Below are 72,089 nucleotides of genomic sequence, written 5' to 3' on the forward strand. Positions count from 1 at the left end.
TGTTTTTGTAGGAATATATTGATTCCATTAAACACCTCAAGAAGTAAATGGGGGAGAGGGAAGAGAGATAATTTCATATGAAGAATATATGTCCCATATGTAAATATACAAACAGGAGTCACCTTATATATTACTTACATTTTCCAGTTTAAATTTAGCTGAAATACAACTCAGAAAGTACCAGCTTCTTGTTGCTTTGAAAATTTTAGTCAACGTGGAAAACACTATTTATCTGAGTGATGTGGTCTATCACAAACCAGTGAATATAATCTTAGTAACTATCCATTGTGACAGCCATTTAGTAGCAGCAGAAAGCTTAGAAATCATAAATTATGTTTCAAACCCAATCGTTTGCAGTAGCAAATTCTAGTCTTTCAGATTCACACCAGCCTAAAATAATATTTTCTTTAACCACAAAACAAGGAAATATTTTAGGACTGTTCTGACCCAAATTACTCACACTCATTTATTTATGCTTATTCTGAAATGCTGCTATTGTTAGGCTTAAATATTTATCATACTACAAACATGTATTCTTACATAATGACGAGCCAAAGTAAGAAGAAACACTGACAAAACGGAGATCAATAACTTTGACCATTAGTCTATTGTTGTGGTTTAACCTGGCAGGCAGCTAAACACCACACAGCCGTTTGTTCATGTCTTGCCCAACTCGGATGGGGAAGAGAATCAAAAAAAAAGTGAAACTCATGGGTTGAGATAAAGACAGTTTAATATGACAGAAAAGGAATGGAAAATGATGATAATAATAACAATGATGATGATAAAGGAATATACAAAACAACTGATGCACAATGCAATTGTTCACCACCTGCTGACTGATGCCCAGCCAGACCCTGAGCAGCAGCCACCACCTCCTGGACAACTCCCCGTTTGTTTGTTCTGCATGATGTCATATGGTTCAGAATATGGTTCTGGACATCCATAAATCCATGGGTTCGGATGGGATGCACCTGCAGGTGCTGAGGGAGCTGGCTGAGGTCATCGCTAGGCCACTCCCCATCACCTTGGTCAAATCGTGGGAAACGGGAGAGGTCCCTGAAGACCAGAGGAAAGCAAATGTCACTCCAGTCTTCAAAAAGGGCAAGAAGGAGGACCCGGCCTCACCTCCATCCCTGGGAAAGTGATGGAACAACTTATCCTTGGTGCAATCTCAAGGCATTTCAAGGATAAGAGGGTCGTTAGAGGCAGTCAACATGGCTTCATCAAGGGGAAGTCGTGCTTGACCAACCTCATAGCCTTTTATGAGGACGTAACCAGGTGGATGGATGTTGGCAGAGCGGTGGATGTGGTCTACCTTGACTTCAGTAAGGCATTTGACACAGTCTCCCACAGCATCCTTGCTGCTAAACTGGGGAAGTGTGGTTTGGATGACTGGGTAGTAAGCTGGACTGTAAACTGGCTGAAGGAAAGAAGCCAGAGAGTCATGGTCAATGGGGCAGAGTCCAGTTGGAGGCCTGTATCTAGTGGAGTGCCTCAAGGGTCGGTACTGGGACCAGTACTATTCAATATATTAATCAACGACTTGGGTGAGGAACTAGAGCGCACCGCTAGCAAGTTTGCTGATGACACTAAGCTGGGAGGAGTGGCTGACACGCCAGAAGGCTGTGCTGCCATCCAGCGAGACCTGGACAGGCTGGAGAGTTGGGCAGGGAAAAATTTAATGAAATATAACAAGGGCAAGTGCAGAGTCTTTCATCTAGGCAAGAACAAGCCCAGGTTTCAGTATGAGTTGGGGAACAACCTGTTGGAGAGCAGTGTAGGGGAAAGGGACCTGGGGATCCTGGTGGACAGCAGGATGACTATGAGCCAGCACTGTGCCCTTGTGGTCAAGAATGCCAATGGCATCCTGGGTGTATTAGAAAGGGGGTGGTTAGTAGGTCGAGAGAGGTTCTCCTCCCCCTCTACTCTGCCCTGGTGAGACCACGCCTGGAATATTGTGTCCAGTTCTGGGCCCCTCAGTTCAAGAAGGACAGGGAACTGCTGGAGAGGGTCCAGCGCAGGGCAACAAAGATGATGAAGGGAGTGGAGCATCTCCCTCATGAGGAAAGGCTGAGGGAGATGTGTCCCTTTAGCCTGGAGGAGACTGAGGGGTGACCTCATTAATGTTTATAAATATGTAAAGGGTGAGTGTCATAAGGATGGAGCCAGGCTCTTCTCGGTGACAACCAATGACAGGACAAGGGGTAATGGGTACAAACTGGAACACAGGAGGTTTCACTTAAATATAAGAAGCAACTTCTCAGTGAGGGTGACAGACACTGGAACAGGCTGCTCAGGGGGGCTGTGGAGTCTCCTACTCTGGAGACATTCAAAACCGCCTGGACGCCTTCCTGTGTAACCTCATCTAGGTGTTCCTGCTCCGGCAGGGGGACTGGACTGGATGATCTTTTGAGGTCCCTTCCAATTCCTAACATTCTGTGATTCTGTGAGAATACCCCTTTGGCCAGCTGTCCCAGCTGTGTCCCCTCCCAGGTTCTTATGCGCCCCCAGTCTCCTCGCTGGAAGGGCAGCATGAGAAGCTGGAAATTCTTGACTTAATGTAAGCACTGCTTGGAAACAACTAAAACATTACTGTGTTATCAACATTATTTCTCATCCAAAATTCAAAACACAGCATTATACCAGGTACAAGGAAGAAAATGAACTCTATCCCAGCTGAAGCCAGGACATCTCTTTAGCTCTTTTTCCCAGGGCAATTCATTTGCACTTACCTTAAGATTAAATGAATCATCCTCTGGTGACTTTATTGACTACAAACGCAACCTGAGATGGCAACCATAGCCTAGCACACCTAATGTGAAAATATAAAAGTCATAGAAGGGATTAATGCCCTGTACTCTGTAAAGTAGTATCAATAACTTCCCCTGGTCAAGATGACAGACAAGTGCCAAAAATGATCTAAAAAGCCCAGGAATTGTTTAAGTGACATAAGGTTATATTGTTACAGCATACAAGTGAAACATTTGAAATGCTTTATAAATAAACTATAAACTGTATACATGACCCTACTATAGCTCAGATACCAAACTTTAAATACTTCTCAACTTGTTTATGATGTCTCTAAATACAGACAGTCCCAATGCTTACTGTACCAAACTTTTTATTATTTTAAACACACTTCTGTACAAAAACATCAGAGCAGGCAAAGAAATTCAGTGACTTGGGCAAACAGCACATGACAACTCGCAGAATGCTTTAAGGTTTACATTTTTATTATACAAGTGACAAATAGCTTTCCTTTGGGCTACTCAAAGATAAGACTTCATCGCTTGACAAATAATCGCAGGTAAAGCATGTATTAACTTCAGTTACCAAAGCTCAACAGAATGACCTGTCATCCACCTAGATTTACCTAACTGGAAGTGACTATGAGCAAAGCAGGATTTCCCCTAATATACATTTGTAAGTGACGCCCCATCAAAAATGGAGTTTGTAAACAGTGGATTTACTACTGTGAAAGAGCAGTGTGATCGCTGCTTCCAGACAAAGAAATAACTAGCGTGATGTCTAATTCTGCTCCTGACAACAACACAGTGATCTGCTGCTACAACTGCAGATGTGTGACGTGAACGCTGGAGTTGCAGTGCTGTCCAGTACCACGACACATGTAACGTTGGCACCTCTGGGGTCTGATCAGGCTTGAGAAACCTCATAGTGGTAGTTCTGCTCAGAAATGAACTCTAAGGCAATTCCTACTGTAAAGAACTTTTGATATTAATACCATTTAAGGACTCAGTTCAACGACCGAATTTGTCACAGTGCAGCCAAGTTTCAGCAGACCAAATGCATTTCCAAAGTTTTACGGTAATGTTTTTAAAAGTGATATGCGTGAAAATTCCAGTGATGACACAAACCCTGATTTATGTACACAGGAATAAGCAAATACAAATCTGAATCTGTGCACAAGCACTGGAGTTTTCACACACACATGCAAGCAAAGTACACAAAATCAAACACATTTTCAGAACGTGACCTCTGCAAGAATATGTACAGCATCTGCAGGCCACCCAGAAGACACACTTAACAGAGCACAAGCACTTTCCTGCTTCTGGCAAAGTATTTCTATTCCATTTACTGGAGAAATTACTAGAAATGATAACTTGGCAAGGAAATCAATCCCTTGAAGTATCAATCACATCTCAAAAGCCAAGGAAGAGCAATCAGCTGATAAACGTTTCTGTGTTGACTCCGAATCATCTATTGAATAATACTATCAAGAAACCTGATGGAGTGACTAATAGCTCAGCTCTTAAAACCTGTTTATATCATCCCTAGTTTGATGAGGCTAATTTGACACTAGGGAAGTTTGCTGCTACAGTGGAGCATTCTGCTTTATACTGGTTTTATCAGCAAAAAACTTACTGAGTGGAGCTGTCTGAGAGAATGTTCATCATGATATATTTACACTGACAAATCTTTTCTATTTAAGTCAAGGCATTAGTATTTTCCCTTTCCTTTCTAAATCTAATAAAATTATACAGAATTTTCAAAATCTAGCAATGGTCTTAAAACATTTTTTCCATTTATTTATATTGAACCTGAAAAAGGATATTGATTTCCTCAACAGTTGAGAGGGACAGGTTATACTTAATAAAAAAGGTAAACTGACCTCTTTGCAATATGTTTTTGGATCTCAGGCAGCACCTAATCCTTAAAATTACGTGGATCTCCACTTCTTACAGGAAAGACAATGTATTTTATGAGACTGTTAAACATTCAGGTTTTCTTCTATTCATAGTAGTTTGATGAGATCCTAAAACTGACTAAAATACTGTGCAGATGTTCTTAAAACATATCCAATGAATTTTACTTTCTCTTACATTAACTTCCTCCTTCTTTAAAGTTCTTTTTCTATGGTATCTTTGACATTTCAGTTTGTTTGATTTCTATTTTGTCTTCACTACTACTTACTTCTCTGATAGAGAAGGTGTTTAAGGATTAAAATGCACAGATAAACTGTTGTAACTGAAGTATCTAAGTAAAAAAGTATTTTAGAAGTAAAAAGATAAAGACTAGCATAAAAACTTAGGCCGCACTATATAAAGTCAGTCAGGTTATGAACAGATTCATATATTTTAGCAATGTGAAGAAAATGGTTATGTAAATACACACAAGTATTAACATCAAACTGTATTAAATTATGTAAACATACACATCTTCTGTGATCAATACAAACATCTACTTGTCTCAGGATACTACTGCAGCATAGCTCGAATTTGTTTTGAAGTAGATTCATCATTCAGGTGTTTTGTAGTGAACCTAGAAATTAGAAGTTAAAACAATATTTTATAAAATGAACAAGGATTAGAAAAGCCTGAAAACTTCAGGGCCTGTTTTTGAAATCAGTGCAGTTCGATTACACAAAGGAGGAACTTAGACATTGCTCTAAACACTTATCACTGGAATTTAACTTCTAGTAGTTTGGTGCTCTTTATCTTCTAAATATCTCTTGCAATCAATTATTCCCTTTTAATAGATGGAGAATTGTGGCTAAATCCTGCCTAAATACTGTTCGTCATCTGCCTATAACACTGTCATAATTTTGGCCAAAAGGATCTCCTTCTTTCTAGCTAAAAGCCTCAAAAGAACAAAAAAAATCATGGAAAGACATAAGAAAATGGGTAGATACTTAAGAATCTAGATTGAATTTTGGCATAATCCATAAACTTAATTTTAAGCAGCTTTCTTAAATGTCCTGTGAGGAATGAAGAGCTTTAGTGTGTTTTTTCCACTTAAGCCCAAACATTCTCCACTGGTTATGTTCCTAGGGAGATCGATTATCACATAAGCTCAAAACACATTTGATACCTGTAGGATTTAACTCCACATCAATTTTAATTCAAAAGACACAATAAGCAAACATGGAGGTCGTTATGGCTGCAGCTCTCACTCGATTCAAGCATTCAACAGTTAAAAGAATTAATTACAGCTCTGAAAAACTTGGTACTAAGGCTCCCTTCTGAGCTTCAGAGAAGTGTCAGACCACTGTGTCTTGCTTCCTGAGACATCACCTTCAACACTTAGCTACAGGATTGGGATTTAGGTTGCTGTTCTCTTGAAGTTGTATCATTTAGCAAAATTTAAAAAGAAAAAAAAAAAAGAAGAGTCTTGATAAAAAAGAAAAAGAGAAGTATCAAAGATCTAAGAAACAAAAATTCTACTCTTCACTTCTAAAACATCTAGTTGCTGGGGTATTTTATATAATAAATCTTAGCTCAGACGTATTGTTTACCTTTGATGCATTGTTTAGCTTTTAGATGGCTAAGTTTTAGGTGATAAAATAAACCTTAAGTGTCCCTGAAGGACATTATGACTTCCAATATTCATAGTCATTGCTTATCAAAGTTAAATGGAATTGAAAGGAATGAATATTACTTAAGAAAAGCCCAGGAGATGAGAGCAAACCTGAAAGGACAACTTTCTTAATAAATCAAGCTTCTAAGGTGAAAAGTCTTAAACATAAATAGATTGGGAGAAAAGCAAAGAAGAATTTGTTAAGACTGTATAAAACAATTATTCCACACATACCTGAGAGCATTCAGAAGTCCTTCCACAGTGTCAGGTGGTTGCTCCTTTAAAACCTTTATGCATCCCTTCATCTGGGAACAGAAGCATGCCACTATTGAACAATAATATATGAATTGCACTAGCTGAAAACAAGGAAAAATTTCACCACAGACAGGCAGGTTTTTTCCTACTGGGAGTTAATGCTTCTTTATATGATACAATAAAAGCATTAAAACTTATTAAAAATTATCTTAAGTTAAAAACCTAATTTTTGAGAAAACAACATCTACTTTAACAAGCTTTTGTAGATAGCAAATTATATATCAAGTGTATATATTTTAACTTGCACATAATTTCTCCAATTTCAACTTAACAAAAAATCCAGAACAGCTGATATAAGCTGAAAAAAGAGATTATGGAAGAGGGTCCCATGTCATTGCTGTTAGCAACTATCAGAAGAGAAGGTTAAACTTTGACTTTCATTCTTGAACACAAGGAAGTAATTTTCAATATTCAGTTTTGAGTTGTAAACCTAACTGGTAATAACTTATGATTTGTTTCACCACAAGTGGTTATGAATTTAATCTGAGATAAGAAGTCCATGATGTTGATTTTAAACACCACACTGAACAGATGTCTTCGTGAAGACTGTAAAAAACAGGCTGGAACTCTGTACAAACTTGCAAAAGGAGAAAAGGAGAGAAAGCAGAGGTAGAACTCATTTCACCCACTATATAGACTGCCCATCTAGTCAGTAGAGAGAAATAAGAAATTCCTCTAACCTATTTAGAATATACTTTCACATGGAATGAATCATGCTCCAGAAGTACCTATTTCTTCCCACTGCTATGAAGACAACTAATAGCTATCCAGAAATCAGGCTAGATTAATTCCATCTTATTTGAAATGACTTACAAAGACATGGCAGAGCCAAGATTTGAACCTTCTAATTTTCCAAGCCACGTTACAGTGCTACATCTACATGCCAGTATTTTCTTTGCAGCTAAAGAGCAACTCTGCCTTATTACAGAAGTGGATGCCGAAACACCTAATGAAAGTCAGGGTCCATGTATTTGGCAATAAAAATTATTCAGAAAAAGTAGTTCAGCCTCCTGCACAATGACCAGCCTAAGAGTCACTGATCACTGCTCAGGTGGCTCATTTCTACCTGGAAGATAAAACTAAAATAGCTTTGCGGACAGCAGATCAGATGAAATTCTCAAGGTAGATGAAATTCTCAGGTATCTCTCAGTACAGTTTTACGTGCTCCATCAGATCAGAGCAGACAAACTCAAAGGGATAAAAATTCAAATAATTCTTTTCCGTATTTGTTACAGAATCCCTAAGACAGTCCAAAAAGAGAAGCTGTTAGGACATCTAAGCTAGGAGCCTGTAATCAACAGCTTGAAATACAGTCTCCAGTTGTGAAAGAGTAAGGAAAGGGTGATTTGTACCATTGTCCCTGAAATTCTCTTGAAATGGCTCCCAATAAGAGACTAGTTTGGAGAAAATAACTGTTTTTCACAGTAAAAAAAAAAATCGTAATCAGAAAAAAAATAGATAGATATACATATATATTTCTTTTTTATTAGAGAAGAAACACTAAACTAATTAGAGAATTAAGATTTGGGATCATTACACTCATTTTAAAAAACTGAGTCTTACATCTCCTGCCTCCCATCTACATCTAGTTAACTTTCCAGTAGGATTACAGGGCTTTAGGATAAATGTGAGAAACAAAGTACACACACTGTATATTTGGTTCTATCAAATTTTTACTTGTGTTGTCTCTGCAGGCAAGAGACTGAATGAGCAGTCAGGAAGTCTGCATTCAATTCCTGGGCTCTATCTGCTGCATGACCTTCAGCAAATCAATTCACCTCTTTGTGACATATCTTTTCCCTCCGTAAAACAGAGTCAAAGAGGAGACGTGGTAAAATACTGTTATCTGCAGATGAAAAATGCTAACAAAGACTCACTGTCATGGAGCGCAATAATATATGTATTTTTTTATTTTCTTTTGAAGTAGGCCCTCTTGTAAAGGGAAAGCCTTAGCATATTTTTCATAAATTACAGCTTATTTCTACTGAAAGATATGGCCCATGAGATTTAGGTTTGTAAAAGCATGTATCAAAAATAAGAGTACTTTGTTGTGTGTACTCGTAGTATCTCAGATGGAAGCAGAAGTCTGATTTCCCTGTGACTGGTCATGTAAAAGCTAAAACTGAAGGCTCATTATCAATACTACAACAATAACATTTCAGTTCTGCTACTTCAGGTGTCAGACAAAGCAGAGACAACGTAGAATATCTGCTATTTACAACAGAGCTACTGCCAAAGATAAGCATTTCAGCATAAATTAATTACATGATTAGTAAAAGCTTATGACCATAGAACTTATTATAGGACAGGTGTAATACAAAATTATTTTAGTGTAACCATGCAGTTGCCAGGAAAGCAAGAGTAAAAGACAAATGAGTATCTGTGCCTGGAAGAAAATACAAAGAAATATAGATTGTTCCTTATTTTAATTTTAAAGAAGCTGATATATTAAAGTATGCGGGTGAAGATAAATTCAAAATTTTGCCATTCAAAAGTAATTAAAATGATTTATACAAAGTAATAAGCTTGAGCTAAAAAAAAAAAAAAAGCTGCATACTAGTATTCTCAAACCTAGAGAGTATTAAAGAAAAGTCACTCTTACATCAATCTTCGATGTCTTTGAGAAAGCTCCCACAGGATGAACGTGATCGTACAGAATAATAACTCCCACCATTACTCGCATGCAGAACATAAGGGTCTCTTCACTGGTGAATCTACTCCTGTATTCTCTGGAAAACAGAACAAAATAAAGACTCTTGACCTTTTAGCGGACAATTTTGCAAACTAGACTATTGGTACATGAAATCTGACTATTGAATTTTAAGGTTGTAGGTGAATCTCAGTAAGATTTTAACGATCTTCGAATTATTAAGTCCTTGTCAATTCAGAAGGAAGGTTAGAAAGCAAATAAAGTAACCCCCTTCCAGCATCCCTTCACAGTTCAGATCCTCACTTCAGCAAAATGTCTGAAACACTGGCTTCACAGAAGACTTCCACGGCTCCTGAAAAGTTATGGAGACTGAACACGGTTCTGTTTAATCTTAGAAACACAACATACTAAGAACTCAAAGGAAAGCTACTCTTTTTGCTTAAATTCCTACTTTGAAACAGTTAACACTTAAGTGGGATCTAATTTCAGCAGCTTGTACGTTCAGGGCTTCACTGAGGCGGCTCATAGTCATTGCTGTCCCTCTCTTTTCTAAGTCCATCGGCAACTTTAACAAACCAGGTTCACTGAGCACCTAAAATGTGGAAACCTGTAAGCAGGACTGGACTGAACTAAAGTTTTTATTTGACTTTTCAATTCCAAAATAAGATTGTGGACAGCACAGTTAAGACAGCTCCTATCAGCTCTAATCCCTGAAACCATCATCAGGAAATGAAAAATGAACTACAGTAGAGAAAAACAGAAATCTTGAAAAGCATAAATTATCACAATTTTGCTAATAAATATTATTTTTAGTAGACAGTACACAGATTTATCTACTGTCATTCATTGGTTTTCAACATAAAATTTGATTTTTTCAATTAAACATATTATTAAAAATACTAAAATCTGTACTATACTACCTTTCAGTTTACAATAACTTCAACTTTTATTCTTATGTTTAAATAACACAGCACCATAACATGAACAGATTTAAAGGCTACAGTCATTTTGACATGAAAACATTTCATTATCCCACAATTAGAACTAAATATGAGACAATCTTCTGGTAGATGACTCACAACTGTTTCTCTACTTTTGCCAAAAAATGAGCTGACACATAAGGTCACTTCTGTGATGTCCTGGGATCGTGAGATGAATCCCACCACCTACATACACTTCTCCAGAATTTTCATAAACAAACACAATAACCTCAGGAATTCTACCCTTTCCATGGCACCATGAACAAAGACAGGAAGACTACCTTGACTCTATCTTGCATTGTGCTTTCCACTCAAAGAGACATCTAACCTAAAAAATACTTGCTAAATGCCCAGCTAAACAACAGTAACCCCACTGGCCATACCTGTGCCAGCAGATAAGGAAACAACTGTACTGTTTCCATACAGCTGAAGTTTCTTGTACCCAGAGTAAGATGGCTACATCCAAAAAAGATCCGCTCAACTGATCCTCAAAATAGTCCCTTGTGTATTGTTTGTGAAAGTGTTACTTGGAAAAGCCAAAATCTTGCCCCTAAGCTGTTAATAACTAAGCAGCACAGGCAACCGAGAGACAGCAGTCGGCCTATGGCCCTGGTTAGACAAGACACAGACACCGAAGCCTATGAGTGCATAAGATTACACCTGTATTTTAACCTTTTGTTGAAATCCAAGCTGGCCAGGTGAGCTCTCCCTAACAAAACTCAATGCTGATTCATGAAGTGTATCGTGAGCGGGTTAAAATAGGAGCCAAGGCTTTCTAATGCCAGGTCATGCTTTGTATACAAATGTGATAACATCTTAAGGCAAATACACAGGAATGAATTTGGAAAAAAAAATGTGTTTATCCCAGGTGGCTACTTAAAATACAATACAAATTCTATCATGCAAGAAAAACAAGATTGAAGGTAAAACTTACGGTGTTTCCAACATGACTTTACATACACTAGCCATAGTACTTAGACAGTCTGTTGTATTTTCAATTGGCAACGTTTTGTTCTAGAAGGGTTAAAAACAGCCATTGGTCAGTAAACAATCTTGTAAAATTAAAAACAAAAATAATTGTATTAGACCTTTTCTTCCCCATTACCTACTTCTGATACAAAATGTGTAGTTGCATTACTGAGTGTTTTCAGCATTGGTGTGGCTTCTGCATAAAACAGGGACATCCTATTAGCCATTTCATTATTCACTTCATTCTCAATGTCTAGCTGATGAAAACATAAGAAAAAATGGTCAGTAAAAGTCTTTGAAATCTTGCCAGCAGCAAGAAAATGATACAGAGTATGCTCATGTCAGCAAGCAGATTATTACATGAATAGTTCCACTCTAATCACTTCATCTGGACTGCTGATTAACTCTCTGTGGGAAAGAACACGACAGCTAGTGAATCAAAAGAAAAAACATCGCCACAAATGGTATAAATGCATATGATTAATACCTCAGTATGAAGAATGGATCAGATTTTATTTACTTACATGCATGTTGTTTATTCTGTTGCGACTTATTGTCCGCCTATAATAACTGAAGTCATTCTGAATTGCTGGGTTTCTCATCTTAAGAGAAGACAAATAGGAAATAATCAGTCTTGGTTCAAAATACATGAGAAAAAATCAGCACGTATCAAAAAATTTTATTAACCTTAAGTTCATCAAAACGAAGAGTAAAATGTAAGATTTCTGCAAACTCTTTCGCCAGAGCCTGTTCCCGTTCCAGGTGTTGGGTTGGAGTATAAGGTGGGCACGTCAAGGACTCCAATAAGCTCTGCAGGGCCTTCTCTGAATAAAAATGAGAAGCACAAATTCTGTTCAGTCCACATTATGACAAAGTTTTAAGTAAGTAAGTAAATACACTTTGTTTGAAGAGAAGGAACACTCCGAACATGCAGAGCCCCAACAGAAATGTTTTCTTCTTGCTATTCTAAGGTAAGAAAGGTAAGAAGGTAAGACAAAGACACCTGCCTCCTCAGGCTCTCAGCCATTTTCTCTCAATTTTGTATCACTGAGCTGTTTTCCCTTTTTATCACTCTTTGTCTGGGTTCCCTATCGAAAATCCTACAGAAAGCATTTTTCTTGCATTCAGATATTCAACTCTTTCATCTTCCCCAATTAGCCATCAGTTCAGTACAGAGATTTTTCTGGCATCTGTAACTAAGAGTGTACTCTTAGGCACTGATAGCAAAGTAATTCAGCTCCCGCGGCTACAATTACTAGCATAACTCAAAAAGTGAAAGACATAGTAAGGAGGATGTTGTAGAAGTACTCCCTTGCACTGGGAGCTCTCCCACTTCATACATGCGATTTTGCACACTGGTTCTTTTCCAGAGCTGTAATTCAAGGAGTAATTACATCATTTTTGGGTTTGTAGGGATGACAAAGTCAGTGCAAAACATGCCCAACTTTGGATTTTCACCCTGTGAGAGATTTTGTTGATAATCTTCTCCATCTGTAATCCCTGTTTTTTAAAAGTCTCAAGATATTATTGGTTTGCATTCCTTTTAAAATGCTGAAGGATTCAAAATACAAAAAATAAAATTAATTAGCACAATATGAGCCAATGAAGTGCAGAAGCATGGCAGGCACCAGTGAAAAACTTCCTACAGTTTTATCATACTGTTTCCTTGTGCTCTATTTAGATACTATACATTTATTTTAAGTGACAAACTAACAAACCATAAAAATTTTGAAATGAAATGAAGATTAAAAATATGCCTTGGTAAATGCAATTGCAGTTAAATGTCTGTTGATATTGAACAAAATGAATAATAAACCTTTAAAAGTCTGTGGAAAATTAAACTTTCTATTTATATACAAAGTAGGTTAATAAACAGGCATACTGAAACAGGGCTCACCTAATCTGAGTGAAAACTCATAAAAGCGCTTCAGCCTTACAACCAGAGGACATACTGAATTCCAGGCTTTTTCTTGCAACTGGATATCATTGGGATTTTGTATTGCCTGAAATGAAAATATTACTGTAAAGAACTGCAGCACATGAATAACAAGCAAAAGGTGGTCTGGAATTTTTCCACTATATTATTTTAGAAACTAAGTACTGCAAAACACAGAATAATTATGAGAAATTATGTTGCACAGGAACAGGAAATTAGTAAACTCAAAAAATGTTTTTCCACCTTCCCTCTCCCCCTGTAACACACCAATTTTAAATTATTCATTCCAATTCACCACTGACATACAGAAATACGTTTTAACATATTCTTTGGGGAGCAAAACTATTGTAGAAGCATCAGGTAAGACCTTTTCTATGAATAGTGGTTGCAGAAATAGCCTTTTTTTCAGCTTTTGATATCTTCAAAATATCCAGGTTCTTAAGTAACGAACAGCTCATACTAACAATACAGGAAAAAGTTTGGTCAGCTGAGAAAAAAATTAAGATACAGTACATAATTGTATTATGGGACCAGTTTTATAGAATAAAAAGCTTGTACAGTGGATGTAAGGTTATAATTTACTGTGGTTCATACACAGAACAACTATCTCCAACTTTCTTTATAGTGTATTTCTGACATCTGAGTACTATTTCTTCCATGTCCTCAACTTTTGACTTCTACCGCAAGAGACAGGAAATGGCGTTTCTTAAAGTGAAAAATAATTAACGATTGCTACTAGTAAACTTAAAACAAAGTCCAACAGCCATCATTTAATTTCACATTAGCACTTTATATTCAACGTTACGTATAATCTGTACCATATTGTCTAAATACAACTTTAACAAAGGTTTTCATATAATTTCATAGAATGTGCTTGGATACAGAACAGAAGCAAGGACCACACTGAGTTTTGCTTGATTTTGCTTCCAAAGAACTGTCATTAACTGTAACAAACATACATCTCTAATTTCTTGTCCAGCTCCTTTGTAAGCCTGAAGGTCTGCAAGCATACTTTCCGAGTCCTGCAAAACTGCACTGATTTGGTTCCATACCTCCCTTTCTCCATCTGTGGGCTGCGCATCTAAGAAACAGAAAAGCCAAATGCACAAAGTCAAAAGGCAGCTGCAATACAAACGGCAAGATTACTCAGTCCTACTTAACAACATTAAATCCCACTTGACTATGTGTAACTCAATTCTGATGTGGTTTTTTAAAATATACAATTATCTTGCACTGCTATTCTGCTAACGTCCAGGTTTCTGTTTCTATAGCAAGGAACGAAAAGAAGTACATTTTTTGTATGCTCTGGCTCATAATGCCTCTTCTCAAAAAGCAGCATTTTAAAGTGAAGCAGTATCATAAGGCAATGTTAGTAGAAAACAGGATAATGCATCAGCCCTCCAGTAAAAATGTCCCTCTCTTTCACGAGTTCCACAGCTCGATTACAAAGAATTGTTCACTTTTCTTGCAGCTTGGGGATAAAATCAGGCCTTTGAGTGGATGGAGCAGTGGGATATTACACCACTTTTGACTTTCCTCCAGGTTTCCTTAACCAGGGTAATTTATTTCTCCTTTTGTAAAACACAGATACTGTACCGTTAAAAATAAACATTTTTCTTATGTATGTCAGAGATTGCTCCTGCTACTAAAATAAATCCAGCTCCGTCAATGATCAGTTTTCAGGGTGGGAGTGACCTGTAGACCTTTATTGTTCAGAGAAATGACATTTGGAAGCAGATCAATTTTCCCATTCAAATCCTATCCGATGGGATTTTAGCTGCAGTGAGACACCAGGGAGGGATGTTATCCCCAGAACGCATTAGACGAGGTAGAGATCCTCTGCCTTCTTTTGCTTTGAAACATAGAAATGACTGACACTGATTAAATTAGATGACCTATATATAGAATTGTAGTCAGTATGTGTTGAAACAATCACATTGTCCCAGCAAATTTCTACAGAGAAACAACTCCTTTTTTTCCTTAGATTTGTATTAGCTTATAATTCTTATGGAAGGAAAAAAACCCAATCACTCTGAAGGTGAATCTTAGGATTTAAGGACCACTTGTTTGAATTAAAAGCAATGAGATACCTTCAGTTCAAAACTCAACAATCAGGAAGAGCTACTGTACACACCTCTATATTAATGGACAAGAAATGATGAAAATACTTTTTCTATTTAGTCTTCTCAGGGTTCTTAAGAAATAAGACACAGTTTTCCACCCATATATCAGTACAGGATTCATTTACTCACCCTCCACTAGAAACAAATGAGCCAGTTCACATTGGAAAGTATGGAAAGAGCAGGGATTCTCTCCATGATGTTTCAGGTTAGGATAATTTGTCTAAATGTGTCAAGTTATCCATAGACCTTGCACAAACTAGACACGAAAGTCTGAAGCAACTAATACTTAAAATCTTTCCTGTATTCCTATGTCACCATGAGTCCCATGAGACTGGGCACAAGAAAAAAAACTGATTTGACTTCCCTTTTATCCTATAAGTTTTCCTTTACCTTGTTTAACAGAACAAGAGAAAGTAAAAATAAGCTGGGCTTACTCAGCTGGGTTTTATATCCAAAATACTTAATGTAACCCAACAATTCCACTATCCTTCAAAAAGTGAGGGTAAGTGGCACCAAAGGGGAAAACTACCCCAAACAGGAAAATCCCAGCTGGGACACAGCTGTTGAACCGACCTGCTTGTCACCCGGAGCTCCCAGAGTTACTGACTGGTTATTTCCCCAAGCTGCAAGAAATCTCAGGTATACAGCATAAGGTGTTTGTCACCTTGTGATAAAGAAACAAAACAGTAAATGCTTCCAAGTTTAACAAAGAAAGCGGTAATCTTGCTGAACAGTTACATACCATGGAACAACAGAACAGGGGGAAGGGTAGGAGTCACCTATAAATCAGCATCTATATTTTAAGAGTTTAATAAAAATTAAAATAACATTTTCAGTGAAAATTAAGACAGAAAAGAGAATAAGTAATTTATTAGTACAGTTCATGAGTGTAACATTTGTGTGTTCATGTCACTTGAAGCATGGCTTGGTTAACAAGGTACTTCTGTGTTACGCTTTACGACTCCTCTGCTTTAAAAAATATTAGCCCCTAACAGAAACATAAATACTATAGACTGCTCAGGAATTTGGGACTTAAAAATGGCCTTAAATAACACCCTTTATTGTAAGTCTTTTTCAATTATTTTCCAATTCATCTTCTGGAAGTTGGGGGAAGGTTGTATATTTGAAACCCATTGAGCTTTCTGTAGTATCCCAGCACCTGGGGAAGCAGGAGGAGGAGGAAGGTGGGTGGGTGGAAGAGGGAAAGAAAGGGAAGGGAGATGAAAAGGGCTGCAAAGGCTACAGAGCAACAGGCTTAGCTTGCATTTGCAGTAGCAGTTTGTACTTATGCTGAAAGTGTTTAGCTTAAAAATAAAGGTAAGGAGGATGATTCAGGCTCTACTTTAAGAAAACATGCATCTTACTTATGAAATACATGCTATGCAAACAGATGTTCTGATAAGACCACGGCCATGTTTCAAAAGGGATTTTACATGAAGATCCTGCCAAAAACGGTCAGTTAAAATACCTATAATCGATCACTTTGAAAAAATTTAATCTTGCTGTCAACAATAATAATAATAGCAGCAACAATAACTAAAACAAATACAGACCTCTTCATTACAGATTTTGGTTTTCTATTCCAACAATACCAAAGCTTGTTTCTCTGTTCAGAGTGAAAAAATGACATTCCTGAAGCAAAGTGTGGAATCACTGCTTGGCAGTGCTCACCTATTACCCCAAACCACCAAAGAACCAGTACCCGCTTAAGCAATTTGAGCCCATTTATAAATAAAACTATACCCACTGGCTAACCAACACTGAACACAAGCCCTCTCAATAATATGTTACCATAATTCCCAGACTTACAGCATTTCAAGTCTGAATTTTTAGAATACTCATGATTAGCATTCGGAGCATGCTGTCTTTAATAAGATAAAACAGGAAACCCTTTCATTCACCTCTGTTTATCCAGACGTTTCTAGCATGAACCCTAAACCTGACAACTATAATAAATGAATCCTCTATCAAATTAATTCAAGAGTCAGACCAGGCTTGACTCTCCCATACAGAGACTCTACCAGCAAATTCTGTGGCTCCATCAGAAATAGCCAGGATATGATAGTTCATCCATTCCATTAACAATGTCTTCTTTCATCTTTACACATGGTCTATTCCATGTTTTGGATGGGGCTTCAGACTGAATTAAAAAAGAGGGAAAGCTGCATCCACTACAGTCCATTTGTGGATGCACTAAATATTTCAGGTGCATGGTGGGGTGCAAAGGCGGAATCGTCATTCTTTTCTTAGAAAAATATCTGTCGTTTGTTTCAAAAAAATCCAACCCTAACAGCACAAGGTATCTACCTCGTTCTTCATCAAATGTGCTTTAGAAGTAACATAGAAATGGCTACATAGGTAAGACATTAATACTCATAGGACAACATTAAATATAAAAAATAACAGATACTAGGCCTTTACTAACAAAAAATCAAGTATAACAGTATCTCAGTAATCAATTTTTATGAAGAGATAACAAGACAGTACTAAAAGAAGGGCTTGCAACCCACACACCCTTTCTGTAGATGAAATGCAAACCAAAGAGCACAGAACTTTATCCCACCCTCGGTCAAAATGGTGGCAGGTTAAGAGGATTCCCACTGAAGCTGGTTGGTGTTTGCATTTCAGTGAATGTGCAATCATATGTGTCAGAAAAACATCACAGCCTCCCAGCCTAGAGAAAGAACGGCGGGTAAAACGAGATGTCTTACAGGCTGTGCTCTCAGCTTTTCTTGTCCTGTCCACTGTTGAAGGTGGCCAATAATTTCACCAGTCACTGACAGCACGTTAGAGAGCAATACATATACTTTACTATATAATGCTAAAGTCCTATTTCAGGTTTGTCACCACAACAATGATTTTTCCCATTCTAATCTAGGACAAAATTAGATTAAGAGCTAGTTCTTAGAAAAGACAAAAGGCATTACAACTACAGTGAATATTGCATTTTGGAGGGTATCAGAACACACTGCAGTCCATACATTATAAGATAGTATCAGGTAGAAACACTGCCCTATCCAGTCTACACTGGGTTTTTGAATGGCATCCTTTCTGAACTAGCTAGAACAAAGTGAAGCTCCCTAAACTGTTAATACTTGCTACAGCACAGTGTGTGCCAGGGTTATCAGCATCAGGCTCCGGCTCCGTGGCCAACACGGAGAGGACAGGGTCCCTTGGGCACTCGGCAGTGCAGGAGACCATAGTTCAACCTCCCCCAGGCTGGGTACAGATGACATCTCCAGCCTTGCCACCCGTGGAGCCAGGGTGTTAATTAATAACCTCTTACACAAACGTGGGCAGTTGCTCTGCTGACAGACACCTTCTAATAATAGACACTTTTAATCATACATGAACAAGGAAAACTGAAAGTTTCAATTAATCTTTCTGGGAATGGGGGGGTGGGGAAATCCTAGAAAGTAAGTGTCCTTGATTCTTGGGGGGATGAAGAGGATTAAATTAGGATCAGGCAATGAGCCCACTCGGCTAACATTTAGGAAAAAAGGGAACATGTTTAGGTCAAGGTTAGAGGGCTTGGTCTTATAAAAGGTATTTGTATCTGAGGAGTGGATGGGACTTATAGACACCTCCTCCCAATATTCTATAAGCTTTAGTCTTTTACAGAATCACAGAGTGGTTGGGGTTGGAAAGGACCTCTGGAGATCATCCAGTCCAACCCACCTGCTAAAGCAGGTTCACCAGAGCAGATCACACAGGAATGTGTCCAGGTGGGTTTCAATGTCTCCAGAGGAGGAGACTCCACAACCTCTCTGGGCAGCCTGTTCCAGGGGGCTCTGGCACCCACAAGGTAAAGAAGTTTCTCCTCAAATTCAGATGGAACCTGCTGTGCTTCAGCCTGTGCCCATTTAGGTTCAAAACAAACCGTTGTTACCTCAAGCTTCGAATTATTTCCAAGAATTTGTGTGGATTTAGTTACTTTGCCTGAAAAAAGCCATCTATGAGCAGCAGTAATTTGACAATGTTCTGCAAAAACAGAGCACTCGTAAGCTGCTATGGAAAGACCCTCAAATACCCAGAATTCATTTACCTGTAACTAATTTAAACAAGGCCAGCATCTAAAGAACAAACCAGTTCTTGAACTGACAAAATCAATTTCAAGGTAATTTGCCTTTATGGCTCATGAAATCCTGAAATCCACAGACTCTGAAAACTTGCCATGCACTTACTCTTCCTAACGTTATTTTTGAGCTGAGAGCTTAAAAGGAATTAAGGTAAAATAAGTGGTATATAATCAAATCCAATCTGTAGCAGTTTGGTCAAGAATACCCACACCAAGACTCAAGTGTAAAACAGCAATGCAGTTCACATTCTGTTAAGAAAGAGATTATTTGTCTTTAAATAAACCTTTCAGTAGACCTTAAAAAAAGAGTCATTTGGCTGAACGCTTACAGTCTGCACTACACCTAAAGGTAAAAGTTTTTTGACCTGCACAGGAGAACACTTTTCTCCATATCATTCACTGAGGTTACCACAGTTCCCATTTGTCCCCATTTGCTTTCAAGGTTGGACTGAATGGATCTTCAAATGGCTTCTCCTTGCACAGATCCCAAATAACTGCATAAAGTCTTAAATGATTACAGGAGAGCATACAGAACTGCTTTTGCTATACAACATTAACTGGAACTAATGCTGGATTCAAGGTTTTTCAAGTATGATCATGGGGTTATGAAACCTGGTTCCCAGTTTGGAATGAAGAATAATGCCAGTAAAAGGTGCCGTAAGAAATGCAACTGCTGATATAGACAGCTGCAGGAAAGGGGGGGGAAAGAGATGATTTCAAACATTTTTTTTGGAGCCTAAACTCTTCTAGGGAAAAATTAAAATAGCTATTAAAAAAACACAACCAACAAAAAACAACCAGAAGGTAAAATTTTGAAATGTACTTCTCTTTCTTTCATGATTCGTTCCTATTTTAAAATATAACACAAGACAGAATTTTAAAAAGACCCACAACTTTTAATTAGGTGAGAAAATTTAGTATTTGTAAGTTTTCCTGTTTCTACCTGCCCATTTTTCAAGACCTCAAGAATTGCATAGAAGATGAGTGGGGAAGGACCTAAGCCTAAATATAAAAATAATCAGGTTGGTAAAAAATATTATTTAAGAGAAAAGTGAGTATGAACCTGATGAAAGCAACTTGTAATAAAGTATACTTTAAAACAAACAAACAAAAAAACCCAATGATGAGATTTTTCAAAAGATGCAATACAAGATGGTCTTCTTCAAATTTGTCATTGAATCAGAACTCTGCCCTCAACAATAAAAATTTACAAGAAAACAAATTCATTTTTGTTGCACAGAAGAAGTCATCCTTATAACACATTGCCTCTAGAAAGCATATTAACCACAGATAATAAGGGGAAATAATAAAATAAAAACCTACCAGGCTGACCTTGCTGTTTAGCTTCATGGCTGACCTAAGTTATCTAAACCTGTACAACTGCTTCCCATCCCCTTGTGCATTTCTGTTCCCATTCTGAACCAGCACTGTGGCTCTCCCACCCGCACCAGCATCCACAGCACCCCGACCGGCTGGAAGAGCACTCGGGGACAGAGGTAAGCTGGTACTTGGGTGGGTTTAACAGCTAGATCTTAGCAAGTTCGTTTTCCCACGCAGCCATCATTCACCATGGGAGCAATCGTGTTTGTGCGTTCAGATATGAGACCATGTGGCAAAGCATCACCCATGGGATGGCCCTTCTGTCACAGCACAGGTTAAATCGACCGCCAAATGAAGTTAACACCTTAATATTTTTTTTCCCACTTTCTTTGTATAAACTCTTATATTAGTTTTGACCCACATCAGCCCACAAAGCCTCTGATTTTTGAGGCATGAAGAGAGATTATATCTGTTCTACTCCTGCGCACAAGAAAAAAGGCTGTTTCTGGTTTTTTTAAGCAATATTTGTGTGGCATGCTGTACACTCGGAAGGAGTATGTCACACAGCCTCCTTTCAGGTACAATACATATAAAATGCAGCGTAGCAAAAATACCACAAGGGCAACAGTATCCCAAAACTCTGTAAAATTTTCAGAGTGATGCTGACAGATTTGAGATTTCAGCTAATGAAAAAGTGCACAAAAACCAGAAAGCAAGATGCTGATGCAAGTAATGAAATACAGTAAACACATCAACTCAACATATCCCTCATCCTCTGAACGACCCATGGTACTGACCAATTTTGTCCATGAACTCAAACTGAAAACTCAGGCCACAAAAAGTCACACATCCAGCAAGCACACAAGCAGCTCTTCTCTGTGTCCACTAAGAGTGTCCTTTTACACCGTACCCTGGCTAATTAAAGGAGACCAAAGCACATAACTACAGGCATCTTCAGTCACATCCCTTCAAAGCAAAAAGGATTTCGTTCCATAAAAACCTCCAGGACATTATTTCAACAAGTAAAACATTTTAACCTTTCGCTCAGGAGCATCAAACTCACTGAAATTTGGAGATGACAGATGTGTTCCTCTCTAGGTAGACGTGCCTGATTAGTGTGTCCATGCGCTTGCACTGACCACTGGTCACTGCCCATGGGAAAGGTGCTTTACCCCGCTCAATTCTTGGCAACAGACTTTTGGAAAAAAAACAACTTTAGCTGTCAAGGCAATGAAACAGACATATTCACCTTTCACCATCACCTCTGCTCCACCAAGGCTTCCCGTTCCCATAGCCAAGTCTGCAGCCTGGCTCGGGAGAACTTTCTTATCACCCAGGTCATGATGGGGCTGATTAAACCTGGAAGCTCAGAGCAGCTGAAAACCTTCCTAACAGCTTGGCAAAGCCACCGAGCGCTACCAAAGCCTTCAAAAGTTTGATAGAAAGAAAAAATACGTGGTGGTTTGGATAAAGGTTTCACATCCCAGGTTTATAACTAAACTCTCAAATGATATGGGCAACAGAGAAAAAAGACTACACAGCTTGCAGGACCTTCACCTAAACCCAAGCTGATTCTTCATAATGAGGTAAATAAGATCTGGATGAGAAGGTATGTGCAAAGTTATAGTCATACACTGTAGCTTTCATCCAAGAAAGCATGTTTGAACAATTTCATGAGATTAAATATGTGTTTAAATGACTTTTTTAACCAGTGCTTCAGAGCGCACAGACATGTACAGTCTCATATCACGTCAGTAACTTTTTTTTCAGAAATGTAAGTCAGGAGTAAACTATTCAAGAAAACTATTTCAAGGTGATAAAATATGTCTAATCACCTGAAATTCTCTCTTAAGTCATGCATCAAAATAAAGTTTTTTTAAAAGCACTCAAAACTTGTTTTTGTTTTGTTTTAGAATATAGGTATTAAGAGACAAAACATTGCACACTGTTAGCATTTTAAATAAAAAGCATTTCACGTAAGTGGCAGAGTATAAGATAAAACCCATATTTAAGGATTTGATGACCAGTTTTTCAAGACAATGTCTAGAAGTACATGCAGGGAAACTATAACCACAGAAGTGAAATAGCTTTGAATAAAATATAGGTGTGACAAGGAAATTAGAATGCAAAACACTGTTTTGCAAACTGATAACCATGCAATTAAGAGAGATGCAATCAAGCACATACACCAGGACCACTTCACTACTTTTTAGAAACTATAATAATCCCGGTTAAATCATCACTGAACTAAGTAAAAACAGTGTCACCTCCACTGTTTATATTTTCTCAGCTTTATATTTCTGTTTCAAATATATATTTCTATTCAAGGAAGCAACATAAGTAATTTTTTTCACCCTGATTTGTTAAAGAAAGCTGAGGTCGAGCTCATCTATACCTAAATTTAAGTACGGCTCATTAATGTTTTGAAACTAATTCAAGGTAAGGTTTTACTTGCATATCTATCATTCTGCCCTCTTCTCTGCTCAGAATGAATTTAAGTAATTTTGTATGGCTTTATGAATATCAAACAGTAATATCCAACTGAAGTGTAATTTGATTTGTTTGCAAATCCCTTTTGAATTGCTTTATGATGCGTAAGCGCATGCAGTTTATTAGGAAACAATAAGCAAAGAAGGCAAGCCAGGCAAGAAGCTTTGCTCACTTTCAAAGTCAAGGAAAAAATTTGGCCCCTGATCAAGCTCTGTGCAAGTGAGAACTTTTAAAAGATTTCCCATTTGGTTCCTGAAAAATAGAAAAGGAAGAGAAAAGGAGTCCTGAGTGAACAAATTATTTCAGAGACAAGGACTTGGACAGGCTGGTTGTGCTGGAAAATGCAAACTGCAAGCAATCACATTTTAAAAGTTTTTCCTCAGTTTTAAGTCAGGGACAAGATTCTCTCATTGTCTTGTAGTTGTTTGAACTTACTTTCAAAATCCAGGAAAAAATGTGGATAGTTTTCAATTTCCCTGGTAAGGACCTTAAGAAGATTACCCATCCCAGCAAACCTAGTAAATGCAACAAAATCATAAACAGTTATATACGAAAAGTTAGAATACTACAACTAAGGGCTTGATACAGTCTGTGTCATATATTAAACATTTTGGCAAGTTCTGGACCATGAGAAACTTTTTGATGGTTGGTTCTGCAATATTAATGCATGGAGACAGAGAGAGTAAAACCTTAGATAAACACAGACATAATTCCATTCAACAAACTGGAATTTAAACATCAGTATAACATCACAGAGTACAAACATATATTTATGAGTTTATTTCCTAAGTAAGAGAAACAAACTTGGAACTATATCTGTATTTGTAAATTCCCTAAATTGCTAGATACAAGATTACAGAATACCATTCCAGAGGGAAAAAAAAAAAAAAAGAGGTCTTAATCCTGGTTTGGATTCTTTACCATAAATCCATATTGTTCAATGAAAATAACTCAATTAAGTCTAATTTTTTCAATCAGTAAGGTTTTATAAAATACTACTATAAAATATATCAGAAAGACAAGCTAAAAAGCTTGCTTTTTTAACCTTTTAACTTTAATGCATGTATGCATTAAAAAAAAAAAAAGAGGCTCAAACTCTATCCTTTTATCTCTTTATCTTTTATCACCTTGGAAACCTTTGCATTTCAAGTTATGAAAAAGTCCCCAAAGGAAAAGTGACCAATTCTCAAAAAATTCTCTATGCAAGACAAGAAGGAAGGAGGTCTGAAAAAAATTTTTTACCAGTACAGTCTTTAGGAAGATACATTATTCTAAAATTATGTAAAAATATAGCTTTCTTGGGCAAACTTTACTTTTTCTCAGAAGAGAGAAAAATTAAACCATGAAAGGCACATACAAGGATAAAGAGGCCTGCCTGAAGGGATGCAGAAAAATGTAATTTTAGATTTAAAACTCAGATTGAAAACTGATTTTTGCCTCAAAGATAAATATTCTCAGTACTGCAAACCATGGCTCTTGGGGCTCACATCTGATGCTCATCTATTTTTCAGTTTAACTCTTTTCCCACTTAAGAAATCAGACCGCAAAAAATTATTCTAAGCATGTACATGGCTCATACTCCATATGAGGAGACAAAGTGTTTTTTCAAATTCTCCCCCAAGCATTACAGAATAAAAGTATCACGAACCCTCATTTCTGTATGCATATTTGGGATACATTTCCATAGCAGGAAAACCTAGAAAGGTAATGTAGGTCTTGGAAATTTTAAAGCAGACACAGTCATTCCATAAAATAACATAAATTTAACCCATAATCCGTTCAGTGCATGCAGCTTCATGTAAATGAGGTTTTTGTTAGACAAATGGCTTCGTTTTGCATTAACTACTTCAAAATTTTCTCTCCAGAACAAATCCAGTGAGCAGACTGTCAAGCCCTTTACAATTAGCAACATCTTGCATATACAACATTGAAACATGAAGAAACATTCTCCATTATCCACACAGTTACAGGAAAAACAAAATACACGGTTTTACTTTCAGAACAAGATCTGCTCTTTATGAACCAAGTCTGACTTTCTGTTTAGCCTACAAAGGGAAAAAACCTGCAAACAGAGCAAAATAGATTTTATACGGCATTAAAACTTGTATCTTCAATAACATTTTCATCACACATCTGATCACATCAGGTAAAAGGGACAAGATAACGGGCATACTTCTAATTTCCTTTTCATAACCTTCAAAGAAACTATTGCGATTATTATGAAATACCATCACAATCTAACAACTCAGTCTGGATTCTTCACTCTCAACTGGTTTCCAGCCGTCTCTTACCTCATTGCCTTCGATCTTCAGAGAGTCTCCAACCATTTCTTCTGCTGCCAAGGCGGGCGCTGCAGCCAGCGTGGGACTGGGCCCGCGGCTCCTCCCACCAGCCGGGGACCCTTCCTGCCAAAAACCTGCGGATCTGCGGCCTCACCCGCTCCCAGCAGCTCCAGGGCATGTGCCCGAGCTCCAATCCTTCCTACGGCTCTGGAGATTGAGTACTTTTTCCTGATTTTTGACTATATTTCTTAGTTTGCTTTTCATTTTGTTCCCCTCTCCTTCAGTCTCGCTGTAGCAACCGATGCAGCTATTCAGGTCGCAAGTATGAAACAAGAGCCCTGCCACAAACTTTATTCCCATTTTCATGGTCGGTCTGCATCATCTTCCAAGGATCTCGAAGGCACTGGTTTGACACAATTTCTGATGTACATCAACCCCCCAAAATAGTGATATTCAACATCAACATCTAGAAGATATGGTTCAGGCAGCTGCTAAACATACATCTTTATGATTTGAAATAATTTCTGGTTTCTTAAAAAAACCCGAATCTAAACGTTCCAAGAAACTTTTACGTTAAACTATAACCCATCATTCAACACTAAGTTTTTAACTCTGCATTAAAAGGTCAACCTTCACCTTAATGTAAGTGCTAATAAATACACTCCCTTGCCCCAAAATGGATTATTTTTTCTTTATGGCTTGCTGTTTTCCAGTACCTGGATTTACTAAATTGTCTTTTCCTGGAAACTCTAACAATGTATTCCTAACCTCAGCATCTACAAGTACCTTCCAGGAAAATTTTTAATGATACTTCAAAGTAACTAATGACACAAACTCTGAGCAGGTCAGTATACACACTGCAGTTGTAACAGATATGCAAATAAACAGCTGATGCACAGGAGCGAGACAGAAAGGTTTAACTGAAGACCATAATATTCCATTTCATTAAACTGGAAAGCATTTTGTTTTACTTACTGCTAAATCAGTTTAAATGTTGAAATGAGAGACAATGCACATATAAAAAACTTGCTGTTGCAGCATTCCTAAATGACAGCAGCTTCTCTTTAGTGTCCCAACCCCTTGAAATCACAACTTCACAGTCTGCTTTAAAAATGATGACACGTTGACATGACAATGATATTTTCATGTTTTCTACTGTTTTCCAAGACATTAAAGTTTACTCTAAGATATTACATAAGCATACAGAAAATACTTTCTAGCATAATATTGACAGTTTAAAGCTCATTAGTCCATTTTTGACGTTCAATATTTGATTAGCAGCACACAAACATTAAGAAACTGTAAAAACAATTATGAACAAGAAGGTACATTTAGCATTTTCCATTTTTATATACCATTATTCAGGCAATTATTTCAAAATGCTGAGCTCTGAACAAAGTAACACAGGCTGGTTTTCTAACACACCACTTTGTTCCTAAAATTTCATTAATATAATTTTGACATTTTACAGGCATTATATAGGATGGGAAAATAAACTCCTTCTTCTCCACTAAAATGATCAATTTATTTTTGAATTCTGATGGATAAAATACTACCCCCTCAAAACAAATCAAAACGCAACCTTTCAAATCTGACATGGATTTTATACACATATACCGGAAATATACTGAAATACATATTTATTATATACTAAAAGAGTTTTGAAAATTTAGTAAATGTTCACAAACCGGGTATTATCTACTAAATATCGCATGCCTAAGGATAAATCTCATGTCATTTAACTCTTTAAAATATTTGTTTACGCACAGTTTTAAGCAATTACATAATTTTGAAGTGTGGAGTTTTGCATTATTTTGTAAATGATAGCTATAGCACTATATAAATTGCTACAGAAGTACTAATTTATTTCTTCTTCCTTTATGGGACTAATTTAAACAATTCCAACCAAAGCCATCAGCATCACTGCAGCTACACTAAAGGTACGACACACAAAGTATTTAAATCTGGTTTTAGTGAAAAAAGCCACATTCTCCAACTCAACCCTTTGTTCCTCACCACTGCTTCTTTGCCAGATACTATTTTCCTAAATCTGCCTGCTTACATAAACATAGTCTAAAAGGCTTGAGTCAAAATGAGCTGGATCAGCAAATACCTACTGCTTAAACTCATTTAGATCTCCCTAACGAAGCAGGGCTGGGAGTGTTCTCATGAGCGGCTCCACCGGGAGTTTCAGGAGAAACAGAGACTCCCAAGTTCAGGAGTGGCAATGAATGATTAGGAAAGATAATCACTAATGGCACATCTGCATGGGCAGAGACAGGCATCCCGTCCGCAGTCTGAGGGAACTGTATTGCACGAAGCATATTAGCACCATTAAAGCTGTGGAACTGATCTTACTGCATGAATAATTAACCGTGGTTTCAAAAAAACACCAGCATCTGAACTCAAGATCTCTCAGATCAAAAGCACAACTCCAAATCGTTGTGATATTCATCGCTATAAAGTTTGTTGAGGTGCTTAGAACAGCAGAAGAGCAAGACTCGGAGAATGGCTTTATTCTATTAAGGAATAAAACAAAAATGAATAAAGATTAAAAAGAGCAGAAGTTTTTGAGCAACGACCATCTACTTTGTTTTCTGAAGGAAACCCTGTGTCACCCACTGGTTTTTGTTTGGGAGAAGAAAGAAGATATGAAACGTAATTTTTAATCGCATTAGCACTCTATTACTAATTTTTTTTTCTGCTTTATTCATTTTCTTTCTTCTATGCAATAAACAGGGAAGCATTTTGATTCACATTGACAGCAGTGCTATAAAACTGTTACATTTGGGGTTATCTAGACCCCAAAACAGGAACAGCAGGAGCTCTGTCATTCTACACTGATGTTTGTCTGAACTCTAGTTAAAGCTCTTCAAAAAGCTCCTTAAACTCAATCATGACAGTTCACATTTTATTATACCTGACCAGTCTCATTGCCCTTCTCAGAAACCTCTGCAAGGGGTACAAATTCCACTCAACTCTCAGTAGAGTCCTCCAAATGCATCCAAGTATGGTGCCTTATAAAGAAGGGATCGTGTCTTGCAGAAAACTGTGCTTTTCCCTCAAATACTATTTGTACAGTTTCGTTTCACTCATTGCTTCCCCTTCTGCATTTTGGTTTTTCATTCATCCTGCTTCTATAACAGCACCTTATATTTATCCCCATCTAACTCCACATAGGTTTTTTTTTTAAATCATCTCTCCAATTTTCTTACAGTTAAACATATTTTCATGGATATAGTAGTATCATTATCTACACTTATTTTACTGGTAAATGTTTAAATTTTATAAAATGTAGTTGCATTGATAAAGAGAAATATAACAGCTGATATTTAACAGATAGTTGTGCAAATAGATGTCATATTTGCAAAGTGGTATTATTCCTCTATGGACTTTATTTTAGAAATAAAACTGCATTGTTAAGAAAAAAAATGTGTATTGGCTTTATAAGATTTTCATAACGTAAGTAACATATTCACATAACAAGATGCACCAAGAAACAACCTACACACAAGTGAAGAAAAAACAGTGCCACACATTCTTCATGCAAGCGATGCAAAAACCACCCCAACAAAACTCAAACCCAAAAAACAAATGTAAAGAAGTGAAAAGCATAATAAGAGAAAAAAGTTGCTTGAGGTGAAAGTAACTCAAGATAAAAGAATCATTTCTGCTTTGAACAATTATTTTATTACAATTCCTAGATAAGCAACACTTCAAGCCAAGAGCTTGTGCTGTTAACTGATTCGCAGATTGCAGGACACAATTAAAACATACAAAAAAGGTGAGGCAAATCAAAGGGAGTTAATAAACAGTTTGTAATGACAAATACATTTTTCACTAATCATAAAATGTTAAAAGAGCTGGCCAGCAATATTAGTACCTGTAGCCCCAAGGATTAAAGAGCCTGGCTCATGGTTTCACTAAAATAAAAATGTTTAAAAAAGCTGATTACCTCAGATGAACTTGTAACTTACTCAAGGGGGAGATTTTTCTAGATGCCAACTCTCACACCTGAACATACTTTGAACAGAACTCCTATATATTTTTGAAGTGCATAATGGCAGAAGAGCCATCATGAAAGGATGAAAACCAGGCAACCAGAATAGCTGGATTCCAATTCATAGGCCATAATAATAATTTAAAAAAAAGAGTAGAATGGAAGTCAATTAAGTAATTAGAATAGAATTACATTTGAAATTAAGAAAACACTGCTGTACTTTGATCCTTCCACAGGAGTGTACAGTGACTACAATAACCTAGTTTGAATAGGGTTTGCATGCACAGATGCTGCTACACAAAACAGGGAGACAATTCCCCTGCACGCAATAAATGAAGCCTCTATCAATTGATGCTGTTTGGTAAGAAAAGCAAGATACTAATGTTTACCAAACTGATACACAGGAGGGAGATACCTCTAACAGAAACAGAACAGGTTTGGCTAGTTTAAGTGTTTCTTCCTTCAAAACAAAACCACTTTTTTTTTTTTTTTTTCCCAGGTAGAGTTTGACTTAGACAAGCAGCCACATCATTTTTCTCTTAGTTTTCTTGTCCTTGTCTTTTCTCACCAAAATTATAGTGAGAAAGGAAATACACCATTTCAGAACATGCTCCATTTTGGAAATCTAAGGATTTGGGCATTTGAACAGGCATCTGGTTTCGACATCTGTGAATATGTGTAAAAATATCTACTCTAGATCATATACATTCTTTGATACAGAATCACAAACAGGAATCTCAGGTGAAAAATCAGAAACAGAAAAAAATGTTGCTGGTCCCTTCTGTTAATGACTGTCAAGTATTCAGCCTTTTGACTACAGCACACGGAGTACTGTGTACTATAATCACAGAAAATCCAATGCAAGTGTCTGAAAAAACAAGATGAAAACCATCATATTCTAGTTCTTTGAGCAACTGTGGTAAAGATTTTCCCCAGAGTGATTTTATTTCCAAGTTATTCTTGTGCCAGTTGATAATGGGAATAAGTCTTTGCATGTTAACTTTGTTCTTTATTTATTTTACTTCTCTGTTTAATACATAAAAGCCAAACCAGCACATGTAATCTGAGTCGAGCAAGACATAAATCCCAGAGTGACTAGATTTCTTATGGCATATTTGCTAGTGATCTGCTCTAAATGTGTCAGTATGTAGGACATAATGTATTCTGCTGGTTAAATTTGTACTTCTGGTTTGGAAAGCAATGATCTGTAAGATATAGATCTGAAGCAGTCTTTATAACTATTCTTTACTGGAAAGGGGAAGAGAAGTCAAACAACATCTTACAATACTAATCAGACAATGCATTCTGATCAAACAAACATATAGATATTACTGGAATTAAAATAACTGTCTGACACAATATGTATCAATAGCTCAAGATTTGAGGAATTGAAGATGAAATGTGGTCTTCACAGAGCTTAGCTGCCATTAGCTTAAAATACTGCCATTTGTATCATCAGTAGGGTAAAACTAACCTGTCTCACGACGGTCTAAACCCAGCTCACGTTCCCTATTAGAGGGTGAACAATCCAACGCTTGGTGAATTCTGCTTCACAATGATAGGAAGAGCCGACATTGAAGGATCAAAAAGCGACGTCGCTATGAACGCTTGGCCGTTTGTATAATAGTGGTCTGCTTTAATATCTCATTACACAAAATAAGAAAACTTGCTGAACAATTTGCATTATGATGCTGTTGATGGAAACGGCAAGAGTTCCACTGGGCGGGGTGGGAATAAAAAAATGCACTGTAAATAGACTGGAGGATAAAATATACCTTTTTTAAAAACTTAAAATTTCAGAAAAATGGTAAAAGAAAAACTTCCTATGTGTCTCTGGGTGAGGATAAAGGAGGAATGAACAGGTATCATCCCAAGACAGCAATGTGAGAGACCACCTAATCCCAAGAAAGTGGTAAAGAAATAAGGTTTTGCTGAACTATAGAGGCATCTGCATAACAGAATAAGGCAAGAACCTATAGGAGGGTTCATTAACCAGGTATCTGTAGAAGCTCCTGGAGCTCATTGGTGATAAATGTTCCTTCTATAGCACAGAGGCGTTTACCAAAGGAATGGTTATTTTAGACTTGTTTGATACTTATGGGGAGAATTAATTGAATAAGGATGGAAGCACACGAGAAATTATAAAAAACAGCAGAGGTTACTAAACAAGGAGAAAACAACAAACTGAAGATCATGATTTCAAAAAAAATAGTTTCAGTAATTTCACATAACTGGAAGAATAGGTCTCTCCGAAAGATGATTTTTGGGAGAAGGGAGTGCAGGAAATTCGACAGTTAAGAAAATACAAAACAGGTTATTCCCATGGACAAAACAGAAACTTCAAAATCGATATGCCTGTATAAGCATATGGAAGAACCAAAGCAAAGAAATATATAAAGGAGGGAGTTTTGACAAATGACTGGAGATGAGAAAAGAGAAAATGCTATTTAGTATCATAAATTTGCTGTGACACTGAACGTCTGAAAAAGTAGTTGCCACGGGTTTACTGGCAAAAAAGATGATGATATTTTTAAACAGTATCTGCTATCTGCTGTATAGATCTGGTTTTGTGCAATACTTTTAATTAGTGACAGACAGAGAAGAAGAAAGTACCCTTTTAAAATATGTACCAAGCTAGAAGGGAATTAAAATATCCTGCAAAATAGGACCCTAATTCAAAATCACTTTGATAAATTGGTGATATTCTCCAGAAGAAATTCACTAAGTGCAAATGGGAAATACTCAAGGAAAACAACAAATCAATCCCACAAATGCAGATGGAATGGTAAGCAGAAAGTTTGAGGAAAAAAAAATATTTAATCTTTATACTGGACTATAAATTACAAAGGGTAGAAAGCTGCTAAACTCCATAATTGTTCAAAGATTGTTCTCACAGTCAAGTTAAGTGACAAAGTTACTGAATACTGAACAAGAAGATATATTCTCCAAAACACTAGTCTAATCTGTAATTACAAAGGAGTTACAGAAAATTATAAATTCCAATTAAACTCCCCCTTTTTTCTTAGTCAGTTTCGTGTCATTTTTTAATCCCTTCTGATATTATTTTATTAATTCGTGTTCTTTCACATTAAACACTCAATTCATTAAAATGTATTTGGGCAGATTGGGGCCATGGCATTTTTCTGCAAAACAGTCGATCTTCAAAATTGCCTTTAGTTAACCAGCAAACACATTAGGCCTCTTTACGATGTAAACATAAAGAGATTCTCAATTTTACATTGTGCCCAATACTTTAAGAAGTGCCTTCCGTCGTACATCTATTTTCAAATAATGTGTTTTACACACAGAGAATACCAAACAAGCTTTTGTGCCCCAACATGAGCTGCTAAAAACCAGTGCAACCTTTTTTTATATATTAAGAAGTCTGCTATTTGCCTAAGATGATCAATAAGGAAGGAGTACTGTGGATGACGCTGAGTTAAAACCATGTTTAATTTAAAAATTGGATTTTTTTGTAAGTGTAAATGAAAATTAAAACTCCACACTGACTCTGACAGGCTCCGCAGTAATTAATTCAAATCAGTACTGAAAGCTATTCCTAATTTAGCAATGAAATTTGCACAATAACTTTTTATTAAGACAATAAAATCCATGCACAGTGGTGACTTTATATCCCACTCCTGCCTTGCTATAAAATCTATTTTTAGCTAATTGACTAATCTGGACGGCGATTAATCACCAGCCCATCCACGGCACAGCTCACTCCCTTCCCCGTTACGAGATGCACAAGCCTATAGAGGCCCATTATACAAAGAAAACCGAGCACTGTTCAACCACGCGAGTGAAATCAAACACACGCACAGGGTGGACACGGGGCCGCTGCGGTGACAACCCCGGGGCCGCGGTGCCGGGCAGGACGCGCCGAGCCCGGCGGGGCGGGGGCGCCCCCTGCTGCCCCGCGGCCGCCCCCGCCAGCGGCCACGCCAGGGGCTTTGACACTAAGAGCAGGAGAGTTCATGCTCTGGATAACAAGTGGTTGACTTCTCTGAAACGCTCGTACCTTTACACCTCAGCAAACGGCCGGGGCTAGATCTCATCATTAGTTTTTATGTGCACCGAGTCACCCAGGCCTTTCGGTACTTAAAAGTGGCCTTTAAGAAAAGTGGCCTATAAGAAAAATGGGGACAGACTTTTTAGCAGGGCCTGTTAGGACAGGACACAGGCTAATGGTTTTAAAGTAAAAGATTCAGGCTTGACATGAGGAAGACATTTTTTACAAAAAACACTGGCCCCGGTTGTTCACAGAGGTGGTAGATGCCCCATCCCTGGAGACATCCCAGGCCAGGCTGGACGGGGCTCTGAGCAACCTGAGCTAGTTCACAGAATCATGGACTGTTAGGGATTGGAAGGGACCTCGAAAGATCATCTAGTCCAATCCCCCTGCCGGAGCAGGAACACCTAGATGAGGTTACACAGGAATGTGTCCAGGCGGGTTTTGAATGTTTCCAGAGAAGGAGACTCCACAACCCCCCTGGGCAGCCTGTTCCAGTGTCTGTCACCCTCACTGAGAAGACGTTTCTTCTCATATTTAAGTGGAAACTCCTGTGTTCCAGTTTGAACCCATTACCCCTTGTCCTATCATTGGCTGTCACCGATAAGAGCCTGGCTCTATCCTCGTGACACTCACCCTTTACACATTTATAAACATTAATAAGGTCACCCCTCAGTCTCCTCCAATCTAAAGAGACCCAGCTCCTCCGCCTTCCGTCATAAGGAGGATTCTCCACTCCCTTAATCATCTTCTCTGCGCTGGACTCTCTCAAGCAGTTCCCTAAAGATGACTTTCTCTTCTACTCTTACTTTTCAAAGCCAAACTAATCTAGGTAATATTTTAATAACCACATGTCAGAACGAGTAACAATATTAAAAATAAAACCAAAACATATTGCTTTCCCTTTCTTCCCACTGAAACTCAGAATTTAATTTAAAAAGAACTGTGTCTGCATTGAAAATTTTGAAAACCATCATTTCTACTGGAATGTTAAACAGGGTAACCAGGCTTAGCAGAGAGCCAAGTCCCAAGGCTGTGAGCGTTCTTAGCAAGGCATCCCAGTCTGGCATCTGACACAGGCTACGTGAGCCCTCAGCTCCAGTCCTGCATCCTCCATGTGAACAGAAATACCACTTTTCTTTGCCTTTATCCAATGAAGTTACAAAGCAAACTAAAAGCTGAGAAGGAAAAAAATCTGGTTTCCCTTTTGCAGTCACTGACTAAAACCCAGATACATGGGATGAGATATGTTTAGCTTTAAAATGCCAATAATCCACAATGAAAAATGGAGTGAGGTAGTTACATTCAATATTGTCTTATTGCCTGCTTAATACTCCTGTTTGAAAGGCAAATCAAGCCTTTTAAAACCAGAAACTATAGAAAAGGCACTATATTTAGATTCAGAGCAAAACTTAAGTTTTGATTTTACTTAAAAAGGATCTAAGAATCTTGTTAATGTCATTTTCAGTATAACGTAACTCCCCATGCACACCTGCGTACAGGTGACATAGGTCAAATGTAAAATAAATACACCCTTGTAAAGGTATAACACATTACTTTCTGTCAAAACTTCAAATTATAATCAACTATTTAAATAGTTCATTTAAAAATATTTTTTAAAAGGCATATAACTTATTAAAAACTTAAATTGTGTAAAGATCACACATTCACACAAACATACATAACATATGTACATACGTACATGTATACACAGCATGTTTAACAAAGAACTGAGAAACATTCGCTTTCTACAAGAAAAGAATAGATAAATCAAGAATAAAACTTAACAATAGATCAAGATTAAAATAACTGACCTAACGACACTGAGTTTGCTGACTCAAACCCATCTACTCCAGGTGTCTGCAGAAACAAGCAGTTACAGACCCACAGCACAGCGTATAGAGTCAGGGAATATTAAAACGTCTTAGCTCATGACATAGATGTTGTGAGTTCTCTGGAGGATGGGATGGGGCAGAAAAAAACCCTTCAATTATTCCCAATTTCATAATGAACAAATGGAAGATAGAAATTTTCTGAAAAGTGTTAATATTTGTCATTAATAAAACCATTTTGTAATACAGCACTGAAACATGGCTGGAAATTGAATTAATCTTTTCTTTCTCCTTCTTTGAGCCAATCATTATTTTAGTTACAGCTTATTCAACTGGCTTGCTAACAAAAACAACATAACTGAAAACTTCAGAAAAGCCTGAGAAATGCTCAGTGACTGAAGATTATCGGGGTTAACAGTAAGTAACAAAACTTTACTTAAGGAAAAAAAGTTCCAAGAACACAGTGTAAAGACTGAAAAGGAATGGAAAGACCTAGAACAGTGTATGTTTCAACAGTGCAAAACACCTTTTCCACAAACAAAGCCAATAAATTGCAGAGGATAGTGTTATTTTATTACAGAATGGGCTTTTTTTTAATATACCGATGTTAGAAAAAAATATACATATATACACAAGATAAACTATATATGCATACGTAAAACTGTCTCAGATACAAAGTTGGAAATTTTATATGTATATTTTATATCAGATATACCATGTTATTAACACTACCATCCAAACTACTTAGAGAAGTCTTTGTGAAAATAATATATTCAAGAATTAATAACTGTAAATGACAGTGATGGGACACTTGGCATCTCTCTCACCTTTCTGACATTTTAAAGCAGAATTATTTGAAGTCTACGAAAGTCCAACTAAAGCAGGACCCAGCCCAGTGCTCCCCTTCCCTTCTCCACAATGTCATCCAAGCAAATGCATTAACTACTCTCATTCTGCTTCTCTTCAATTTAGTTCTTGAAGAATTGGCTTGTTCCAGTTCAGTTTGCCCAGCCACCAACCTTCCAACCACAAGTGCCAAAACCAAGCATTGCCTAAACCACCAGAATTATCACCATATTACTAAGAACCGGTGCAAAAGGACCAAGACTGTTGTTTAATCTATCCAATCAAATTAAATATGCAAATAAGAAGATCCTTGTTTACCTGTAAGAATTTAAAATTCTGTTACAAATGATTTCTGCATTTTAATGCATTTTATCTATAAACCAAATTGGCTACCAAAAACATCGTAAAATGGGGTTAATAATAAAAGGTTGTTTGAAAACATGCTACAGTCAGCACGTTCTAGCCAGGAGGAAAACCCCGATATAAATCAAGATAGCTGCTGCTACCCGATTTGGTTTTGAAAAAAGGCTGCAGTTAAGGCTGTTATCCACTAAGTGGCATCATCAACTCAAACACCTAAATTTGACAAAAAATAATCATAGTCCAGTGCCTTTTAACTCCTACACATAAATTGATGGAAAACATTTTCTTCAGTTGATTCATTTTATTCAAGTTTTTCAGAAATTTAGGGATGATTACAAACAGTCAAATGTATTAGTAAATGAGCAGTACCAATTTATTTTTCACACCAAGACATCTGTAAATGTTTAGCAGAATGGTCAGGTTAGAAATAAAATTATCATGATAGACATATTAAACAAAGCAACCAAAACAATGGAGTTATACGAGCTCAAATCAGACACATGAAGGCATAAAAAAGTAGTGTTGTACACCAGCAATTCTAGTATTTCATGTTGTGAAGTATGAAAATACAAAAAGTCACACCAGATGGTTACTTAAAACACTTTAAAAAAAAAAAAACAGTAAATCCAGTAAAGTAGATAAACTGATGCTACCTGATGCTAGAAGGTATTGAAAAAACTACAATAATTGGGAAAGTAAGAAAAGCATTACGTCTCACTAATTATTTAAGGATCAGTTTTTAAAATGTTACTTAAGGATTAATGACTGCAAATATAGTTTTTGATAATTGTTGACAGGAAAAAAAGCATTTAGGAACAGTATAAATACAAGAAAAAACAACAGAACTCTCATTTTAAAATAGTTTTTGTCCTCCCTATTCCTATTGTTTGTCTCTGGTCTTTTATCACTGTCAAGTTGTACACACGTAAACAGCAACTGAAAATAAAGGGGAAAAAAAATCAGCATTGCCATGTATAAGAGTACAAGAAAATGAAATGAGCAGCTACTTATGTGCCTCTGTCTCTTAAAAGCATATATTTTAAACTTGTGAAATGTCCTATACATGCACTAAAATACTGAGCATAGTTCAATGCTGGAAGGACCAAGACATTCTTTTTTTAAGTTATTTTTTTTCCTCACTGGCCACAGAGGAATCGCATTAGGACATCGTCCTCCTTCCCTACATCCGCCTACGACAACCATTTGCTGCAAGTCAGCGACTCCAAAACCAAATTGTTTACAATTAACTCAAAAAGCCATTAAAAAAATTGTTTCTTTGTTCCAGTTGGAAGGGGAGACAGCCAGATGTGTGGCTTGTTGATCTTGCTCTTTTCTGACCTCTGAGTGTAGGAAGAACTGCAGCTGAGGAAGGAAGTCAGCAAGTTGTGTTAATGAAGGTGAACATGGCAAAAAAAAGATGTTTACAATCTTTTTGTCGTGGAAGAAAAATCTCTTTGAAAGAGTTTGTGTTAAAAAAATAGATATTACAGAGCCTTAGTTTCTGCTATTGGTGGGAAAAATAGAGCCTTCATTCCCGGATAAGTTAGCAGTCCGCAGGTTTTCTTGCTTTTGAAAAACTCTACCCTTAATTTCAAGAACTTCATTAAGTTTCACTGCTGTAAATTAGCAAATGCCTCATCATTAAAACCTGCTGGGAGACCATCCCCCGCTGAGGATGCAAAATTCAGGAAAAGCATTTTAATTTTAGGCTCTGAGTCACAGTCTAGCACTACAGACTAAAATCAGGCCTAAAACTGAATTCCAGACTCGAAGAGCGCGCCCACTTCTTTGGGAAACACATCTGGCCAACAGCACAAGGCAACAAACTACAGTTACCTTTCTTCACACCTCTCCCTGAACCAGGTTTCTGCACTGAATCTGTAAAGCACCTGGCAGTGAGTGAACTAGAAATCCATGCTGAAAGCTTCATTGCGTGGTGCTCCTCACAACAGTGCAGAACAGCCCTGTACAAGATACTCTCTGAGCATAAAAAAAGAACAATCTTTTAAAGATTGCACAGTAACAGATGTGAAACATTATCATTTTGTTTCTGAACTTGAAATTATTTTCTATTAAAAAAAAAAAAAAAAGTCTAGAATGCATTCTGAATTTCCACAACCACACTGCTCCTCATTTTATCACAGCACCTGAAGTTAGTGGAAGTTACCACACTTGAGGTGATGCCTAATGACATAGTTGCATGAGAAGTACAAAATCACTCCAGAGATCCAGTTTTAGATATTAATTCTAGCACCTAAGCATCAATCCAGACTCCTTACGCAGTCATGGGTGACAACCAATGATAGGACAAGGGGTAATGGGTTCAAACTGGAACACAAAAGGTTCCACTTAAATTTGAGAAGAAACTTCTTCTCAGTGAGGGTGACAGACACTGGAACAGGCTGCCCAGGGAGGTTGTGGAGTCTCTTACTCTGAAGACGTTCAAATCCCGCCTGGACACATTCCTATGTAACCTCATCTGGGTGTTCCTGCTCCGGCAGGGGGATTGGACTGGATGATCTTTCGAGGTCTCTTCCAATCCCTGACATTCTGTGATTCTGTGATACTGAAGCTTCCCAAATGTTCTACAGGCATCCAACTTAATTGTCTGAATTTGGTTAAATGTTTGACATCGCTCCCCCTGTAATGCCATCTTCATCTTAACAGCTCACACTAGTATTGGTAGAAAATTATGCCTAATTCTTGTCAACCAGTTACTATTTTAAAAACACACCATCTGAAGACCTGAGTAGTATCATCCTAGTTCATCTTTCAAGTTATGTTTATTATAATATTAAGAAAATTTCCTGTGTATTTTTAGAAAACAGGAAACTGAAAACTAGTTCACTCTTTCCTCACCCCGCGTTCTCCTACCCCCAAGGTAATTTAAAAAACAGCATTAATAGATCACCATGAACATGCATATGAATGCACAAAACCGTTTCCGCAAACAGTTATATTTAAACTGATAAGAAAATTCAAATTCTGGAGAATTAAAACAATATTACATGTCATCTTTTTCGGAACAGTTGTAAGGGATACTGGTCATTTTAAAAACAGCCTAAGAGATTCACTCTTTCTCTTTGCACTAATGAAAAACCTGATCATGTAAGACATTCAGCACAGCTCAAACAGCTCACAGTTACAGGCACAAAGAATTGCATCTACTGAATTAATATTTAGAAATTATTATTGGCTTGTCATCATATTAAGATTTTATTTTCAGAACATTTTATTTTTGAGAAAAAATAGTTAGATGCTTCTACGGCCCACATTGTCACACTCTTCTGAATAAGTCAATCTCTAAGGTCATTAAAGACATATTTAAGAGCTTCATTTTGAAAAAAATAATTTGTCTTATCATCTGTAAAAGGTCTCTAATAGCAAGCAGTTTGGACTTCAAAAATTTAGCAGGTAAAAAAAATTACTAAATATTATTTCTCCCAGTAGCAGTTACGATTAAGCTATTAGTTCCTACCAATGGAATGAATAAAAGCAGTGACCTACACTGCAGTAATGTTAACTTTCTATCGACTAAGTTGAAAAGAATCCGTAATTTGGCAAATCTCTGTTTCCTCATTTCACACTCCTCCTTCCTCATCACTTCCTGCTTCTTCTGACGTGAGAGTGCTCATCTCCATTCCTGTCATTTTTCCCTTTAATTCTTTCTCTTCACTCTGCTTGTCCTGTCTCTAAGAGATCCCTTCAGCTCATCTCAGTCCCCCCCACTAGGATAAGCCCATCCAGAACACTTGTTTTTGAGATCCTCTCCAGCTCTGAAAGACCTTTCTTCACTTAAAAAGTAGAATGGACCTTAAGTTTAATTGAAAATCTATTTTAATAAAATTTATAAGGTCTGTCATAAATTCCATACAAATGTAACAAAATAGAAGGCTGGAAGACATTTTAAGTGATAAAATAAAGTGTAAAAATAAAACAGACAAAGCAGCTTCACTGTTTAAGTATACAGTCCTTACAAATACCACACCATTAGTTTTCAAGGTAAGGAAGAATAGTTGCCTACACCGCAGAAATTGTCAAAGCTATGATTATAGCCTTTAATCTCATTAAGTCTTTCCTTAAAAGGTTTAAAGCAAATAAAACAATTTGTTGCTGCAAGTACTGGCACTGATTTCCTTGTGTCGACACCAGTACTTGTTTGAGTCCACAGTGAGCTGACGATGCAGAGGTCTGACCTGACAGAAAATTAATCCTCCAAGAAGCCTTTGCAATCTTGTAGATTTTCAGCAGCAAATTCCCTAAAGCAGCAGATCCCGGATGAGTGCAAGTGTTGATACAAGACAAAGGGCAGACAGAACTGAACCACCACTTCCAAGGGCAACAAGCTAATCAAACAACTACATACCCAATTGTAGATAGACCATGCAGAGTTGCTGGTGTCATTTCTCTCAGTGAATATAACAATTTTAAACAACTGAACTGTTATTACTTAACATCTCAAATAACAGTGGACTCATTCAACAAATACATAAACACTGTACAAAGTGAAGTCCAGCATATTGTATTCTTTAGCTTTCTCACAATTCATGTATAAAAGGGGGTATTTAACACAAACACTTGGTTATATCTTACCTAGAAATACAGTCGTTCCAATTCACATCCAAAAATCCAAAGAGGTGATGCTAAACATTCAATGTCTGCCTGTCATGAAAAACATTCAAGATTACACTTGGGATCACTGTGCTTTTCCCTCTCTCAATTTTCATATTAAACTTGCTATATTAAAAAAGGAAATATACTTGATTATATCCATGGAAAACACACATTATTATTTTAAAAGTGAAATTTGGAACTTGCAAAAATTTTCAAAGTAATACTATTAAGAATGCTGCTGGGTTGAAATGATCAGGTACTTAAACTGAATTTTTATCTCATATAATTCTGCAGAACAGATTCAATTTAATTTCAACTTCATAATGAGCTGTTGCCAAGACTGGTATAGCCAAAGGTAAATAATGTTCACTAGTACTGGTATGCGTTGTACTAAGAATTAGAAGAAATAATAATGAAATAAAGAAAATGCAAATCCATTTCCAAATTATTTATTCATTTATTGTAACAGCTACATTTATTCAGAACAATATTTACACTGAAAGAGGTCTGGGTAAAGCTCTTCTATGTTCAGAAATGAATTTTCCAATCTTTTGAAACTACCGAAATACATGACGTAATTTAAACACCTAACTGATCATTTCTTTCTGCAGGCGTTGTGAGAGAAAAACAAGGGGACCGGGTCCTTCACAAGGATCTAGAGCAGGGGTGTCAAACTCATGTATACAGTCCTGAAATTACATTCGGCCCTTTGAAGGCAACCGTGAGGCCGATGTGGCCCACAGGGAAAATTAGTTTGACACTCCTGCCGTATAGGTACAGTTGTGCTTAAGGTCTAGCTCTTATGGCACTTTTTAAACTTACAAGTATGTGAGTCTGCACCCAGAACAAAGATGAAGTCAAAAAAAAAGAAATCTGCTACAGAAAAGCTCAGAAGTGAACTTCCGTTTCAACCATAACCTCAACATTGCTAATATAACTCCATAAACGATCTTCTTCCCAAATATTCTGGTTCACTATTCTCACGACTACAGAAAAACAGAGGTCCACAACTACAGACAAATCGAGGTCATCAGGTCCATAAACCAGTTGAATTAAGTTTTGGCTCTGAAAAACCCATGGTTGTTTTTCTGCAGCTATATTTATAAAGATATGAGTAAAACCTGATTCTAACTAAGGATTTTTATTCACTTAAGTTCAAAAGAGTAAGAGTGCTTGATCACCACTTAAAGAGAAATTATCTTTTGAAACTCATGGGTGGTGCAGTGCAGATTTTTTTTTTTCCTAAAACTACATTCCTTACTAAAAACTATAATAATTCATTATAAAAACAGATTAAATTAAATCAGAATGTAACACTAATTTCTCAAGTAGAGCACCCAACAGGGAACTAATTAGGAATAGCTCCTCTGTGTAAACAAACCTTTGTACCAATTAGTAGCTGGTCAAGTCAGGGAACTCCCTTTCTCCAGGGGAAAAAAGTCTATTTTCAGGATTGCTTTATTTTGCTGCTGGTTGAAAACTGTCTCTCCAGTTCTGTAGCAACAGAGGGTGTTTAGAACTTATATTTCAGAAACTCTGATGGGAACTTGGTCAAGATTTGAAAAAGAAAAAAGAATGGCAGCAGAAGGCCTAAAAAAAATTTTATAAATTAAAAAAATTCCATAGAATTAGAATTTCAAAAGGGATGAGAACAAATCTTTTTCACTGACTAGGCCAGTTGGCCAATTCTGTCCCAAGGGTTTACACAGGCCAGAACAATAACAGTGAAATGATTCAAAACAAACAGTGGAGTAAATGAAAATAGTACATGGGAAGAACAACTCTCAGTTGTTGTTCTATAATAAGAAAAGCAAACAAATAAAAACCCCAAGGCGATAATATTATGCCCAGATAGCATTTTCACTGTGTCAGTCAGGTGCAACAGTAAAACTCCATAACTGGAGGCCATTCAAGGGACGCTGAGAATTTCATTTGCTATGTTCAAATCTGAGAGGCAGCTGCTCTATGCAGGATAGAACCTACCAGAGCCAACTCTTACCTGTCGAAGATGATCCAGAGCCTTCCCGTTAATTACACAGAGGCTGTGATCTGTGGATTTTAAAATTTGTTTAGAAGAATTGTTAGTAATGAAACTGTTTTAATTACTAAGTAAAAATCAGAAAAGTTACTTAAGTGCCTTCAAAATACAGTAATTCCCCTTTTTTTTTAAAGCAATGAGCACTGCTGCAAGGTATCTTCTACTGTGCGTTACGCCCAGAGCAAAAGGTCAATTAATCCCATAGTACAGCGCATCGGGGCAGTGAATGACCATGTTTAGGATGTTTAGTTAATTCTGGAGAGTGATGGAGCTTACACAGGAAAGAAGCTGGGAAAGAGGAAAGAGACAATGGGCAAAGCAGGAGCACCTCGCAGAACCCAGAAACTCATCATTTCCTACAGAGCGGTGATGCAGTAAGAGAGAACCTCTCACCCTCCAGCCCTGCTGGGTTGCAAAAACCAGCTCTAGATACCACCGTTTTCTACAGAATTTAGTGGTTGAAGTTACAGAAAAACATGACCCCTTCCCTCCTGACCCAACAACAACAAGAATGACAAGTCTGAAGGACTGAGGAACGCCGGCACTAATTAAATGAGCACCCGTGAAGAAAGTTCCAGAGAGGGTATAGATGAAAATGATGAGAAAAGATCACAGGTGGGAAGAAGACACTGGAAAGAACAGAAGCAGAGACTGTGCAGGTAAAGAAACAGGATTGTGAAGTTTAGATGCTCATCAAAAGTACAAAAGGTGGAAATTAGCTTTGAAAGGGCAAGTTTAGCACAGACGATGCTGACACAACATGAACTGGCTTTGGAGGAACATCACAACATAAAAAAAGACCCTAAGTCAGTTTGAGAAAGGGGTCAAAAGCATTTGTTGGCTAAATACCTTAAATACATTAATTAATCAATCAATCAATCTTGCACCAAAGCAAGCACCTGCAGAACTATGTTTATTGAGCCACTATTTGATCCATTTACATTCATTCCAGCAGGAGTTCATCAATGTGAAAAAATCAGAAGCTTTTACTCTCTGAAGCCACAGGCAACAAAGTTTAATTGAATTAATAACCATTGTCACAAGAAAGAAAACAGAACTAGAAAGACCTTAGTAAGGGAAAAAAGGTACTAAATTTCCACTTCTTTCTGGAAGTATGAAATGGAAATATGACTACAAACATCCTAATTTTTTGAGTGAACAACTAATAAATTCCTTTCAAATGCACAGTACATACCTCACCAAATTCTACAGAAGTATTTGGACAGAATGTTTTTCAGGAAAATTAATTAATTCTAGAACAAGACTTACAAGTTTAATTATAGTAAAAATTTGCCAGAAACGTTTAAATTAACTGCAAGTGGGACAGAAAAAAAAAAAACAACAAAAAGCTAAAACTCTACAGAATAAAAATAAAAGATTGCTATAAGAAATGAAATAGCATAAGAGTTGTAAAGTAGATGCAAGAACAGAAAATCAAATATATTTGATTGAAACTTCAGAATTTGTACACGGCAAAACAGGACAACTGGACTGTTTTAAAAAATTTTATGTTCATCAGGGCACACAAGCACATTATTAAAAATATTGAGATCTAACACAGACCAAAAGAAAGGTAAATGAGAATTTTCTTGAATCCATACTTCCTTAGTTTTATGTTAGATCAGTTTGTTCTGTTACATAACTTGGCTTCTTTGGAGAAAATTAACAGTGCTGGCACCAATAAACTCTCATGTAAGAGGGACAAAATATACTGACAGAAAGCTTACAGACTGTGGCTGGTAATTAGACTATAACAAAGTCAAAAGTTGAAACTGGAAGTCAAAACTCATTTTAATATATAGAAATAGTAAATTTTGGAAATAAAAAAAAAACAACAACTATAAAGGAGCACCTCCTCTTCAGCTGAATGATGAGACTAGAAAAACTTTGCAACTTAACACAGAATAGCCATCCTAAGCACAACCTAAGCAGTAGCTAGCACTGAATTAGATTTTTAACAAAACACACATTTCGATCTGGAAGTCTGCTTTTTAACCTTTTTTAAAAACTTGTTTCAGATATCCAAATGTCTTTCAGTCTAAAACAGAACCAAATGAAAACAATGTCAATGCAATTCACAGAGCTAATATGACAAAGGGGTGGGAAATGGGCATTAAAAAGGACACAAACGTGCCAGGAATCTCACTTCTTGTTCCACAGCAGGAACTGCGTGGAACGGGCTGCAATGCAAGTTCACCGAGGTCACACATAGGGACTGACAGAGATGCCATCGAGTGGCAAAGCACGTGCCACGGGACAGAAAAAAGACAAACTACTCTGACTGCAAGAGCTTCAAATTTCCAGTTTTGTGTCTTTAAAACAATATATTCCTTTAGAAGTGGAGAAAAACACTCCAAGACTGATAACAAAGTCTTCCATAGGAAAGCCAGGCGAAATCAAGAGGGACAAGACCTTAAAATGTTTATAAAAATAACTAAATACCAAGATAGTGCTTACAACACTTTGACCTAAATATGGGGTGAAGGAACGTGTTTATGAGCAACTGCTCCTCTTGGGAGAATTTGCAAGTCAGGAAGAAAGGAAAATGAATATCTCTCAAACACCAGCATGCTAAAACTGGACAGAAACAAATAAGACACCCTGGAAAACTTAGCAAAAACCTTAATACTGCTTTAAGGAAAGGATGTCAACAAGGAGGCAAACCACCACATACTAATGCAGAAGAGAAAACTATCTTTTACTGTTCTGGTGGCAGCCAGTAAGTCAATTTATCCCTAGTTAAAATGCATTTATAGAATGAAAGACAGAAGTCAGGTCAGTACCCTCAGTGTAGTAGTCTGAGGGACCTGCTGGCAGCAAAGCTTATTATCCACTCGGGGATTTGAGCAGTCAAATTCAACTTAAGGCAAAACACAGCTGCTACTTTGAAAGTTTCCTGCTGCGTGAGAAATAATTAAGGCTGTATGATCAGTAGTCAACAAAGCATTAAGAGCAAAGATGCTAAATTAATTCTACTTGCAAATAAAGAGTTAGGTGAAGTTGCATTACAGAATGGACTACGTAATGTTGTAGTTCAAAGGCAAAACAGAAGAGGTAAATAAGATGAGATGTGCATCAGAGGCCAGACTCTGAATCCTAACTATGTAACTGCAATATCACTTCATGTTTTAGAAGTTCTTTACTCAAAAAGTAGAAGGTATCTGTTCCAAAATGAAGTTACAAATCTATATTTTGATTTAAGATAGAGGGAAAAAAAAGGAGGAGCAGAACAAACACACTTAGCAATAAATGTACTGAAAAAGCACAGGGTCATTAAAGCTTTTACTACCAACCTCCTACTATTTAAAAATTACGCAGAAAGCTGTGAGAAATGTCGATGGTAATACAGGTAATTCAGGGCGGTTCACCCTGCAGAGCATCCTGACCCGAGCTTCCTTTCTCTCCCCACACAACCCTCAAACCACAAATCACATCAGGAATTCCCAGCCCAGGAATGGCACTGGGCCCGTCGCTGTCTGTGTGGGGACCAGGAGCTCGGTTTCCCATCGCTGGGACCACTTCCAGGCGCAGGGATGTGTGGCCAGTTCACCAGGCAGCCCACGCCACCCCCACAGCTATTCCTCAGCTCCGACAGGAGAGAGCTTGCGAGACAGATGGAAGCGCTCCACCGACCAGAGTCAACCCCTAAGTTGTCTGTTGGACCAGACTCTGTTAAGTCATTAGGATGCTAAAAGCTTTAACACTGCTAAAAAAACCCCACAAAAAATAAGAAACACACAAAAACCCATCACACCCACAACACACAAATAACAAAAAACCTCACACCCTACAGTTTTTGCTAAATATAAAGTTGGGAGGCAATTGGACAATTACAATAGGCCTGAAACATCTGCTTGAGACAGGGATTCCCCGGGAAAAAACTAAAGATCCTGCCAACTCAGGTTTGCACTTGCAGGTTACTACTTCTCCTTTAGTTAACAAAAGGCAAAGTTTAGGACAGGGATATATTTTACTGCCGGGATATACATCCTCTGGTTGAGGAAAGTGTAGATGCCATCTACGTACACTTAATTTATTCATTTTGATTTAAAATGCCAGGCCATAATTTTTTTTTTATTATTATTTTTTTTTTTAAAGCTAGCACTTTCAAAATGGCTAATTACACCTGTGTATTCTCTGGGGCTTTTCCAGACACAGCTTATCACTTTCAGGTTTGACAGAATTTTTTCTCCTGCCCTTCTAAGCACACAAACCCAATCCTGCCATTGCCTTCTCAAAGGAGTTGCTGAATTCCAGCTTCCTGGAAAGCAGGATCTGTGGCCACATATATGTCAAAAAATAAAACAGACCAGGGCACACAGCCATGCTCTGGGCTTGGAACCAGTGAGCATGGTACAGCTCATGGCTGTACAACTAAAACCCTATCCCTCTGAACAGCCTGGCCAGATCCAAACAGCCTTTTGAAAATGGCCCACCGTCTCTCTTAACCCCAGAACTAGGCTTAGGTATGATCTGGGAGAGTTTTATTTGGCACAGCACAAAACTGTGTCACGAACAGTACTAAAAATGTAACAGTGCAGTCGCATGCCATATCCATTCCTCATTTAGTTCCTACTATGAAAAGGCATCACGATTATAGTACCCAGTTGCTTCTGGAAAACATCATGTATAGAAGTTAATTCCATGAGTAGCCAATGCATTTCAGAATTAACAGGTCATCTTTTCCAGGAATTCTTAGTTTCTGGCTTTAACATCCCATCATCAGCTAGGCGGCTGTTGCTTTCAAACCATGAATACAGAACCAAATAAACATGTAACAGTTGATCATTTGTGTTTCTACATGTATTACATGCAGCATGTGAAAATCTGCACTCTCTAGGTTTTGGACTTTTTTAATGTGTTCGGACAGACTGAGGATGAGCGTCTGACTTCTTCATTTCAGCAAAGCCTGGACTGCGGCCAGCAGGACACTGGTGGAGCCAGCCGGCTGGTGTGAGCAGGCACAGCGCTACTGACAGCATCCCCGTGCCCGGCAGCTGAGACGCTGCATCTCCAAACTTCATCCCCACTGGGGCAGTGGGCAAGGAAGAAATCCAAACACTTTACACGAGTATTGTTTCAGGAACAAATTCACTGTGTTTTTTTAATAATTCACAAATTTATCTATGTCTTCGCAAGTTTATTTCTTCAAAAACATTTACCCTTAATTTGCACAGAAAGAATCACAGGCAACAAATCTTTGTAAACACAAGAGAAGCACATAAAAATTTTCCAAAGGAAAACATGACTACCCTACTGCAAATTCCAACGTAAATAATGCGCTTAACAAGAATCGCTGTGTTTAAAACTTTGTAAGTGATAATAGTGTCACAGGATACTGAAAAATTACACTGACAGTACAAAAGCCTACGCCCCTTTCACAACTGCTTACCTACAGATCATCTCACTACATGCTTCTCCATTCCCAACTCTGCTTATCTTGAAATAGTCTTAAAAATGTAATGGTACTGACAAAACTGCATATTCTTCTGTAAAGCCTTGACCAGTCATTTATAACTGTTGGAATATTGGCTGCCAATCTGGTCTAGTGAGTTCACCTAATAACCATCCGCTCTAACCTAATAGCCCCAGATGATGAACTCCCACACCCTGATTTACCTGGCAATACTTTAATCATAGTGCCTTGAACTACAGGTACAATTTATGTCTTTCAAAAAGATGAAAAGATGACACTTCTACCCCAACAGCAACATCAACACTTGACTAAAGACCATCACTGCAATTAACCAGAAAACTCACTATCAGATTGTCCAAGAAACCAACCAAAAACCTACAACACAACAAAAAACTATCTCACATTAAGTGAAGTAATGAGTTTTTTAAATCCCAGAGATTATAACACTGCTGGCATGAGACAGATATATGTTTCTCACAGATCTTGGCCTACATCCTAGTTCTGATGTGGAAAAAAAAATAATAAACTGGCTTAAGAAAATGTGACTTCAGATTCAGAATTAGTGTGGTCCTTCTGCTCTGCTCCCAGGATACCTACAGTGACACTAGAAAAGGATAATGTTAGGAAATGACTGCTCATTACTAAGATCTTCGTTTTCTCCAGCTCCCTTTGGAATCCTTAAAAAAAAAAAAAAAAAGCTTCATTTCATAAGAAAGTAAATGTTTGGGTTGAAGATCTCCACTTTTCAAAGCTGTCAAAGAAAAAAAGCCTGGTTTCCACAGGTAGATCCATTCTGCTGTGATTTCTAAAACATCTTGTGTTGGACTGAGCAAGAGAGACAGCTCATGTACATGCCTCCATGTCAAGTCATTTCACAGCACCAGTAAATAAAGGGAATGTACAAGGCTGACTAAAGCCAAGCTGATCAATACTATGAATCATTGACTCATTGACGGCTTTGAGTGCACACAGAGGACATCCACAGGCAGCGTGGCTGAAGCTGACAGTTCGAGACCATCCTGCACATTCTGAAGCCAAATCAGGAGCCCATCGAACACCACTTAGTAACCCAGGGTAGAAGCTGGGTGGAACGTATTTAGAACTGTTAATTGTCTTCACTCTGTGGAGAAAATGTGACCCTCATCAGTGGGAGGGCAATGCTTTCTGCCAGAGTGTGTCATAAGGGAGTCAGGCAACTCTTGCTTCATTGTACTCTGAAAGTCACTGTAAGATGGCAGTAAGTGGGCTCAAGGACTTCTTCAGTCATGCAAAGGACCAATATCTCCAGATTTGATTTCTGGACAAGTCTTCAGAGAATCAGCAGAACAGTCCCTTTTCTGGAAAACTGGAGATGAAACTTTTTAACTGTGCAAAAAGCAATAAACTTAGGCATGTCTACCTGCCGTCACTGGCATAAGATGGGAGAACACCACACATAGTCATTCTTGAACCAGCAGCGGGAAAGTGTCTGCAGGTTTGGAACACAGCCTAATCTCAGAGAACTGGGATTTTCATCTTCTTTCCAAACTCATTTATATCCAACTTCCCTTCAGAATCTCTCATCCATATAGATAAAAACAAAACAAAAAAAACCCCAACACACATTATTAATGAGATGTTTTACTTTAGTGTCAGTTGAAGGAAATACTACCACATACTCTGCTAGCAATATCATGTTGAACACAGAAAGCAGAATGTCTTGCACTGTGTACAAGAGACAAAGCTACCTGAATAACCTCCCCCCAATCCTCATCTTGTGATTCTCTCTAAAGTGACTCATATGGCAGCACTTTTCTCCTTTTATAGGAAAAAAAAAAAGGGAGAAAGGAAGTCTGCACCCTGAGCGGGATTGCACTGCCACATGAATTGAGAAGCTCAGAGCTGTATTACCACTCACTCGTCCCTACTTCAGTGCATTAAGAATATATACCCTGAGAGTTGGATACCATGAATCAACTGGTATTTACTTAATGCAGACATAATTATATGTCACCAAGCGTTTCTCACTGAACTCACTACAGAATGTCTTAAGAACTAAAGGACAGAAGGCATGTAACACATTTGCATTTGCTTATCTACCATCTCCTTTCTTCGTGTGAATGTCCTGTCAATAGCATGAGAACCTCTTCTTCGGGAAACAGCTGTAATGATAGTATGACTCAGAACAGCAATTAAAACTATAGTACTTTCTGCCACATATAATTCCACACATGTCCCACACTGCCCCAGTGCCCACCACCTCCACCCGGCGTGGTCCACCTACCTTATCTTCAGCAGCTCTACCAGATGGAGTCAGGGAAAGTTACTCATCATCTCACTTAACCAAAGTTGACTTTTTTGAGAGAACTGTGGAAATGTTGTTAGCCCAACACCAGGGAAAGGTACATGACATAGACAATTCCCTATGTATCGGGGCAGGGGAGGAATAAAAGTGGTGTTGTTCTTTTATCAGTAGAAAGAAAGAAATCATTGTTTCTGCCTCAATAACCGACACTAGACTTAAAAGCCTATATCATGGGGGACTCCTACCCATAAATAGCTAAAGAATTGAAAAATTATAAGGAAAGCCTTCTCCTCTTCATGCACAGGTGATGGGATCAACACTTTGTGAGCGCTCCCACCCAAGCACAGGTGACAGGGTGCGTCCCTCAAAGCACCTGCAGGTACCTGCAAACATCTCCTGTGCAGCCAGGGCACATACTCGTCAGCCTCACAGGTACCCACCGCTGATCCAGAACCACCCTGCTTTCCCTCAGTTGCTTATGTGCAACCATTCTGAGTTTCATTTGAATACTGCAGCTCAATATTTGACTGCTTTGTTTGGGAGTGATCCTGAAAACAACTGAATTCAATTACATGAGTTTGCTTGCTGGGTCACAGCCCACACATCAAAGTAAAAAGACAGATAAGCATTTCCAGGGTCAGAGTCTCTGTCCTTAAAAGATTTTTTTTTTTTTTTTTTTTCTTTTTCTTAAGGAAGGAAGCAGTCTCCTTGGTTATCAGATCATTGTCAGGTCAGATCAGATGGCCAAAACAGCAGAGTTCAGTAAGGAGTTAAAAATAATCCCATCGTTTTTTGAAGTCTAGTGTTGGTCTTACACAGAAAATCGAATTTGTTAAATACATGTATATATGTATTTGTTCTTGTTAAACCATTTGCTGCTTGGAGGTTTAAAGTGCTACCGGAGTGTATTCAATTATCTACAGACAAAATGTTATTTCAGTATAAATATGAAATATTGCTTTAAAAAAATAGTGGTTTAACCTGTAGGTGTCCCTTTGCCTTATGAATAAATTAGAAGACACTGAATAACAGCAACCACGAAAGTACAAACACTTTATTGCAATTGTGGTGACTCAGATTGGCAGGATTTGGCAGCCCACAGTGTTCCTCAGCAGCAGAACAAAAGGGGATTTTTTTTCCTTTAGAGATTTACATTTAGTTCAGTAAAGGACAACATGATACTGTCTGTGCCATAATGAATCAAAACCTTAGGCGTAAGTAGTCAGACCCCAATCAGTTTTTGTTCCACAGTGTAAAAATGCACAAGCAGATTATTTATACTTCAAAGGCCTCTAATATGGTTCCCTCTCCCTGCCTTTTGGGAAAATAAATAAATAAAGGTAGTAAGATTATCTAGTTGCAGAAATGTGAATCAGTTCCCAGTATACTTCAGGAAATATTTTCTATTTTCCTCTTGAATACAAGAGACATTGATACAAAACAGTAAGTGGATTTCTTAACACCTTCTCTAATTAAAAACATAAACCCCATAGACCTGAGTATCTCACTCTAACAAAATCTCTCAAGTATTCAGAGCATGAAACACATTTTGAGAGACTTGTTTTCCAGCACCCTCATCATGATCTCATTTGGAACAGCAAACCATCCCCGCAGTAATTGGTATTACAGAGCTCGGCTGCAGCACAGCCGTGGGAGAGGGCGAGGGAAATATTCCAGTCCTACAGGGCATTTATGTTTTAATAATAAAAACATAGGAAAAACGGTTACAGAATATCAGCTCCCATTTCCTCTGCCACCATCAATTACTACGGAGATGATTACAGACTTATTTCCAGAAGCTTCCAAAGATGCCAACCTTTGTTATGAAATCTTTATCTGAAGGAGTCACCAACAGTCTACAGATGATCCTTGAAACAAAACACTGTGAAACTACAAAGCAACACAGTACAGAGGCTCAGACTGTGTATATGTGGGTGGGAGAAAGTATAACTGAGACAAAATTAGACAGTTCCTGGAAATAAAACATAACAAATTTAACAATCTAGCCTTCTAAAACCTAAATCCCTTTAAATGACTCTGAAGAATATTATTATAGAATTTTCCCCTTACCACTGCCTCCCTCCCCCAACATAACATTAAATGAACCCCTTCTGAAAAATTAGGACCAGCAAAATCATCTGTACCAAATAAAAGCCACTGCACATCTCTCATGGAGGCTATTTAAACACAATTCTGGAATCAATTTAGCGGAGATAGGATCATATGGATCAGTTACCAGAGAGCATTTTCCTTATTCTCCAAAACCAATTCAGCTCCATAAGGGGCACCATCACTCAGCATTTCCGTACCAGCTAACAACCGACAGTAATGAAATTTTGCCCCACAGCTCTGCACCACTATTAATATCCATGAGACAAAACAGAAGATGAACTTTCTCCCCACCTTTCCCAGAAAGCCATTAACTCAAGCTAACCTCCCAGACTTAATCTGGGGTGGCTGCAAAATGAAAATTATAATGATAGGGCCTGGTACCAAATATACTTGCAATAAAGAAAATAAAACAGAAATCAGTTTTTCTTTGAAAAACAAGAAAACAACCCCTTCCTCCTGCTTCTCAGTCTAACCACATTCAGCCTAGACAACAATAGTCTTCGGACACTATTGGGCTCAGTTGAGTTGCAGAGGCAAATAATACCAAGCTGTGTTAAAATATCCCACTTTCCCAGTAGATGCTACTCCCAGGACATGGGTCTTCTGGCCATCTTGCATCTGCTGGCCAAGTATAGGACACAGTGGATGTTGTAAAGCATCTCAGCAAGGATGAGGTGCTGATGATGGACAACTGAACCAAACCAGGCTCAAATTGTGTTCTAACCCCAAAATAAAGCCCTTCTCCTGAAGCAAACCTCAGTCTTGCCAATTCTGGATATCATTAAAAAAAAATCTACACTTTTCTTAGATTTACTGGTCCATATGAGACTAAAAGCATAAAATGGACTCACAAGAGAATTTTGAACATACCTATAATAAATATAGGTATATAATATAAATTAAAATAACTGGGATAGTAAGCAGGAAGCCACCTAACCTAATAAGAAACAAAGTTGTGAAGGCTGTACTTTAAATGTCACCTATCCTGAGAACTCAAGAGCTACCTCTGTTATTAAAAAGGTTTGTAAAACCTTCGGGCCTCCCCAGGAGCAAGACACAAAGTCATCCCTTTCACAAGCTGGTGAGGAAAGTAGTCATGCAATTTTGAAGCTCTGGATGAGCTGGCAGGACCATGCCCCCAAGCACCGTCAAGCAATTTAAGAGCATCAGGAAAGCAACCACAGAGGAAGCACAGTGGGCGGTCGGCGCTTTCCAGGCTAAGGCTGGCTCACAACAGCATCTTCACACGCCAGCCGAGCGCCCTAACCCACGGACTATAGTCCATCCTAGGCTATTCCTGCTTGAAGCTATGACATGGAAAAATATTTACTGGATGAAAGAATGAAACACCCATAGAAACCAGGTTTCCCTCACTTCAGCTGTATGCCTTGATCACAGGGAAAGAGTCACTCTCCCTCTGGTCTAAATTATTTTTTTGTTCAAAGTAACGCGGTTGCAGGTGAAATAAAGGACAGCTTATGACATGCAGCTTGTTGCACTCTCCTGGGAAGAGGGACGTGAGCTCAAGTTACTTCACGCTGAAAAGGGAACAGAGAATGAAGCTTCACACTTCATGAGTAAGGGATGTAACTAATGCACCACTGAACATAAGAGGAAGAGATAAACATCCTTGCAAATGCTTCTTCCTTGAGTTTGAGTAAACAGCTTACACTTACTTGTTTCTTAGCAAAACAAGCTTTTCAAATCCTGAGGGAACATTCCCATTCCAGGTGCCAAAGGCAGTCAGGCAGGAGGGAGATGCTGCTCTCCAGAATGGTCACGGTAGTAACAGCTCTGGGGGGATGCAGGAATAAAGCTCTGTGCATCTGATTTTCTTTGCAGTAAAAACTACAGACAACAGCGTGCTTTCAGACATGAGTTGTAAGAACATTGGCCTTAACTTTGAGTCATCTAATTGTAAAATAGGGCACCTAAATAATTTATGAATTCAGGCTGTAATACAACAGGGAGAAGGATTTTCCTCACTCCAAATCCCATAAATTATATATAAAAAAGCTTCTAGCAACTACTTAAAATTTAAGTTAAACCTATGTGTATCAGAGAGCTATAGGAGAGTACAGAATGGCTGTTATCTAAAATGTCAGTGTGAGTCTACACATCCCCGTAAGAACACCAAGCCACCTCCACAGTGTTATTAAATTGTGCAAACACCAATGGCTAGATATGACTCAGTCATCCAGAGCTCACCACATACAAACAGGGGACCAAGCTCCAGATCCCAGTATGCTCCATGCCATATTCGAGACATGGCAAGTCCTATGCCATACCATAGAATCAAAGAATAATTTTGGTAGGAAAAGACCTTTAAGATCATTGAGTCCAATCATTAACGCAGCACTTCAACAGGTCTGAGGAATTTACCGTCATGAATCACATTTATCAATGTAAGACTTTAACCAAACCAGACTACCAGTTTGTGATAGGCACACACACCACAAGCTGCAGTGCTACAGGAACCTTCAAATGAACTTTTTACATACTTCACAAAATCCTTACACGGATTTACTCAAAAATAAGCCTCGGACTTCTGCATTAGCTTCACGTTCTGCGTGGCTAGTCATCCAAACCATGATGTTAAAAGTCAACCTCTCCATTTCTACTACAAACAGACCTACAGAAGCGTTGTCACAGACAGGAAAAAAAAAGCATAAAATCCACCAAGAAGTCCCACAGAGGACTGGTTAGGTAGTCTGTTGACAAGTTCATAAATGAGACAAGAATATTTTAGCTGTTAACAGGCAGAAGTAACCATTCCTGAATTAAGGTAAAACTGACTGATATTCAGCTTAATGTAAACATGGAGATACCAACCATGAGATTATTTCTAAACATTTAAAATCCACGTGGATAAATAAAAATCTTTCGAGCACGTGTGTGTCAGTGCTGTACTAGGACATATCTGTCCTAAAAGGTATTTGTCCTATATCCATTACTGTTATTTTTCCTATAGAAGCAAATCCTGCTACCAGTTTAAATCAAGAACTTGTATCAAGAAGTATAAAAAGACAGAAAATAAGACACATTTTTCATCTTAATTGGAAATGTGCATTGGAATTCTGTGAAAGTAGAAAAATAGTAAATTCAGTGCTTCAGAAGAATTAGGACCCGCGCATCTCACATCATTCACACCGCTCTCATCATCATTTACACGAGTCCATAGCAGCTTCTATTACAATTTTAATTTAAACAAAATTCAAATCTGTGATTGTGTTTTTCGCAACTCTCAAGCTGCCTCATCTATTAAATATTTTAATTCATGCCTCTCAAACTGCTTTCCCTGATTTAATGTTGCTGTTTTGCATTCCTAGATAACATGAGTAGAAGGCACTGCTAAAAAATGATTGATAATACTGAAACAGATCCAAATACATACTGAATTCAGCATGGAGGAAGTACTAAGATGTTTTGGCTCCTTCAAATCAGCATATATTGTTAATATGCATATATCCCTGTCTGCTGATGTTATAGGTCACATTGATATGTTCAATTTGTCTCCAGGGTTTTTAAAAGTAGACCTGCACACAGGTTTTGAATACAGAATGTCCTTCTGTTTTGATAAAATGTTAACTGAATGTTCAAGTTCATGAGCTACTGCATTCATTATAACACCTAGTGCTAAAGAATGCCAGCAATTCTACAAAACTCTTACAATTTCTCTAAAAACTCTAATTAAAATGGTACTTGGAAATACATACAAATATGATAAATTAAAGCACTCTTATTACTAGTATCTGTACACCGATAAAATATCACTTCTGTTAAATTGTTATTCATTTAAAAAACTTCTAGTATTTTTGATACACATTTTAAGTTCTCATTTTGTATAACACCTAACATGCAGAAATCTGCAAGAGTGCACATGCAAATCCTCAATCTTTGTGAGACTACCATACTGCTGAGGACAAGATATTTCAGCCTGACAAAACAGTGTCAAAAATGATGTCATGAAGACAAGCTAAGCACACCAACAATGAATTATCTTCCCACCGCTGCAAAATTCACTAATAGACTCACTATTATAGTGAAATGACATCTGCTGACAGTAACTATGCAGTAGTATCCACAGCGATCACCAGTTTTCCTTTGTGAATTAACCAAGTATTTTTTCTTCTAATTACTGGTGCACATTGTCTTTTTAATCACTTGCAGTTTGTTTATTTTCTGTTTTTAATAAAGAAGTTCACAGAAAAATGAAGTGTCACTGCAAAAACAGCACAGGAGGGTAGTAAAAAACTACAGAGTAGAATACAATAAAATATTGGGCAGTCATTAAGAAGCCACATAAATCACCCAGAAAGCCTCACTTACTATAGTTTACATTTAAGTGAAACCTTAAATACCAGATAGACTATACTACAGTGGTTCAAATTGAAGTTGAAGAACTTTATTCATAGTTGCTATTTTATGCTTTTTATGAATTTAAGTCAAACCCCTCATGCTATTCCAAATAATCCTGTAAATCAATTTAATTAAAACTTTTTTTTTAAAGTCTACCCTACGAAAGCTAAATTCATGAGCAGTGGGGATTTATCATTAGTTTTTAATTCAGGCCTGGTGAGGTGGCAGTGCAGGGGAATTACAGGAGAGTAGAAAGGAGAATCAAGCATGAGAAATTACAAGGTTTATTCCTTAAAAAATAAAGAAGTACATTGCTGATGTATAAGTCTTCCTTACATGTTACAAAAATTAGTGTAACAGAGAAAAGGGAAGTATCAGCTTGGTTCTTCCCTGTGTAATATGAGTTGGGGGATTTTTGTAGTGCAGTGCTGAACATGTGAAATTCTTTGCCCACAAGGCAATCTCATGTCACAACAGCATTTCATTCCAGATCTCCCCACCTACGAGTTCACAGCCAAAGTCATTTTCTTCTTTTTCTGACCTTGCAGATAGTCAGAACAGGAGAAGCAGAGCAAAAACATCCATCCCCGTTTCCCTTAACTTACCCTCTCCCCATACACACAGACACACACTGACTTTAGGAGCTGGTAAACAAAAACAGTGCAAAGACAGGATATATGGCAATGAAAGAGTACCAGGAACAGGCTGGAAACCAACCCACATCACCATCCTTGACAAGTCATTAGCAACGCCACTGAAACCATGTGAAGTTAAGAGTCTTGCTGTGTTGCCAGCAAATTATGGAGCATTCGATTTCACACAGTGGCGTCATGTATTGCCAAGACCTTAGCATAACAAAACCCAGATAAATAAAATTAAAGCCAAACGGTCTTCAAATTGAATTAAGGAAAAAATAATAGGAAGAGTAGATGCAAGCATGGTATCTGCTCACTGTAACACAACTCAACATGGACAGAGATTCAAATGACGAGATGAATGCGGTATTACAGCTCGAGTTTTTCATCTCACGCCCAGGTACATCCCTCTGGAAACACCGCCTTTACAGCCCCCTGAAGCCAACCACCAGCAGCAACTGGAACAGAAAGTTGTCGGTATAATCAAAGTTGTGAACTTAACCCCCCTCTCTCCCCCACTACAGCAGGGCCGTACTTACTCCAGTAAGGCACAACGACGAGCTTGATGGATATCCTTGCCCAGTGCCAGAGTTAAGCCAGGCTTCCGTGGGCCCGGGTGCAGGCAGAGCCAGATCCCCGCAGCGGCGCTGCCCTCCCCTGCGGCCGCGGCGGCTCCGGCATCCACCGGCCGGCAAGGAAAACCCGGAGGTTTCCACCCTGTGCCCGGGGGAAGCGTCTCCCCGGGCTGGGGCGAGGCCAAGCGCGGAGCTCCGCGGGGGCTCGCACCGCAACCCACGCCTCTCCAAAGGCAGCCGGTAGGCGAGGCGAAGCGAGCCCTCCCAGCGCCCCCCGCCCGCTGCTGCAGGCTGGGGCCGGCGCTTTCCCAGGCAACAGTTGGCTGTGTCCCCCGGCGTCCGCCCCGCCGCCAGGCCGCCCCCGCGGTGCCCAGGCAGCGGCCGGGGAGAGGTGACCCTGCACCGAGGAGGCGGCAGCGAGGGCTCCGCAGAGATGGCAGCGGGGCGCGGGGAGCCCTGCGGCGGGAGAAAGCCCAGGTGCTGCTGCAGAGCCTCGTCCCCGCCCCGCTGCCGGCGGAGCTGATGCGGGGGGCGCTGCGGGAACCAGCGGCAGAGGCGGCTCAGCCCGCCCGCCTCCTCTTACCTGAACCGCCCGTCGCCGCTCGCCGCTGCAGGGACCCTCGTCCATCCCCCGCGCCTCCGAGACAGCCGGCGGCGCGGCCCGGCCCGGCCCAGCGCGACGCTCACAGGCCCGCCCCGCCGTGGCTGCGTGCGGCTGCCGCCGGCGGGCGGCCCCGGGCGGGCGCGGCTGCCTCGGACCCGCCTCCCGCCGCCGCGGGCTGGGGGGGGGCGAGCGAGGCGCCCTGCGGCGCCCGCGGGGGCTGGAGGCGGAGGAGGGGGGCGGGGGCTGTTGGGACTGCGGAAGGGCAGGCGCGGCGGTGCGGCTGTGAACAAGGGGAACGGGGAGAAGGGGCGGCGGGGGGGCTCCCCCGCCTCCGCACAGACCGTACACGGGGACCCTCGGGCTGCTCAATGCGGTGGGTGGGGGGGTTTGGGGGTGTCTGCGCAGAAATAAGGGCAAGGAAACGTGCCGCTGTCACCCTGACCCAAATCCGCCCGGTTTCGCAGGGATCCCGTCCTCTCCCAGCAGCTGGTGCGCCTTTTTTTTTTTTTTTTTTTTTTTTTTTTTCTGAGGGGGGAGTCGGGGGTGTTCAGCGGGACTGCAAGTACATGTTTTGCATTTCTGGCTTTGCAGGAGGCAGCACTTCCTCAAGACGTCAAAACCAGATCTGAGCCCATTCACAGCTCGTGAAAATACTTCGTACTTCCTCTTGCTGTTTTGAGGGTTAAATAAGGTTAAAGTTGCAAGAGTGCCTATGAAGCGCTTGGCTTCCCCCTTCCCCAAAAGCCGCTCTATGAGTCATTTACAGGAAGAAAGAAAAGAAAGGAGAAAAAAAAAAAGAAAAAAGCTTACAAGTAACAGTATTGGAAGTACAGCACAGAAATATCTGGTTACTTGTTCGTACCAGGGTTCTGCTTGCTGAGCTGTGTAAATGCGAGAAGCCGTGATGCTGACCACAAAGCCATTACAGCACTGTGCCAGTGAACCGAGTTCACAGCTGCCTTCTGCCTGGGGCAGACACGTTGCAGAAAGGGCCTGTGCGCACCCAGAGGTGTGATTCTCATGAATAAGGCATGTTTTGAAGCCTGTGAAGCCGCGTGGTTTGGTAGAGCTGCGAGCACATAGGGTCTGCTGCTGACCTGACCCTCTGGCCTGTCACTCCCACTGAGCAAGTGTCCCAGAGCAGCATCATTTGCAGGCTTTAATTTCTTGCCTTTACCCAGGCTGTACCCATATGTCTTTGAATTGTTCTTTGGTCTGAAAATTCCAAATTTGCTAGTTGGAAAATAATTCAAATGACATACTTAGTCTATTAAAAGGCTTGGTAGCATACTGTAGCATATATTTAATATAGCTACCATTATAGCACCCAGCTTAGTAGAACACTAAGCTGCTGGCTTGCATTTTTTATCCACAAGTCTCAAAGTATCTTTTAAAAGAAGTAAAGAGCATTGCTTCACTTTCAAGTGGAATGAACAGTCACAAGGAAAACTTGAACCAGGAGAGAGAACTGAACCTCATATCCCCAGCTAGCAGCTTAATGTCCCCTTTTACTTAGTTTTCTGGGGCATGCCTTCTGACCGCTGTATAATGGACATGAGCTGGATGCTTTTACACGGGAAGAGGCAGCTGTCACCCATCGTTTGGAAATATTCTGACTCTATTAGTGCGTGTTATGAGTGCTTTCAGATTGGCTGCACTGAATGCCTCAGGGACTTAAGCAGAAGAATATTTTGTTTCTGGATATGAATAGTATTCAGGAGTTAGAAAAGTCCAATTTTTATATCCTGCCAAAACAAAGGGACTGTTACGTATTGACAAAGTGAACTACAGAACATCTACATTGCTGTAGCATCACATACCACCACAAGACTGAAGTTGAACAGCCTGTAGAAGAATGGTGGGTGAGTGATAGATTTCAGATTCTCAGCCTTGGACAATGACGTTAGAGATCAGGAAATTATTGTTTAACTGGCTACTTGTGTATTAGCCAAGCCACAGTAATTGCCTGTGCTAAACTGTTATCCCAGTACTGGTGTGAGACAAATTCTGTTTGAGGCACATTAGTAGGGTTCAGATTCCCCAATAAAGTAATCTCTTACCACTTGCAATCTGTGAGGGATCTCACATAAGATCCAGTTTTTGCTTTGAAGAAGTGCAGAGTTTCCATGAACTTCTGTCTCATCTCTACCAGCCCCATCCTTGTATCTCAAAACACCCTACATTTTCTCAGATGAAAGGATGTGCTTGTATTCACGTAGGTGAATTGTCCCTCTAAATTTGGGTATATAGACATCTGCATGTTCTTAGACATTAAGGAGGTGTCTGATCTCCCAGTACAGTCAGTAGTAGGGTCCAGGTCTGGTACTTTCATGTGGAAATTTCATGATGAAATTTAACAATGGAAAGTGTAGACTCCTGCATCTGGGCAGGAACAACCCCAGGTTCCAGTATAGGTTGGGAAATTACATATTAGAGAGCAGTGTAGGGGAAAGGGACCTGGGGGTCCTGGTGGACAACAGGATGACCATGAGCCAGCACTGTGCCATTGTGGCCAGGAAGGCCAATGGCATCCTGGGGTGTATTAGAAGGGGGGTGGTTAGTAGATCGAGAGAGGTCCTCCTTCCCCTCTACTCCACCCTGGTGAGACCACATCTGGAATATTGTGTCCAGTTCTGGGCCCCTCAGTTCAAGAAGGACAGGGAACTGCTGGAGAGAGTCCAGCGTAGGGCAACAAAGATGATTAAGGGAGTGGAGCATCTCCCTTATGAAGAAAGGCTGAGGGAGCTGGGTCTCTTTAGTTTGGAGAAGAGGAGACTGAGAGGTGACCTTATTAATGCTTATAAATATATAAAGGGTGAGTGCCACGAGGATGGAGCCAGGCTCTTCTCAGTGGCAAACAATGATAGGACAAGGGGTAATGGGATCAAGCTGGAACACAAGAGGTTCCACTTAAATTTGAGAAAAAACTTCTTCTCAGTGAGGATGACAGACACTGGAACAGGCTGCCCAGGGAGGTTGTGGAGTCTCCTTCTCTGGAGACATTCAAAACCCGTCTGGACATGTTCCTGTGCGACCTCACCTAGGCGTTCCTGCTCCAGCAGGGGGATTGGACTAGATGATCTTTTGAGGTCCCTTCCAATCCCAAACATACTGTGATACTGTGATACTGTGGTTGTCTCACACATCACAAGAAGCAGGTAGATGTCTACAATCAGTTCTCTGGTTAGCAACGCAATGGACCAACCACTTAGAGGCTGTATTATCATAACTCAAAGCTTCAAAGCTCCCCAGGCTTGCTTTACCTGGGTCCTGATCCATAGGTGGGATAGACTTTTTAGGAGGCATTTAGGTATCTTGCCTTGTTTTTTGCTGCTCTTCCAGAAGCATCAGATCTCCTGTAGGTCCTGTGACCCACAGAGGTAGGTCATGTAGCTCAGAATGCCCATTGCTAGACAAGTGAACCTGTCTTCACTACAGTAGAAACTTAAACACCTAGCTGAAGACACTTGCATACAGACATCTAAAATTTAGGACTCTGCGTCTCACACTGAATCCCATCCAAATTGATTTGCAATCTCAGATCCCAGGGGAATTTAACACATTTTATTTCGCAGTTATGACAACATATTCACAACCAGTTGCTGTGGCTCAACTGGAACATAGCAGCAATCTCCCAATTTTTTTAGACGCTGGCCTTATAACATCTGCTGTAATTTGAATGGTAACATGTTTTTTTTTCAGGAAAGATGCAAAAAGTAATCTACAATGCTGATTTTTTTATCTACCTGGAACAGTGTTGTCTAGTCTTTTGTAGAGTATGGTGCCTTGCAAGGCTTGAAACTCGTGCTTTTATGCAGAATTTCACTAACAATCATCTGGATGCAACCAGCGGTCTCAGAACAGGTGGGAATGCGAGTTTTCAGCTTTTGATGTTTAATTTGCTAAGCAGAACTGATGTATTTATCTAGCAGCTTTCTCAAGGATTACATGCAGGAGTTGTAGAATAGAAGGACATCTTTCCTAATGCTAATTTTAGCTCTGTGCAGACTGAAATGAAGAAGGTTGGTACAAAGAGCATTCTCAGGAAAGTAAGGTTTAGGGCCCAGTTCAGAGATTACCAAATTCAAAGGAAAGAGTCTTCAGTGCCAGTGGCAATTGAATTAGCCCCTTAATCATCTACTTAGTCTGGAAGTACTTTATTTTTGTAGTTAACACAGAAAAAAAGGATAATTCTAATGTATTCTGTGAAGTAAATTATATGAATATTCAGTATGATCCTGTCATCACTTGCATAATTCATGGTACCACTGATACTGTTTGGAATTGTAGCTGTTCATCACTTCTGAAGATGAACCTCTGTGCTATTTTGGAATTTAAGGGCATAATTTTATTCTCAGTTATACCACTGACAATTAGGAGTAAAGCCAGTAACATTTGGTACACAATGAATCAAAAGAGGAGAGGAGGGAGTTAATCTGTCATTTTACAACTCTGAATTGTGTCTGAAATTGTTTCCTATGAGAGAAATGTGCTGCTGTGGTTTTCTCAGTATTTTTTTCTCCTCTCAAAGAGCCAACCACTAGAAAGGGGGCAAGAGAAAACTTCCGTGCTTCAATTGTTGTAGATATCTTCAGCTTGAAGAGCTTGCTTTCTTGGCATACATTGAGCCTTTATTGCAGTAAACCCCCAGTTTGTTTCTGGTACCAGCTGATGTGTGACGTTGGAAGAAGTAATGGGCAGCCAGCCCTTTGCTGGCAAGGAACCAACCCTGGCAGATCGGAGCAGCCACACCGCTCACCAGAAATACGGGCATCTCAACCAAACACGGCTGGAAATCCGACTTGTGTTTATATACCTGTTTGGAAATCGATATCTAGGAAATATAATCCCCTTTAAAATACATGCACACACCTTGAATGGCACACAATGGAAATGTAGTTATTTTATACATTAAGTATTTTCATTAGTCATTCAGTGCAGACTCATTGTCATTGTGATTCTTATACAAATCAAACAACTTTTCTCAGGCAAGTGATATGATTAAGGTTCTGGTACAGGCTTTTAAAGATATCGATATGCATGGATACAGCTTAAAAATAGTCAAGATTTATAAAGTATATTATAAAATAAATTATATTTATAATCATTTTTAGCAAGTCAGCATAATATACATTAAATAATGGGACTTTGGCTGTATAATTGTATAGGAATGTGATTAGATCCTTGAACATTTTTTGGGTATGGTTCTCAACTGTAACTACCTTGTCCACATACACATAGACAAAGCATAATAATAGTGTTCCTGTACACTGATAGATGCTTATTGTTAATGCTGTAGCACTGAAAATAATAAAAACACTTAACAGAAAACTTACCTTTTGAATTCAAAAATTTATCAAGTAGCTGATATGGAATATTTATTAATTCTCTATGATTCTTCTACAATGAAACTGCAGGATACATTACTGGAATTACATTGTACAAAAACCAGTTCGGATTTGCTTAAAATAATATTCCTAATGTGAAAAAAATAGCAATAATTTCAATAGCTCACTGGGTATAATGTTTCATTTATCACTATTAATAAGAAAACGTCTAAGTACCAAACTATTTTAAGATGGTCGGCACAAGCCCATTTTCATTTGCATCTAGCAGGATGTATCCTGGCAACCGTATATTTTTGGATATGTAACAATTTATTCTATTCATTTTATGCAAATGGGGTAACCAATACTGCAAGAATAATGAGAATTCTAGGTGGATAATTTCCATCGTTCAGAGCTATAGATAGATGACTAGGATTATATGTGACTCATATTTTTTTTTAATAATCTATCAAACATTTCCTTCAATGTATCTGTCCAGCTAAAATGTTTATCTGGCATGATTCATATACTTTTACTCCAAAATGGAAAGCAGTAGCAACCCAAGCTGTTTTCTGTGGAGTAATGATCGTGCCACTCCACAGCCTTGCTTCTGCTTTGTTCAGTTTTCTGAGCTGAAAATGCTGCATTTTTTCCCAAACTCACATAGAACTTACAGAGGGAGGATGAAGAAAAGAGGGTCCAAACACTGACCACATCTGTGCATGCTGACTTGAAAATTTGATAAGCTAACACAGGACCTACAGCAAACACCACATTTACATGATATATATGGGGTTCCTATCATATTGTGTGCAAATGTCATTGAAAGGATATTTTTCAGAAAGCTGTCTTCTGGTTTTGGTGGGTATGTGTGAATGATTTGTTTGCATTTGCTATAGAAGAATGTTTACAGTGACCTATGTATCTTCAGTATATTCTAGTATTATCAAAGCCTTTTTTGTTTGTTTTGAGAAGATCTAAGTAGTTCATCTGGGACAAAGCTATGTTTATAGAAAGGTACTGTGCATAATACCCACATAAATGCAGAACATTTATAAAAATAATGAATTCATTTTTTTTGTTTGTATTCTTCAAGAGTTTTCAGCCTGGATCAAAGTCACTGAACCTGAATACTCTAACAGACAGGTTTACATAGTTCCTTCTAAAGCAACAATAATAAATGACACTTTCTGTAGCAGCAAAGCCAGTGGACATAACCAGGACCCTCCAGCTATTCCTCAGGGAACACGATAGCTATTGTTCCCCTGTGACGCTATGATCTTCCACTGCTGACCAGTTGGACCCAGTTGGATCCAGAATAAATTCAAATTGCGCAACTGAAATGGTCCTCTGTCACTTTTCCTGTCCTTGTATCAGAGTTAAGTATATATATAGCAAGGGTGGTTGAACAGTTTCTGAAGCAATGCCTGAGCCACTGAAGTTTTCAGCTGGTGTAGGACCCTTTTTTCAGTTTACCTTCATACATCATCCTGACCAACACAACATTCAGAACATGCTTCATGTTCTAACCAGCAGAGCCTTCCTTGGGTACAACAGGCTCTTGTCAAAGGAGAGGAGGACATAGCTAATGAAAATGGAAGTCTCAGCCATCTAATTTTACCCCGTTGCTACATGGCAGTCAGTGAACTTGACTAAAATCTTTGTTAGAGAGTTAAAAGGTCAGGACTCCAACTTGGTGATGTGCGAAGTGATGAGCAGTTGTTACAGGAAATTACACAAATGTGTTAAAGTAATGGTTAGGTTGCTAAATTAGATTCTTGGCTTTTGTAATAGGAAAAGCCAGGATTTTAGTTGCCCGTACAATCTTGGTGTGGATCCTGAGATGTATACATTATGGTATTTTTTTCAAACTCCATATACAGGAATGCCTGATGCTTATAAACCAACACATGTAGCTCTGACTCAGCCAGGAAACAAGGCAGGTGCCCAACTGGACTACAGAAGAGTTATACTAAAATCTCCATTCTGATATGTCCTAATTATTGGAATCTTAACTCTGCAACTTTAGATACTGTATTTACTACATGTTTTATGTATGTGGCACAATTATTAAAGGAATACAACAGATAATATCTGATACCCTGTCTTGCATGGAGTGTTTGGAAAGGATTTCCAGGATCCAGGCTCTCCTTTTTGGAGCACTATGTCATGTTATGGGTGTTGTGTAAGTTATCTTCTCAGTTCACTGAATTTGCAAAGAACATTACCCCTCCCAGCTGTTCGTCAACTTCTTGCCTGTGTTTATTGTCCCCTAAGATCTGCTGGGTTGATTTGCTAATGTAGTCAAAATGAGGTTAGATTAAACAGTTTATGAGGTCTTTTCTGGGTCACCTTATTTTGACTGAACCATGTTACAACATACTCATTGTGTCAACTATGCAAGAAGGCAGAGTAAATGTGACAGCTTCCATCACAATGTGCAGAGAGACGGGCAGGTTGTTCCTGGAGTGCGTGTCTGCTTGGCGCTCAGCAGACTGAAGGGATTTAAAACTGGGTTCTCTCTTCTATAATTATTTGTCTCTTCCGATAAAGCAAAAATCTTAAAGCACATGCTATAATTTTTATTAAAGTCACTTGGATTTATCTGTTGTTTGCTCTGTCAAAACAATTCTCAGAGTAGATAAATATCACTAGGAGTAAATCTAATGATTTTTTTCTGCAGGGTTCTTTTTTCTCTTTATCCACGTTTCACAAATTGTGGAAGACCTGGACTACCTGCAAGACAGTAGAAGACTGGCTTGTCTCTGTTTACTGTTTTTATTTGAGAACAAGGAGGACAGATAACTTTAAAACTGTCTTGCATGTTTTAGTCATCTGACAAAAAACCTCACATTCCATTAATTACTATTTTCACCTAAAATCTGAAAAATAGAGTAGTACCTCTTTTAAAAGGAATGGTTTTCTCTTTTAGTCAAATGTTCAAAGAAAATTTGAGTGTAACAGCACTGTTAAAGACTATTTGAGATGGTGCCAACATGAAAACAATTTAAGTCCTTTACAGTCTAGGCATTCCAAGCTTAGACTATCATTTCTCTGGTTGGTTATACAAACAGAACAGTAATAGAAGTGCTGGGAACATTGAGATAACACTTTCTTCACTTATCAAAACTGCATTATTCTTGTTATGTCTTATTAGAGTTAGAATAATCTTAGCCATTATTACCATCCTCCTGCTAGATGATGTTAAAATTACTTAAAAAAGGTAAACGTCCTTATTAGTAGTAAACTAGTTGGTCCTTTTCTGACATCTGTAACTAGCAAAGCTAAACATTCTCCTGAGTTCTTTAAACAACCATTACATCTTTTCTTGCAAACATTGGGTCTATATGTAAATGAAATAAAATATTAGTAATCCGAAGGCTAAATACAGCAGTAATTATGAAAAGTCAATAGTCAGCAGTCAAGCAGATGTTTATAGTGAATAGTAATTAATGCAAAGTCAATTATAAGGATAAATGGAAAGTTAATTCATATGAATGAAAAAAGACCTGTTTCCACAATAAACTCAACAATCATCAGATCACAGGATCATAAAATAACTCATGTTGGAAAGGACCTCAGGCAGTTTCTAGTCCACCATCCTTCTCAATACAAGGTCAGCTGCAAGATCAGATAAACGCTGGATCAAAATTCAGTGTTTATGCAGTTGGGTCTTGAAAACCCCCATGAATGGAAAGTGCACAACCTCTCTGAGCAAACCGTTCTACTGCTGACTGTTCTCGTGTTGAAAAGGCCTGTCCTTACATCTAGTCTGACTCTCACTTTTTTCAACTCATGTGCATTGTACCATCTCCTCCTGCCGTGCATCACTCTGCAGAGCCTGGCCCTGTCTTCTTGATAACCTTCTCATGGGTATTAGAAAGCTGCTGTTAGTTCCCCCTAATAGTGATACATGATAGACTCTAAGTCTATCATTTTTCTCATCGACTGCGATGAATAGGAAATAAATATCTTATTCCACCTCACTTTCTTCTGTTTACCCAATAATGCCACCTCTCCTAATCCTCTGCCCCCTCCTTGTTCTGTCTTTTGGGATTCATTCACCCCAAAGCCCCCGGAGACATCTTACACCACGATGTTGCCTTGAGCTTTTATTATTCTAGGGAAAGGAGCTCCTCAATTACCCGTAGTAACCAGAAGTTTCTGGGAGTAAGAAGAAGTGTCTCACTGCATTGGCACTGCTGCTTGCAACAGTCCTACTCAGACATCCTGCAGTTCTACCTTGTACAGTTATTTCAGCTTTGTCACTCCACTGCAAACCAAAGTATTTCTCTGACAACACGAAATGGAAACAGTCTTTTCTAGCCAGGTGGCAACAGAAAGCTATTTTTGCTATGACAAAGATTGTTTTCATTCAGTTATTAGGAGGATCAACCGAGCATTGAATTGTAGAACAATTAATTTTGCATGAGACAAATGAAACTCATAAAAAGCTTTTTGTCAGCTCCTTACATATCTTGTAACAGGAGTGAAGCATATTCTTTGCTTTAAGTCTTTCAGTGCATTTTCTACATTTCTTTGCATATGAGAGGTGCAGGTATCACTTTTAAAAGGAGCTGTAGGACTGAACTGAGAGCTGTATCTCAGTGCAGCCTTAACAAGAAAATGGCCAACTGTGCCATAGCTTGCATCAGGGTGAAGGTAGACGAAAACCACGGATGAAGATGGAAAAAACATTTCCTGGGTGAGACAGCCTCTATGTCTCAGAGATGGCAGAGGAGAAAACAAATTATATACCTTTTCTTGCCATCCTTACTAGATCAAATCATAAGCAGATCTATCTTCATCAAAGAGTCTGAAATTCAGCTAAAATCTGAAAAAGAAAAAATGTAGGTGGATGCTCTTCTTCCTATTACTGCATGCAGAGCAGAAAGGAGCTCTGCCTTCTGCTGCGATCAAGATGAGGGAATTAATTTCTTTTTTTTATTTGTTTTTGTGTTTTATTTGTGTGACCAATGATTGCAGATGATATTTTCTTTATCCTGAAAGTTCAGCAGTAATAGGGAAAGTCATGCAATGAACAACATGTGATGTGTCTTTAGAGCTTTTCCTTCCCAAGGATTAGTTTGTATCACATTTTGTACTGAACTGTACTGACTTCTTCCCACCAAGTAAAGCACAGTATAAATGGGAGGCTTAATGCAACAGAGTCAGTGAGGTAATTAGTGGTTTATTCAAACAAGCAGGTTCAATTCATACAGCACCAAATAAGCATTTCCAGCTCTGCTTCCCTGGCAATCTTTACTATTAATTGAGCACATTTAGCCTGCAGTTTGCTGAATAGCACAAAGATGACGACATGGGCCGTGCCACTGCACATGGCTTGCAGTCCATTGATTACCCTACAGCAAATGGAGAAAAAAGTGAGAAGGTTAAAAGTTGTTTTTTAACCTCTTAACGGCTATGAAACCTACTGACTTCAGGGCCTGGTTCAGGGTTTCAGTGTCTGGCAGTCAGCAATGTTCAGATCTCTCGAGGGCTCCTCTCTCTCTCAGCAGAAGCAGCACAGATATGCATATTCAGTTCTGGGTACAATAGCTCCATTCTCGCTCTCAGGTCAGCAGTCAAGTTCAGTGTAACTCCTCCTTCTGTTTCTGAATCATGACTTTATGGAAATGCTGAGGATTTTTAATAAAGCAACTCTGCTGTGAAACAGATCTGCCCTTCGTGACAGCTCTTTGCTAAGCAGCACCAATGCGGAGCTTATTAAGTCAAAATTTTAAAGTTCAAAGGCAGAATCAGGTTTCCGTAGGCGTCTCTCCTCATCTGCTCTTCACAGCAATTTAATTTGTTACCACCCATATTTTTATTACACAAGTAACATCTACATGCTCTTGCTGTTGTAACACCCAGTCTATTTTAGTAACTAGTGAACTATTCACATGTTTTTCCTCAAAAGCTTCAGATTTTTAAACTGATCCTCAGCCTTTTTGTACCTAAATTTAGTTGCACCCTGTGATTTCTAATCAGCAGTAAGCTCTTCTGTAGCCCTAGAAATGGTCATTTTCAGTGATCCATATCACTGTGCAAAATTAAATTCATGCATCACAGAGCAGAGAAGAATATTATCCCGTGACTCCCAATTCAGTCATTTGTATGAGCTGACTTATGGTCAGATCTTGCTTCACAGAATTTGATTTCTCATGGAAGTAAATTATCCTTTTAAACGTTTGTGTTATAGCCTTTGCAAAAAACAAACAAACAAACAAAGAACTATTGCAGGTGATTATAGTCCTGAGTGAAATCAGCATCCAAAATATTTCTTTTTTAAAACAAAAATGGAAAGCATGCAATTTCTGGCAACATTCAATTTTTTGTTTGGTTTGGCTTAGTTTTGTTATAGAAACCCTGAAACCGTAAGAAAAACTTTAAAAAAAATATCGTTGCACCAACTCATGGTGATTTCTCTTGTTTTTATACTCATTTCTGTGCTTGGAGCTGCAATCACGTGGAGCACAGTTTTTAAGTGCACAAGGCTTGTAGTAGTGTTAAGTGCATGGAAAATGATTTCCTTTAAATGACTCGTTCTCGTGGTGCCTGCCTGTAGGCAAAGTATTGGTCAGCCCTGCAGTTCCCCATCATTGCAAATCCATCCAGTGGCTTGAGTGTGATATTTCTAACCCAGTGACTGGGTCTCTGGCCCCATTTTTTGAGGATTTATGAATACAAACATACTCCTTTCCTTGTTCATCCCACAGCAATCCTATAGATTTTTTTAATTAAATTAAATAATTCAACACCATCTTCTGGGATTAATTTCATATATGACCAGTGGACTCAGTGGGAGCTAGATGGCTGTGTCTGATAAAATGATCTAACTGATATATTTTTTCCAAGCTAAACTCAGCCATATCTTTTTGTGCTATTGTTAATTTTTTTGGTCAAAGTTTCCATTTTCTGTACAGGAAGTTTTCACCGAAAGTGCTTTGTATTCTGAAATGGTATGCGGTCAATCATGCAAGGTGACAGTAGAGTAAATAGGATGCCTGTTAACGAAAGTGAATTTCCTTCTACACAGTCATTACTTTTGTCATGTTAACTTTCCATATCCTGTAAATATGATCCTCACTGTGAGCAGGAAACACATGTGCGCACGTTCTTGTCATTGAAAAAAATTATAGAAGGCAAAGTTAGCTGGCACTGAACTTTTAGACTGCAATGTTTGTGAAAAGTCACAGACATAGCAAGAAGAGACGTATATCGAAAATATGAAGCGTGAAATTGTAAAGTGAGAGGTGAAAACCAACAGTGATATTTATTAGATTTTCTTAAATAAACCTGAGCATTCTGACTTCCTTTCCTTCAGGCTGAAGGCTTTTCTTGTGCATATAACAGAACCTAAAAAACTCTAGTAATGAGAATTCATCTTTGAAGTCTTACAAAGTTTATAATACTGTACCTATACAGTTCTATAGCTGTCAAGGGCCAGTTTATGTTAGCATAAGCTGATATAGCTCGAACAAAATTAAAGGAACCACTTGTGAAATGCTTGCATGTGTATAGTAACCTGTGTTTGCATATATACAGAAACATTATTACTATTTTACAGAGCAACAAAACCCCATCACTTCACAAACAATTATTCTTAAG

At 38.5% G+C, this 72,089-nt stretch overlaps 1 protein-coding gene across 2 annotated transcripts; it reads right to left on the minus strand.

Annotated features, from left to right (window-relative positions):
- Window positions 1–3,107: 3,107 nt before the first annotated feature.
- CYRIA (CYFIP related Rac1 interactor A) lies at window positions 3,108–59,280 on the minus strand. 2 transcript variants are annotated; one of them, XM_082050107.1, is made up of 13 exons: window positions 59,131–59,280; window positions 43,128–43,177; window positions 41,108–41,176; window positions 23,615–23,694; window positions 14,128–14,249; window positions 13,130–13,235; window positions 11,920–12,056; window positions 11,757–11,834; window positions 11,373–11,489; window positions 11,198–11,277; window positions 9,236–9,362; window positions 6,553–6,623; window positions 3,108–5,283 (listed from the first exon to the last, which is right to left on the minus strand). In XM_082050107.1, the coding sequence occupies exons 4-13, from the start codon at window positions 23,682–23,684 to the stop codon at window positions 5,220–5,222; spliced, it is 972 nt and encodes a 323-aa protein (XP_081906233.1). In that variant the 5' UTR covers window positions 23,685–23,694; window positions 41,108–41,176; window positions 43,128–43,177; window positions 59,131–59,280; the 3' UTR covers window positions 3,108–5,219. The 2 variants fall into 2 exon arrangements, with proteins under 2 accessions (XP_081906233.1, XP_081906234.1); XM_082050108.1 differs by lacking the exon at window positions 59,131–59,280 and adding an exon at window positions 58,512–59,055.
- Between the last annotated feature and the right edge of the window lie 12,809 nt (window positions 59,281–72,089).

Source organism: Streptopelia decaocto (genome assembly GCF_964273445.1).
Source record: "Streptopelia decaocto genome assembly, chromosome: 3".
Classification (NCBI taxonomy): Eukaryota; Metazoa; Chordata; class Aves; order Columbiformes; family Columbidae; genus Streptopelia; species Streptopelia decaocto.

Excerpts from the sequence above, each read along its gene's own strand:
- CYRIA (XM_082050107.1), bottom strand. The coding sequence starts at position 23,684 with ATGGGTAATCTTCTTAAGGTCCTTACCAGGGAAATTGAAAACTATCCA. Across the intron at positions 6,624-9,235 it reads CAAAGACATCGAAGATTGAT|ATGAAGGGATGCATAAAGGT; the intron begins GTAAGAGTGACT and ends TTCTGTTCCCAG. Across the intron at positions 5,284-6,552 it reads GGACTTCTGAATGCTCTCAG|GTTCACTACAAAACACCTGA; the intron begins GTATGTGTGGAA and ends TCTAATTTCTAG.